Source organism: Watersipora subatra, chromosome 6 (genome assembly GCF_963576615.1).
Source record: "Watersipora subatra chromosome 6, tzWatSuba1.1, whole genome shotgun sequence".
Taxonomy (NCBI): domain Eukaryota; kingdom Metazoa; phylum Bryozoa; class Gymnolaemata; order Cheilostomatida; family Watersiporidae; genus Watersipora; species Watersipora subatra.
Window position 1 is genome coordinate 44,021,379 of NC_088713.1, and position 65,894 is coordinate 44,087,272.

Genomic DNA, 65,894 nt, shown 5'->3' on the forward strand with positions numbered 1-65,894 from the left:
CTTTTCAGCATGCATCGTCGATTACGTGAACCGTAAACCGATGATATCGAGGAAGCAATGCGGGTATGTCAGGAAAGTTTTCAGCTGTCCAACTTTCCTGATATTTCGCCGAGCGTGTGCTCCCGCCTGTACAAGGTGAACCATTTCGGTGATAGTAATTCGCAGTCGTTGATAGCGTGATCTATTTATTTACATTAATGATAATTGCTGCAGAACTAGTATTTGATTCGAGCTTGCGAAAACAAGGAGGTTTCTTCGAGAAAAATGAGAATGCAACATAACAAAGTTTTTGCTGATGCAAACGCGGGTAAGTGTGTGATAGTGTTAACATCGTTATTATTGGTGATCACTGAAGTATTGCGACATCAATGCCAAGATATGACAATATAGTGTAAAGCAGCCTTTAAGCCCATTCCAGACTAGTTTCTATAAATATACTAACAGTAACAACTCTACCAGATAACTTCCAAAACAGGTAGATTTTTAACACCATTTTTAACCCATGTTCACATCAACAGCCTATGAATGTATTCTTTGAGATCAACTGCTCTTAATGCATGCAAAGGCGTACCCTTGGGTTTCCACTCAGATAGATCATGGCACATTTATATAGAAAACGGGAGTTTTAATACTGCATCAGCACTGCTTTTCACATTAAATATTAAATGAGTATTAAATCAATTAACCCGTAGTGAGTCTGCTCTTGTAACTTTTTCCTTTCGTGAGAATTTTTTAAAATCACAAAACATCATTCTTACTATAGTAAAAATTACATGTATAATATATATAAAGTTAAATTAATATATAAATCAAATAATAATATATATAAATAGAATTTAATGCCCAATAAAAGTATATAATTTTTTTATTGGGCAGTCCATAAGAATTTTTATAGAAACATGTTTTGCATATGGTGCCACAAAATGTGAAAAAATAAATAAATAAAAAGGTATTACCATGTGATGTCATATATTGAAAAAGGATTTATTCAAAAAACTTGAAACTTGTAAGTTTAGGTGTACATCTTATATCTTTTGACAACTATTCTGCAATGATTGGAGGCGGTCGATTAGTGCAGATATTTGAGTGTTGGTCTACCAAGCTGAAAGTTATGGGTTCGAGTCCAGTAAAAAGCAATATTTTATAAAATATTTTAATTACTGCTCTGTTCAGTGGGATGGCTTCAAACATGACTACAAAAGCAGAGTTTTATACCTAGATGTATTTTGGTACCAAGAGTCTGTTGAATGCACCACTAAAACCTATCTCAGACTAGTTTCTATAAATATGTACTAACGAATGCCCGGTGTTGCACAAGTGATAAAAAGGATTTTGCACAAAAAATTTATTTTTAATCAACATATACAACATTTATTATTCCAACTTTTAAATGAAGGTGCTTGTTTATTTCTGTGTGCAAGTTTAATTAAGTTTATGCTATATACACATATATTTATAGCATTTTGCAAGTTCAAGCATAATAGCCAAAGCACAAAGGAAACGGCCACAAGAAACGATTTTTTTGTTGATTCTGACCGAAATCACGAAATGAATGAAAAAGACAGAATTATTCGGCCAAAATTCACAGAATTGTCTAAGCTGTGCATTCAAACCAAAATCGTCGATGAAACAATCTTAATTGGCTAAACAAATTATTAGCCAGCACGATTTTAGCAGATTTTACAATTTATATAGTCCAAGACACGTATCACGACACACAATTAAAGTATGAGCGCAATTCGACATAGTACATACGATGCAACTGCCTAGATTGCGCTATTGTTGATTCTTTATCGTTCGGACACTATGGCTACACATCGTTTCTTTTTTAATAATAGCAAGTTCTTTTTTAGCAGCAAAAGTTCCGTTATAGAAAGAGTTGCCATCTTTAGTGCAATCAAGTCAGTTGCATTGTATTTACTAGGGAAAATCGCATTAGTATTTTCTTGCGTGTCGCGTTATGTGCCTCTTAATACATAAATTGCAAAAACTGCTAGAATCGTACTCGCTAATAATTTGTTTAGCCAATTAAAAGCGTTTCGGCAATGATTTTAGTTTGCATGCACAGCTCTGACAATTCTGTGAATTTCAGCTGGATAATTCTGTGTTTTTCGTTCATTTCGTGATTTCGGTCAGAATCAACGAAAACATCGTTACGTGTGGCAGTACCTTAAAGCATGCGTATTTTAACCAATCGCCATTAAAGACTGACAGGTGTAATAAGTATGCCCACATTTATTCTGCAGTATGTTAAAATGGCCGCATGGCGTAGTGGTTCGTGAGCCTGTCTGACAGGAAACCATTGGTTAATTGCTCAATTGCAGTGCAAAATGGTTTTTTGTTTGTGTAACTTTATCGCTATAACTAGACATATAGATGACAGACCAACAAACAAACACGTAGATTTATATATATAATTATAGCTGCAATCATTTACTACAAATCGTACTACCTAAGACATTCCTACAACGTGAATGTCAACAACATTCACGTTACAACAACAAAATTCCTACAGCATTCCGGAATTTTTTATGTTGTAAGGATTTTACATTATACAAACAGTAAAATACATGTAAATCTGTTCTAAGATCTTTTCAAACTCACCCCTATCAAAAAAAATTGACTGAACTTTTTAACTCAATGACTGTGCAGTAAGCGTTACAGCTATCTTAATTACGAGTTATCCTTCCAATTTAAATTCCTCTTTCACTACCTCCACCACTAGAGTGTGGCAGACAACACAGGCAATGAAACAGAATTAGTTATACTAACTACGATACAAAAAGTTGATTAGGGCAGGCCAATCAATTAGGTACAGCAGCTACAACAGGTAAAATGGCTACATGTATAGATAAGCCAATATCTCCCAGTTCAGCCTATGTGCAGGCTGGGTATCATCTAGGACACCTGCAATTGAACATCACGGTTGTTGTTATTCTATTACTTCCAAGAAGACAACACACAAGCATAAGCAGTATCATAAGTATGCTATGGATCAATAGGGCGTGCTAAAAATAGCGTCGTACACAAGCTGGTATGAAAACAATAGCTTGAAATCTATCTTTTTATTCCATGGAACTCAGCTTTTAGTGTAAGTTGGAAGGAGCTATGGTCCAGTGGTTAGTACGCTGGCATACAATCAGTAGGTCAGCGGCTCGAATCACAGAAGAACCACTGGTGGTTTTAGGAAGGACATTCAGCCACTTTTGCTCTGTGCCAAATCTCATTAGCAAATGGTCTCAATATAGTTTGTGCCAGAAAATACCATTTGCGGTGGTGACTCGTAAATGGAAAAGCTGAAAGAAGCAGTTTTCAGTCTCAATGGGTGTTCAACTGTTTGATCAAAGATTCAGCATGGCATTTCAATCATTTTCAGTCAACACGGTTTTACTTCCAAAATTTTGTCCAACCCATTCTTCATTTTGTTTTCTCTCTGATTCTCACTTCAAGCGTAAATTTGTTGATTGCTTTTTGAGTCTTCCATAATTTTATCAGGCATGATTTCATGTCACTAACCAAGCTGAAATTGATCAACAGAACTAAATTGGGTCAAATTGAATGATTAGTCTCCATTCTCCTTTTTTAAGAGGCAATTTGGCTATGTATTGACGATTTACCACAAAACTGCCACTTGAATTTGCTGAGTGGCATGTGACAAAGGTAAACAGGTTGCACGCTTTCTTTTTACCTCTATGTACTTTATAAAGCTATTCTAATAAAGATCAACCCAAAACCGGTCATGTTTAACATAATAGAAAGCTGCGTCCATTTGTATGTCTGTCTGTCTGACACCATGCTTAGAGGAAAAAAGGTTTCTCGCAAATTGATTTAGAACTGTGACAAATAAGTTGGCAGCATGCCCACTAGCACCTGCGCTATTCTGTCATCCACTAGAATTAGTGTGCACATAGTTATTATATGTGCTTTATTGACACAATTGATAATCTCTCATGGCACACGGACTGTCAGGGTTTAGGGTTTGGGTAAGTTTAGTAGTTTAGTAGTAATAGAAGTGCAATATATAAACTGAACCAATAGCAATGAACATATCTTATTAATGATTATATTACCTTCAATATTTAAACCATATCTAATTAACCGCTGGCTGTTGTATTATGTTGAAAATCAAGCTGAAATGTTATAGGATACACAAAAAATAATAATTGAAAACAACCAATATGTTAAAAGTGGCTCCTTTTATTATTAATCTAGCTGAATGCCGGGCGTTGCAGCGGTAATAAAAATAGCTTCTAAACAATGGCAGGTAATGTAGTTGTCATTGGCAACTTAGCAAATTGCTATTAAAAAAATGTCAATTTGAGTAACTTAAGCTAGCAGCATAAGTTTGTCTAAATCTTTCTATAATAAGTGCCCTGAAGCCAGCTTAGAATCATTCCGCGTGACGGTATTTTGTACCTTAGGCGTGCTTATTTTAATCGATGTACTGAATGTTACCACAGTTATTCCATTGTATAGCAGCTTTGCCTATTGGTTGAGCTTGCCTGTCTGCAAATCTGGAGGTTCTGAGTTCAAATCCAGTCTGAATCGCATTTTTCATTCCTAAAGTTAAATCGCTATCGCTGGACACACAAACGACAGCGGAAAAACAAACACTAAGATGTATATACCTGTATACAGTTTGTAGAAAAATTTATCATTTGGCTTCCAGTCATAGCCTGAAAGCATTTACTCTGCAAACGCTGACACTACAAAAAGAGGCTTTTTATAATAATAACAATAATAATAATATTGGTAAGATATAATAATAAGGTATAATAAGGTATAGTAAGGTATAATAATAATAAGATTGGTAAATACAAAGAGCTTGGGTTTGAGATAAACAAGCTGTGGAAGGTGAAAACCGAAGTGATACCAATAGTAATTGGTGCACTCGTAACAATATCAATGAGACATATAGCATACCTGGCCGAGGTGGAAATGAACATGTTTTTTGAGACTATACAGGAGACAGCCATCTTAGGAACAGCTCACATATTGAGGAAGGTCCTCTCTTAGTGGAATTGAGGAAGATGTTGGATCCTTTGGCCTTTTGTTAAGACCCGGACTTAACACGGACTAAAACCAATCACCTACCCCCACACGACTGTGAAGAAACACTTTTACAATAATAATAATAATACTAATAGGGTCAAGAATATTGCATCTCCTACATGAGACATTTTGACAGAAGCCTAAAGAATGTGACTGTAACACAACCCAACTTCAATCAAAAATGAGACTAACATAACAATGTACAATAACTAATATACTATATACCTGCTAATGTAGACACCTGTTAACACCTGCTAACATAGACACCTGCTAACAGTACTTGTGTGTTTTAGGAACTGGACTACTGGGGGTTGGAGAAGAGCGCAATAAGCATGTGTTGCTGGAGCAAGTACGATGCCCACAGGTCGACCAACAGTATGTACGAAGAGCTTGAAAACTTATTTGACGATGGCTCATCGACCACCCCTGAGTCAGAGAATTCAACCTGCTGGAATAAAGTTCACTTTTACGTCTTTCAAACTCTTGAGAATCCTTCCTTTTCTGTCGGTGCCAAGGTGAGTGCTCGAACTTAGCTGAAAAGGCTCTGAATATGCAGTAAAGTATTATACATATTGAAATGAACAATGCGAGAGCTGCCGTTGTGTCGTAGTTAACACTCTAGACTGCCAAGTGGCAGATCAGCAGTTCAGAATTATATGAATCCATAAAATTCCACAAATCTAGTAACTAAGAGAACACATCAAAAGCAAAATTATATTATGCCCATATTATATACTTATGTTATCAATTATAGTTATAATATTATATTTATATTAAATGTCATAGTAATATAGGATATACCATAATATATTATAATATATTGTAATATATTATACATAATATGTCATAATATATCATATATAATATGGTATAATATATTATATAATGTGTTTTAATATATTATATGTAATATATCAGATATAATGTATTATAATATATTCATATTATAATATATTATATATAATGTATTATAATATAATATATATAATATATTATATATTTTAATATATGATATATTATAATATATTATATATAATATATTATAATATATTAAATATAATATATTATAATATAAATATATTATAATATGTTATATATTGCAATATGTTATAGATTATATGTTATAATATATTATATATAATATATTATATCATATTAGCAAACTTTAGTGACATTGCGAGTAATATAGCATCGGTATGAGTATTTTAACCCTTCCAATGACTGTCTGCTTAATGTATCCATTGTATTTCGTGTAGTTTAATGGGTTAGATTGTTGCCTTGTGACCTGGTGGTTCGGAGTTCTAATCCAGTGCTATGCAGGTTTTTGTTGCTATATTTTAAATGCTGAGCATACACACAAGACAAAACTTTGAGATTTATATATATAGACTACTGAATGCCCGGCGTTGCATGGGTAGCAGAATAATTACTTAATAAACTTGAGTAACTTACCTGGAAAGCTAGATCGTTACTAAGTAACACCCACGTTTTGGGCCAGCTTAACAATTGTTAAGCTGGCCGTCCATCGTGAACGGTCAACAATGCTAATTATTAATCTCAAGGAAGCGCTTCAAGCGTGAGTATCTTAACCAATGTAATGACTATTTGCTCATTGAATTTATTGTGTTCTGTGTAGCTTAATGAGTCAGTTCGCCGCCTCTAGATTTGGAGTGAGATCAAGTCCAGTACCGTGCAGATATTGCATTGCTAGATTTTAATTGCTATAACTAGACACAGGGTTTAACAAAAAGACAAACACTGAGACTTATATATATATATATATATAGATTATGACAGTTTTTGCCTTTGTTCGTTGGCTAATGAACCGGTAGTGAATCATATCTACTAAATAATGCAGTGGCGTCACTATATGATGCAGTAATGCACTATTGCTAAATAGTGTGGTGATGTTATATAAATTATGCATGCCATATAATGCAATAATGTCATATACTGCAGTATTGCTATCTAATGCGGCAAATTCATATAATGCCATGTCATTAATGCTATATAATTCAGTAATGCCATATAATGCATTATTGCAGTAATGTCATCAAACGCAACTTTCTCTGGGCACATCCGTTTGACTAACTCAAACATCAAGCTGAGTTAGGCGTGGGTCTTAAGGTTCTAGGTTCAAAACCAGTTGGTATCTTTTTTTGGAAAAAGTTAGGCTGACACTTGCAACCAGCTGTGATTGTTTCTCTACCCAATGTGTCCAAAGGATGTTAATGATTATAAACCATTATAAATTATAAACTAGTGTAGAGGTAAACAGACCCGACCAATAGAAACAGAAACAATCATGGATGTGATGAAATAAAAGTCTAATTGAATTTGTTATAATTTTTATGATTGGTCCAGCACACTTTACATAACCCTTTGAACTCTAATGCCTGGTATTCCGACTTTGCGAGGGATGTGTCAGAAATCCTAACGGCTGGAATACCGGCATTCAGATGGCTCTGTTTACAATTGTCGTTTCTAAGTAACAGCATAAACCAATCAAATTAGTTCTTGCACAGGGTATTAAACGGAATATTGCACTTCTATTTTTAACCATTTTTAATCATCTTTATTTATTTCCTTCGTTATAATAACAATTTTATTGAGACGATAGTACGAAAAAATCGATACAATTTGTTTTTTGGTATGTCATGAATAATTGTGACACAAATGAAGAATTAAAGTATATGGTACCAACTATAACTTTGCAGATTATTCTGACTCATAAAATGATGATCACATCATTCACATGTGATTGATGGATATGATGCTACTGTTCAGATTTTCAGAGTATTTAAAATCGTACGAATTTTTATGGTTTTAGCCCGAACAACTGTAAAACACTTTTTTTTCTATTTGTTAACATTTGCTGTAGGTTGCTGATTTACCAAATATCATTGGATTATGAGCATATTAACCCTTTTGCAAGTGGTGCGACATTCATGTCGTTTTGCGATGTCGATCTTAGTGGGTGGTGCAACATTAATGGCGATATCGTACGCACTACGTATTAAGACTTACTACTGGTCTGTGTTCATTTTTCTATTCAATTAAATACTTTATAAAGTAAAAGAACACATGTAACGACTTGAATAACTATACACTTTAGACATGTATCTTCTCATTTCAACTTGTTTTGGGGCAATCGTTATCAAACGTCCTTCAATGTTTTTTCACTCAGTAAGATACTAAGCCTTTTCCCCCCGAATCGAATTTTATGCTTTTATGTGAACAAAAGAACTTGCTATTGGTCTGTGTTCGTTTTTCTATCAAATTAGATACTTTTAAAGTAAAAGAACACATGTGAGGACTTGAATTACTACATTTTAGACATGCATCTTTTCATTTCAACTCGTTTTGGGTGATCATTATCAATATCGATATGTTTTTTTACTCAGTAAGATACTAAGCCTTTTTCCCCGAAATGATTTTTATGCTTTACGATCGTTGTCAATGCCCTTTTTTTCTGCCTTTTGTACTTAGTGAGATCCAAGCATTAATCGTTTGAGAACACAAAAAACATTTTATAATCATGTGTTCATCTCCCCAACGACCTGCTAGATCAACTCGAAGGGCCCAGTTTGTTTTGGCAGATTCTATAGTTGATGACTCAGACAATGACTCAAATTTTTCTGATGTCAATTTAATGGACTTTGATCTAAGTGATGAGTCTAGTGATGACGATGCTTCTGTTGTCACTTATCACAATTACGCAATATGGACTATAGACCACAAATAGACTGTATGGACTATGGATATGTGCTATGGGCTAACTCTAAACAGTGGCAATGCATTACAAAGTGTGGTTCTATTTGTAAAATGCTTTATTTGTAATATAAATACAGAATATTTTTTATTCAACAATATAACATTATCGCAACAACAATCAAATTTTTCAATTTTCTTAAAAATTTACATGTGTAAGGGTAGTTTAAATAGCTCAAATAGGCCCAAAGGGTGTAAAACTGTTTGTACAATGCCTTGTTATATGATACAAACCTATCATACAACCATAGTGTAGCAAAAAAATATCCTTTCAATAAAGTTTCAAAATTTTCATATTTTTGAAAAATTAATTCACCCAGGACGATCTGAAATAGGCTCAAAAACTCACCTGCGAAAGGGTTAAGATATTTTTAATAAAAGTTTCCAAAGTTCCCATCGCTGAAAAATTTGCCTAGGGATACTGACACGTATTGATAAGGATGGCCAGGGCTCAAAGCGATACAACGCAATTTGTTTTCTTCGGCGTTGTTTGAAAAAGGGTAACTAACAAGAGCTTAGCTTACTGAAAGCAAAAGTTGCTATACATGTTTTTACGAACGGATCAATGTTTAACAGACAATTTTTGTTACACTGTTGGCTCTGTGATTAGCTGGACTTTTTTTAGTCCAGTGGCGAAGAAACCTCGACGACTGTAGACCTGCCCAGTAGCATTTTTTGGGAATTGAGCCGCAACCTCCTGTTCAAAGGTCAGGGGGTTTTTAGACCACTAGGCAACAGTTTCTCTCAAGGTTATAACAGATTACAAAAGATATTCAAATACTACACAGTAGTTAGTTCATTTTATGACATAGACTGTGTTCCTAAGAATCAGTAGACATTTATTTTCAACAATATGTGCTGAGACAACGTAGTAAAGTTTACAGTTGTAAACATACTAGAGATCAATCAAAACAGATTTTATGGGTAGACAAGTGGCATTATGCCAGTTAAGGCACGCGTTCTGAGGCCATTGTGGTGGCCAATGAGGTAGACACAGCTTGACCAAAGCGAAGCGGCATGAGAATGGTCAGGGCAATAAATACTCACAGCATAGACACCAACAATAACAAAATTCAAAATTAGCTCAAACTGCTATGAAAAAAGCACCACATGCCTACTATTATATAAAACTAGTACCCTGCCAGTCCAGTGAGCACCAAGAGATAGGCAAATGTTCTGGTAAAACAAAAAAATGTATCTACCCAATTTTTTAATTAAATGTGATGGTGGCTGAGTGGTGTAGGTGTAAGCATTATTGTCTCTAAGAATGTTGTTGTTGAGTGTTGTGAGTTCAAATCCTATGCATTGCAATCTTTTTTCCAATCTCTAATCATGGCTTAGGACATACAGACAACCGGTGGGCGGACAGATACGCCTCTCATTGTAGTAAAAATTACTATCATCAGCATTAAGTCATCGTATAATTAATATTAGTTTTTATTGATTATTATCGTTATTAGTTTTTACTTTTCTAACGATTTAATTAATCAATTTAATTATTGTTTATTATGTTATCTAGGTGTTCGGCTTCATCTCAATGCTGGTAACATTTGTCAGCATCTTTCAATTTGTGGCGGAAACTCACTATGTCTTTCAACAAATCAAACTAACCAATGGTACAAGGCTACCAGCACCTACCCCTTCGCCTCCCCCTACAGATCCATGTCAAAAATTGCTAAACCATCTGACCAATCATACTGCAGATGAGACCTTGAATCAAACGCATAATGAAACAGGTAAATACAAGTGCAGAAACTCGTTGGTTTTGATTATAATAATATAATGTTTATGACTGAATAAGATGCTTAAAGGCTGGTTCACGCTATATAGTCAAGGTTGTACTCCCAGTGATTGTTCATAGACTATCTACCCCGTGAACAGATAGCATCGCTGAGTTAACGCGAACATGTCAAAAAGAGTGGAAGCCGTCAAACTTTTCCGGTATTTCACCGAGCATCCACAACAGTCTTTGCAATATGCACCACTTCGGCAATAGGGATTGATTGTCGCGAAAATTCGGCAATGCATGGTATCATGAGAACGATATGCTGTAGACTAATCGCTAATGTAAACACAGATGAGTGTTTACATCTGTGTTTACAACTAATGTGAACATAGTTATTACAGACGATCACCAAAGTCTTGAGGGATTAACACTGACATACTGTGATATAGTGCAAACCAGCCTTTACAACGCGCCTTTTCACATATGTATTTTGTCATTTCTCTTCAAAACAAGCTGTAAATATATTCTGCACAGCTTAATGACATGAGAAAAGTTCCGGTAAATGTCTGCTGTAGATTGCTCTTTGATCTACAGAATTACGATTCACTTTGAACAACGAAGAACGAATCGTGTTTTTTCTATTGACAGGTTTGGAACACAGTCTACATAATGAGGGTCACATCGACAGCCATCTTGTTTTTCATTACCTCGACTTTGTAACCTTTGGCTACTTTGTAGCAGAAATCGTAGTTCGATTTGCCTTTACTTATGACAAGAAAAAGTTCTGCAAATCTGCTTTGAACATAGTAGAGGTTATCTGCATTGGTGCACATTTCTCATCAATCATAGAGCACAGGATCGCAGTCGATGGTGATGTGGAGCCTAATCTTTCTCGCACCTTGATAGTGATTCTCCGCAGTCTGAGAATTATGAGGGTCGCACGAATTTTTAAACTCTTCCGTCACATGACCGGTTTCAAAGTTCTTGTCTACACAATCGTCGTATCTATGCATGAACTTCTGCTTATCATCTCCTTCCTGTTTGCTGGAGTATTAATATTCGCATCTATTATTCATTACGTCGAAGAGAAAACATTTCCGAACATTCCTTTTGCAATATGGTGGGCCCTTGTTACCATGACAACAGTAGGGTATGGAGATGTGACACCAAAGTCTGATCTGGGCTATTTCATTGGAGCTCTGTGTGTGGTTGCTGGAATATTAGTCATTGCCTTTACAGTGCCAGTTGTCGTCAACAACTTTACACTGTATTATACTATATGCAAAAGTCGACAGGCAAGGCTAAAAATGCTGAGTGTTGGATTAACAGCAAAAAAGGTTGCTGTCGAATGGAAGAGCAAAGCGTTGAATAGATCTCAGGAGCTTTATAGCTGAGAACCAACAAAACCGATGAAAATGGTTGGATGGTAGGCTGGCTGACCACTAGCCCCATACAGAAAAGATGTTTTTGTCAAATGTATATCGTCTTATTTATGGCTCTTAAAAAAGGCAACAACATTGACAACAGTTTTAGTATCTTCATGAAAATGGATCCGATTGTTGGGCTATTTGAGATGCTAACTGACTATATCTCTGAAAAAGAATCACTTGGCATCCAAACCATAACTTGACTCGACATAATTAGCCAATCAAAAAACTCGTCTGCTAGAGCTAATCTATAGATATAATAGTATGACATATAAATTGCTTATACTAGGGACAGCATCAAAATATTGTATATGCAACAAAATGAAGTGTTTGGCTTTTGTCTGAGTGTTTATTCACAAACTTTAATGGTTATGGAATTTGAAAATCTCCGATAACGTTATAAATATTGATATTACATGTAAGTTACCAAGGTTAGACATACTTTATTGTATAATATTGTTAAATTTATATTATTATAAATTTATAAATTATAGATAATTTATTATATTGTTATTTTATAATATTTTTTATATTAATGAAGAATAGATAGATAGAAATGCCATTAGGCATTCTATTTAATAAATAAAAACATTGTGCCAAACCATGAAGTTATATATTTATTTCCAATTATTTATTATTTGAAATATCAAATAAGATAAAAATTTCTGAATTGCTATTTTAAACTATCAACAAAATGGTTATGGTATTAATGTAATCAACTGCAAAAAATACATTCAGATGTATAGGTTACAGGGAAATTTTGAAAAAAATTTTAATGGCCGTTTGCGTTGAATAATAATACTGTATGTTGTTCAAAATCTTTTCCTAGTGTTTTAAAAATGAACACTTAGAATAACCTACGTAGATATGCCAAGCTTATGCCTACATGACATATATATTAGGTACTAAGATAAATATGGTTCATTTCCAAAAACATCTAACAACATTTTTAATTAAAATACATATTATGTTATATTATGCTATATTACATTCTATTGTATTATATCATAAACTGAATAACAAACTTTACAACTCAAACGCATAAAATTTATAAGCTATGAATTTAATTTTTTTGTTTACCAATTCAGATTTAGCAAATTTTTAAGTTTTTTTCTTACAATTCTGTGATGACATCTATATGATGTGGCAATACTAATACACTTCTTTTAATTCACTTTTATATCTTCACAGCCTAAATTGTGCACTCAGCTCTTCTGCAACTGTTTTCTAGCTCCTGCAGGGCTGTCTAGATCCGTGTTGTATCAGCTGGAATAAGGTTTTACACAAAAAACTATTTTCTTAGTCATGCATGTGCGAGAAAAGTATTGGTGATGAATGGCTATATTTTGTGAAAAGACGAATGAACAGAGTTTGGCAGCTGTGATGATCAACTAGCTAGAGATCGACTAACTAGAGATGTGTCGCAGCACTTGGTCTGACCTCCAATGAAATGTAGCTATTGCGTTGCGTCATACATGAAGTTATGACATAACGTCGCAGTTTGCACATTTTATTTGAATGTGGCTGGATCTAGGAAGCTACCATTTCAAGCGGTAATAAGCGCAAGTTGTCACTATATTCATCATTTTAAATGTCTTTTAATTGCAGACCTTATCTTTAGTCTTTTTCATTCTAAACTGTTATCCTGCCAATGTCAACAGTAACATTGGCACTAGTGTTAGTAGCGCAACTAATGATAAACCAATGGAAATACTTAGCTTACCGAAAGCTACTTGTTCATGGTCTACATAATTTATACAAGTTGCTCATGAACATACTGCGGAAACACATTTGTAAAATGAACCAAAGCCATAGCAAACCTTCCCTAAACTTTTTAAAACCCTACCGAGCATTACTCGAAATAAACATGACCATCTTAGATAGTATGCGTAAGACCAGCCGCTACATGTATTATCTGGTAAAAATTGGTGTTACCACGAAAAATGGTTGTCTATAGTAATTCTGAATATTGATCTAAACGCTACAAGCGGAGATAATAACTAAAATATTGGACACGCGGATGGACTTAATTGAATGATGAGTTATGCTCTCTTGTTAATAAATCCAGCAGGACTATGTACAGTAATGATGCGAAAACCAGACTAAATGCTGTTACTAACACACATATATTTAGAAGCCAAACAATGTAAACCGTATAGTCTAAATATTTGTCTACAGAACAACAATTTCTTTGAAAGAGACTTGCAAAGTTACCCAAAAACAGGTTAAAAACTAAGACTAATATCCATGCTGCATATTATACTTGCATATATCACTCCACGAAAAACAACGACGCACATTCACGCACCAAACTTCAGATATGTTGTAATAAAAAGACACAAGGACATACTGACTAGCGGGGAAACTAAACTCATCTATAAAAGTGTTTTACATCTATAATAATGTGTTACAATAAAATAATAATAAAATGGCAGATAAGAATAATAATAACAATGACAATATAGCTAGTGATGCAATACTAAATGTTTTGATTGAATGCTAGACATATATAAAGCTTCACAGTAAAAAACACAAATAGGTATGAGATTCGAACAAAACAAATAGAGATAAAAATGAAAGTAACTCCATAAACCTAAGGAGTCAAATAAAGTTAAATATTTTTGCAAATAGGTTTAGATTTAATTTTTCAACTTCACTGGCGCCAAGCATCAAATTTCTACGTTCTGGTGTTGTCACAGCAACCAAGCTTTTGTATAAATAGCGCGAATAAATTGTTCAAATCCATGCATAACATAGCTGTAGCATAGTGGTTAGACTAGAATTCAAACTAATACGTTACAAGCCCACGTGGACACATCTAAATGTTCACTAAAGAAGTACTGAATGATGGTGGAACTCAACAAAGTGAGCGCAAGGAAAAAATAACTCCCAACTATAAAATGTAAAAACTAAAAATGTGAGCTAGCTCTGCTCGGTTGGGTGTCAGGCCCTTGGGCGGGTGCTTTAACTGAGTATCTGGAGGCTGGAGTGGTGTGAACCGAAGCTACAGTTGCGGTGCTATGAGGCGTAGCATGACCTGAGGCTACAGTCGGTGGGATGGAGTGTACAGCTGGTGGGATAGAGTGTACAGTTGGTGGGATGGAGTGTACAGCTGGTGGTTGTCTATTCATCCAAGCGCTCATTATATCTATAGGCAGAGGGAAGACGATCGTAGAATTTTTCTCAGTCGAGATGGCATTCAGCTGAAATAGAAAAAGGTTTCATGAAAAGTAGTGGATAATCAAAATACTATCAACAAATTATCATAGCTATAATATAATATTTATACTACGCAATAGGTACAATAAATTTGTAAATATTAAAAATAAATTCTTGCTATTAACAACACAACATTATATTTGCAATCTAATAATTCTATTGCATAATAATAATTATATTAACAATATTATAAATGTAATATACTACCATTATATTATAAAGATAATAATTTGTTGTTAATAGTACCAAAATATTATATTTATAATGTAATATTTACATAATAAACTTATTATATTATAAATATATTACTTTGCCGTTGTTAACAACAAATTAATTATATTTATAATATAGTAATTCTATCAAATAATAATACACTGTAAAACTAATAATTACATTATAAACACAATATAATTATTATGTACATTTATGTACGTTAACAACAAATTACAACAATACATCTAGCAACAAGATCAGTTATAGAGATACTTTTTGTTTCAGTGCAAGGTTAATTCGCGCATCCAAATTTTGTTTGATATTTTGGAGTTGCTGCTCCAACCTCTTTTTTACAAATGCTATTTATTGTGACATCTGTCATCTTTTGTACATGAGATGCTGTGCTTTTCTATGTGATCAATCTGAGATGCTAGCTACATTTTGTACAAATGTCACAGATCGCTGGATTTTATCAACACATGAAAGGATCGCAGCTTCCGCTGCTTAGCACTATGATCAATAAGATAACAGTTTTAACAATGAAAGATTTATAAAAGCCATACCAACAACAGCCATATTTGAGGAAATTCCACTAAATGCTGAATGCTTTATGTAGACAAGCCATTCACTCAAAGACGTGATCAAACTTCAGCTTTTCAGGCATATAAAGCTCTAGAGCTCTGCATATGACATTCTGCTAGCTGACTTGAGGGCATACATTATCACTACACAATACATACTGTAATAAGATTTGCCATGAAATTTACTTACAATGGTAAACAAAGCACTCCAAAGAATAAATTGCCAATAACCCAGCACCACCATGATTAGATTACAGTATCCAAGAAATAACTTAGAAAAAAGTAAAAGTAATTTGTGTTTTAAGATACAGTAGACGCTCCTATAACATACATCTTTTATAACGTAAATTCCAGATAATGTAAAGAATTTTTGTTTTGCACTATGTAAAAAATTCCATATAACGTAAAGTTTCAAACTGGTCGAGTTCTCAAATTCGATTTTAATGGTAATCTATATCACAGCACTTGTAAAAAAAATTACGCGCGTATAGCGTTATATCTATTAGGTATACAACTTCTATGACATTCTACTTTGATAGATCATCAGATGTGTCAACAAAATAGAGAATAGAGTAACTGCACAATTGTTCATAAATACTTAAAGGAGATCGGTTAGTGCAGGTGTTACAGCATTAGTCTACCAATCTGAATGTCAAAAGTTGTAGTATCGTCGAAAGTTCTCTTTTATCCTAACCTTAATCCCTGAATACAGATAGAAGGCGAACAGGTAGACACCGCACTTTTTATAGTAAAAATATTTTTCTTGTTTTGGTTTATTGTAGACTTATAAAATATTTATTATTAGTTTTACTTTGCAGAGCAGACTTAGCTGTCTGGAAAAAAAATAAGCAAACTGTTGTGAATGAACATCAAAGTTATTGTAAAATTATCGCAATCATGATCTATGAAACCAGTGCAGTTGATCAAAAAAAGGAGGAAAGTTGTCGATGCAAACCAATAATACTGCAGTTACGGTACAGCCCACAAATTAAAAAGTTAAAGTCTAATTTTTCCTTTTTGTATGGCCAAAGGGGTGAGTTTGGAAAGACCTAGGAAAGGATTAGGCAATTTACATGTGTTCTACTGTTCGTCTAAAGTAAGATCCCGATAACGTAAACGTTCCTAGAACGGATTATTTCTTTGTAGGAGCGCTAACTGTATCTTTATAGAATTGATACAAATAAACATGAGTAACTCCCCAAATACGGCTTCTCTAAAAGCAGGAATTTTTAAAAATATCATCATATAGCATGATGCAAGAATAATTATTTATACTTTTTAATGAATGTGGGCCCTACTCTCTAACCTCGTAAAACAAGCTACACAGCAAGACTATATAATAGCATCTTCTGCTCTAAAGAGCTGAAAGAAAAAAGACCCTTGAAGAGTCAGCATGGGAAAAACAATTGGCGACCTAGACCAAAAATGAAAATGGTATATTTTGGGCCCCACCACGCAAAGTTCATTACGGATGATGAGAATAAAGCTTTGACGTTGCGTCCCACATCAAGCTATGACATAATGTCACACTCCAGGTTTGCAATTGCGTATTTGTACGAGACTAGAGAAACTTATGATTTTGCAGTCAGCAAATTTTGAACTTGCTTCGATGGTGTCAAGCTCTAATTTGCAAACACTGTTTGTATGGCGGGGTTAATCTGCATGTTTGCATCATTCGTATGATGCAAACGGCAAAAACCTACAAGTCAAACGAATTTCGTTACAAATTTTACCCCATAAAAACGGCCCTTGCGAATGATGCCCAAGAAATGCTGCGCAAGTTATCCCATTTTAAACTTTTTCACACTTCACTCGTTACTATTTCGATTTGACGATACAGGAGTGCGCCGCTATGACCTCTATCGTAGAATTCCCTATCTTTTTACCAAAGCACCACATCAATCTGCAGCATGCGACTGCCCATTGAAACATTTATCACCCGATAACTGAATTCCATATTCGATTCACCTGCGTAAGGGAATAAGTGAAAAGCAGCAACCAAATGGATTTTCTCGTTGCTAGTAAACAAAAGAATGTATGCATTATTAACCCATTCAGGACTGTTCCCGATCACTTCGGGAAGAGTTGTGCTCTCCAGGGCCCGTTCCTGAAGTCTTCGGGTTAAACTTTGATTTGCTCTATTGCTTAGCTGTTTAGGTACATCGGTTTTATTCATTCACCAAACGAAGTTTAAGAGTCTGGGCATCATTTTGATACCAAATATGTGATTGGACAAGAAAGTTTCAACTAACAAATTATGTGATAGATATCAACTGTTTGGAAAATTTGTTGATCGCCATTTTGGAAAAGGTTTATCCGAACGATGGCAAAATTTTTAAGGGAATTAGATGTGGTAATCAGCTCAGGGGAAGAAAATAGCAACAAAAGTAATGTTCAAGAAGCAAATGAGAATTTTCTGATGGAAGAAGGTAAGTTTTATGTGGCTATTTATAGAATTTTACCGAAAAAAAAACGATAAAAAGCCGAAATTTTTCTTGTGAATTTCTAACAAACTTTATTCTAACAGTGTAAGATATGGATTTTTTCATGATACACATGATTATAACATTTTCAATCCAATAAAATTTAGATCTTTTTGCAGCATGAACTCATCACTCTATTACCCCATAAGAAATAATAGTTTTATGATTTCCTTGTAGAACTACAAGATAATAAAAATTTCTTATTTCATTTATATCCAATTGTTCAACCCACAATTAGTCAAGCATATAGTTCTCAACCTCAACATCTACTATAAACTAGCCCCAACCAGTAGGCTCTAATATTGGTTGATAGGGACACTTGCCACAGTAATCATCTTCATGACTTACTGTGTTTATATCTACAGTATCAAAAAATATTTGCAATTTGTATTACCAATTGTTAGCTGCAGTAGACTACTTATTTTCAATTTGTTATCAGGTATTTACCCTGAAAAGCTACTAAAGCACAATTTTTTTCTAGGCTGTACGAGAAGTTTGAAAGCAAATAGGTTGCTTACTACCGATCATATTTGCTACATGAAGGTGAAGACAGTCAAGGGCTTGTGAGTGATGATGCCGTTGATGATGAGCCTAGGGCTTCAACACCAATACCTGATGAATACCGCATCAACTAACTTATAATGGGAGCAAATATGCATGTGTAGTTGGCATCAAATAACTCTCACCGTGTCATCATTTTTTTATGAACACACCCATATTATACATGTATATATTGTTTCGTTTTCATGCATATTCATTTTTACTGTATTTTTTACAATATATTTTACTGTACTTTTACCCCTATTTTTTTGCTGGTGATTGATTGTCTGTTAGCTGGTAACTTGAGTATCTTTTTTATGCATAATATATTCATAATAACCTCTGCAATGCATTTCAATATAAATTAACAAATTGTTTGATTATATAATTGATAAAACTGTCAGTGACGTAGTGTTGGTTAGAAGCTAGTAACACCTGTTCTATTGCTTGGAATTGAGAAATCTTTTTTTATTTGCTGCTGATAAAGTTTGCTATCAATCTAACATAGGTCCAACAATGTCAGTACCAAAAAACTGCTTGTGAGCTGCTATGAAACATAAAAAACAATTTTGATCAAAAAAAAGTTCACTGAATTATTAGAAATTGTGATTAGTAGAATTGGTAAAGGTGCACAAAAATTTATATCAAATTGTAGACCGGAACGTCTTTGTTAAGCTGCAAAAAACAAATCAAGATTATTTTGAAAAGAACTCTAGTTATACTCAATTTTGTGTAACTCTATTTTAATTGTAAGGCTAGTGAAAAATTAATTAGGCTGGGGGAGCGGTCAACCAATAACTAATTAGTCCTGAATGGGTTAACAATACTCACTGTCTGCAGGTATCTCAGCTGAAGAGCTGCGGGAGATGAACTTATGACCTCGGAAGCCTCCCTGAGTGCTCTAGCTGCATTCTGTTCCCCTTCAGCAGCTATGATCTACCAATGGTAAGACAGACAGCTCTTAGACTAGACCTCAATTGATCAAAGTGGAGGAATGGGAGATAACTTCAGCCAACAACTAATATATTTCTAGCACCATAAGACGCACATAAAACTTTGAACTTCAAAAAAAATTCGACTGTATGCCTTTTAATACAGCGCGCCCGATGTGTAGACTGAGCTCTAAAATCTGTTGTGTGCCTTCGGTAAGTGCACTATAGTCACCACTCCATAGACCAATTTATGCTAAAACAACAAAACTCTTGCGAAGTATCCAGCAGGGGTGTGCTTTTTAAGCTTGGTTCACACTATATCGCCGTACGTCTGCGTTTTTCTTTCGGCGTTCATCGTCGATTATCTGAACCATTATAAACCGATGGCATCGACGAAGCAACGCGAACCAGCGAGACAGTTTGCAGTTGTCAAACTTTCCCGATCAGATGGGTTTCCCAAAGGCAGATGGGTTTGTGATAGTGTGAACATTGTTATCATCGATGATCACCGAAATTATGTGGCATCAATGTCAAGATCGTGTGAACCAGCCTTTACTTGTTTGTTGTTTACTAATTGATGTTTACTTGTTTAAGAAACAATAACAATTACAAATACAATAACATCAACAATGTGACATGCTTATGAGGCTCAGTTTAAGCTGCAGGCCAAGTTACAGCACTTCATGCACGTGGATTGTCGACACATGGGCTAAGGTAATGGGAGATAACTTCAGCCGACAAATACATCTATTGTAAGGACTTCTTGGCAGACCTGCTACTGATGATTTTTCCCATTTTCATAAAGTCTGAGAACCAAAAGTGATTTACTCAATGTATAGGAACCTAAGTAATAATTAGATTCTATGAAGCAACATTACTGGTGCGAGATATTTTCAAGGCATGTTGTATAACTAAATATTGTATTTATTGGAATTGAAATGTGTTGGAATAAATAGGATAAAAAAGTTTCAATCGTTTCATTGCACCTAGCTTATTTTTTAAAGTAATAAAATGTATTTAAAATTAAATTAATTGTATACCGTGTACGCTTGCATTTGATGTATAATTTAACTGGTCCAGAAACTACCAACAAACAGCAACATAAACAAAAATTAGTCCGTTCAAATATTTCCATTGTATGTCAAACAAACCAAGATTCCTGTAAGAATATACTATATTTTGTTTATTTACTCTACACAAAAAAACTAAAATAATATGCAAAACATTAAAACAACCATATTACATAAAACTAAGTAAAAATGCTGAATGTAAAGAAATACGTGACATGTGAGAAAAAATATATGCATTGCTACTGTATTTATTTAAGCTAAATTTAAAGTTTACGTTACGTTGCGCAGCGTCACACAAGTGTAGCATACTGATATGATGTCCTCATGTCCTTATTACACCGCCGTTAGTTGTTATGTCTGTTTCGAAGGTAAGAACCTCATACAGTACTGTACATAACATTATTACATTTTATTGCAGATCATAGCCACTAGATTTGCATTTGTTACTTTGTAAGAGTAGGTAGCCAATTAGAACCATTAAAACATGTTTTTCATAGGGATATCCGTATTTAGGTGGGTTTTGTCAGAGGATGGGAACAGATTAATTTGTGTTCAGTTATTGTATAAAGGAAATATTGCTTTGAGATATGACAGAAATGACATACGGGTTCCAGAACACATTAAGCTTGTATGTTGAGGTATAACTGTATAAGATAGTTATTTTATGCAAGCTCAGCTGTATGTGGGTAAACTATGTCCCCATGAACTGCCTGAAAAACAAAGAGCTTAAAAAACGTTGACCTTCTTGTGTAGGACGTGAATGTCCTACACAACATTTTGTGTGAACACCTTGTCTGTTAAGGTGATCCTCGAAATTGACACTATTCAACACAGACATATGAATGTATTGAATAAGCATGCAAAAAACTTAAAAATATACTCGTGTGTTAATATGCAAAGCTGTATAATAAGACATTGTCTGTCAAAAGGAGACATTTTCCAAGAAACCCTTACCTTAGCCTTAGCTTCTCTAGAAGCTTCCGCTTCAGCGGCAAGGGCCCTCTGAAGCTGAGTGGGAATCCTCACATCTTTTCTATAACACAGCACCGAGGCTACGTAATGTACACATACCGAATAATATATCAATCATATAATCATGAGATGACTAAAGTTATACAACCAAACATATAATATTGACTAGACGCAATTTACGATTTCTATCAGACCTTAAAATGTTTGCGGATGGTAACCTAACAAATAAGGCTGTTGAAACACATTTTTTGCCAACAGTACATTTGTTATCTATATTAATGAATCTATTTGGTCATGGGGTGTCTCTGTTAGTCTGCACAAATTAAAACTGGCATGGGTAGCTCGTCCGGTCTTGACCCACCGGGTCAGAGGTGCCTGGGTCGGGCTACCTGACCCTCGGGTCTTCCTATACAAAGACACGGGTAGGTTTATGGCTAAACAAAAGCGATTGCATATCGCTTTTTAGGTGCGATTGAAATAGAGTCGCGTTTAGTCCTAGCGCGGAAGGACCAGGCGAAATAAAACAAGGTATATCAAGACTATATTTTTACGTCTGCGACAATAGTATTTGGACTATGGGTTTCGCGACGTTTTTCGGCAAGAAATAATCAACACGTCGGCGGTCTCGGAGTTCATGAAGATGCCAGTCACGAAAGGGAAAGACCAAGTTATTTGTACAATATGCGGAAGAAAGATGAGCTACAAAGAAGGGTCCACCTCAATACTATTGAGAAATTTACAACGAAGGCATCCCGAGGAACTTAAAAGCGCGTCTAAGAATCTTCAATCTAGAAAATTTATTTTATTTTATTTCACTAATACCAGAAGTTTTAGGGAATTGAGGGATTTTTGCTTTCCACTATGCCGAGTTATCTATTTCTATATTTGTAAAGTATTTCTTAACTAATCTCTTCTTGTTGATTATAATAGCAGAGTTGAAAATAAAATCTGTAATAAAAACACTCTAGCCCAAGTCATGCCGTTAATCTATCACCCATTGAATAGCATTGATCCACCAATGTCCCGACATAAATTGTAGATTGCATCCATAAACCAAGCCACAAAATATAATGATTGGTGTAATAATGGGTTCTTTTATCTTAGGTTATTGATGTCACAACATTAGGCTGTAATAGAACTATCTCTTAACCTTAATGAAATGAATAAAAAATTTGCGCGTGCTGACTCTGCCCGACTCGATCTTGGCCCTCATTGCTGACCCTGAGTCTGGCCTGACCCTGCATTCCTTGGTCTTGTTCCAGCTCTAGCACAAATGCTATGTGAGTACAGATTTTTTGGTTGATATCGTTCAAATTTCACACACATATGCTCTGTGCCTTCCACTAGGAAGGCACAGAGCATATGTTATGCATATATCCTGCCTTCCACTAGGTTGCTACAATATTTAGTTTCAAAACTTTGTCTGCATCCTGAGAACCAACCTCTTCAAAATCCACATTAAAAAAAGGAATCCCTGGCATTGTCAGACTTACTGGTAGTAATCAATGCATTTCAATGTACTTAATAGACAAACTGCCACACATTGATCTTGACACACCCATGCAGTGCACCAGTACTGATATAGACATAAAAACCTATAGTTTGATAGCAAAATATAGATATAACACTTATTTAGCAAGGTCTAGCAATATTGGTCAAAATTTCACAAACGATGATGGAAGGATGGACTCACATCTCAACCCTTTCGACTTTGATACCCCAGGGATCTGTGGCAACATCTAGACAGGATTGCATGCAGTGAGCAATCTCCTCTCTCTTAACAAGAATATCAGAGAGACTCTGAGTGCCTGCGATATACAATGTAGTGATGATTACTTACTGACTTTCCATGCAGTGACACTGAAAAAAACTTTTTGCAAATTACTGCGAATACTAATGGTGAATGTTTGAAAAATGATTCTCATTGACTAAATGTTGAAGTCTGCACGTACCAATCAAACTAGAATTATCCTCTACATGAAGCTTTCAGTGGTAAACGATCGACACGCCATAAACTTGGATTAGAAAAAATTCCAAGGCGAATCCAAAATTTTTTTTATGATTTAACAAGGTAACTGCTACAAAACATGTAGTCAGTTATCGTCAGGGTTGGGAATACAGCAGAAATTAAATTAATAATTAATTCGCACTTTAAAATTTCATTAATAATTAAATTAATTAATTTGGGTTTCTGAACTTCGCTAATAATTGAATTAAAAAATTATTTCCTTGAAAATTGAATAAACATTAAATTACAAAATTAGGTCGAAGATGGCAGTAATAATAAAGACAATTGTACAAGGCAAAACTCTGAACTTCTGAGGAAACTCTATATAACTAACCAAGCACGTTACGTAGAGATGATTGAGCCAGGAGTCGTGTGCTGCTGTTGGCATCCTCCACATTTGTCACGGCAACAACAGGGTTAAAGACTCGATAATAGACAACAGCATCCACAGCAATGGTCACAGAGTCCTTTGTCAAGATCTAATAGAATATAAATACTGGTCTGATATAAAAGAGGAAAAGTGGAATGGTCACAAATGAACCTGAAACCTTGTTAATCTAGTTAAAATCCTTATGCTTTGGCTAGGCATTAGGACTAACAATGAAAATGAAAACTTAACGCATAATGCTTAATATGAAATGAAGATATTTCAATATATGGATGTATAATTGCATGTGCAATCCTTCAAGATCGAGGATGATGTACCGCTTTGCTCCATGTTAGTTACAGCATTGATGCACAAACAATAGCTCTGTGAACTCGTATGGATATGTCTGGACGATGGAAAGGGAACGTTGAAAAATTGAGACACGCCTAGTTCTAACCAGTGAGGAATTTAAGGTTGAATTCCACTCCTGTCACCAACCCTGACATTTTCGGGAGTTGAACCCGAACCTTTTGTTCAATGTCAGGTGTTCTAGACCACGAGGCCTGGATGTACACATTGTGTATTGACCAAATAAGAAGATAGATTATATAACTCACTCTTACCGTTTTTATACACTAAAATATGTATTGCATTGTCGATCTCGCGAGCATGACCTGAGATCGACAGGTTGGGGTTCAATTTCAAGAAAAACCACAACTGGTGAGAGGAATGTCATCAGACATGTAATTAATCTCTATGACAAATTAACAATGCAGATTCAATCTGAATTCCAAGAGGCAACTCCTGAACTGGATTTTGGTGACTAAAGAAGAAAATGGTGGGTATATTATTTCCAACACTCAAGGGTCCTTCAACAACAGAAATATTGTCTCATGAGAAGCAGACAATGTTAAAGTGTTCTGAGTGAAAAATTGGATGTTGAACCCGAACTGGATCAGCGAGAAGCGGCACCAAAGTAGCCAGGTTATTAGGTGCAAGCAGAAGACAGCAAATCCAAACAGCCTCCATAATGAACATGAGAGGGTTAGCTATATAATAATAGGAGAGAGAAGACAACTCAATATACAGTTCTCCTTAACATATTTTCAAAGTTGAACTTACACAAAATTTTGGTTGATATAATATATAATATAATTGTATAATATATTATATAATATATTATCAGAAAGTATCAGCATTTTTCTATCACTTGAGATTGTTTTTGATATTTGAGATGATCTGACTGCCTGGATGTTTCAAAATTAAAATCTACAAAACTTGATCGCAGTTAAAACAGTTAAAAAGTTATTTCATATAAGTTCATCTTTAAGACTTGCTACTGCAGAGTAAGAAGGCTCTAGCCCCGATAAGCTCCGTGTAAAGCGCACCTACCTGCTAAACAATGTTATACAGACTACAAAACCTGTAACATAATACCATAAGTATAATAAAAGCTCAGCTCTAAAGTGATAGGGATATATGTTGTAAGATGTTAGTACAAAGGAAAGAGAAAATGATTTCTTTGAGTTTGACGACTTCTCAATCCGCTGATGAAACAGTTAAGTAAAAAGGCTGGAAAACACATTAACTAGTCAGCGTTTAGATGCTCACAAAAATTCAATTTTTCCCTAAATCTTTAACTCCTTCGCTAATGTAAGCGGATGTATTGGCTTATCGATAAGGATTCGCTTTATTTTAATTATGAAGCCTACATTTTGGCTAGACCAATCAAATTTTGTCTCCAATGAAACAACTGTGCTGCCAATCATGTGCACACAAGGTTGTTTCTAATGAAACAACCTTGTTGCCAAACACGTGCAGCCAATAGAAAATCTTATGGCTAAGCAATTCCATTTCTAATTATTTTTCAAAACGGGAAAACCAGATAGTTATCGTCATGGCAATAAGAAACTCACCACGTTCGTTTAACGCAAAGAAAGTGTCAGAAATTTTGCGAGAATGACATTCCCTAAACAATTTTATACTATCTTGTAGAGAAGTTTGTTCCGAATAAGATGCATTTTACAGTAAAACAATATTGGCATTGATTCTCGAGATATTGCTCAAATACTAGCGATATATCGGTTTTTCGAAAATCCGTTTGAAATAATTTGGTCAGAATAACGAATTTAGCACAGTAGTGAAAGAGTTAAATACGAAAAACTTGTAAAATGACTACGAAACTGAGAAAAACATAGATGGAGAAAGTTAATCTGTTCCAAGAGCTACTTGGTGATATTGAAACCGTGGTGTGTTTGAGAAAATCTTTTTATTAGCAAACATACTTAGTTCAAACGATTCAACAATAAATGGTTTTAGGAATTGCATATGGCATTAAAACAAGTGCTCCGTTTACAACTAAATATGAAAACCATATTGGAAGTAATAATTGCACTACAAAAGAAATAATTAATGAAAAGGGATTTATTGTTATTTTAATTTAATCTGAAGTGCATTATCAACAATTCATAGGTTCAATAGCGCAGCAAGTAATAAAAATACTTTTCATAATTTCCTATAACATATGCTAAATATAGTTTGCATTCAATTAAACCATATTCCTTATTATATCACTCTCACTAAATTCTTTCATATTACCTATAAATCTGTAATAATTTAAATTTTTTTTTACCATTTTGTTGAAAACTAGTAGTAAGTTCGATGATGACGACTAGAATTGCCTTCATTTTCAACCGTATAGCCCATAGGTTGGTGTTTAGTAGGCTGCTTCTCGAGGACCAGATGAAATTTTAAAACCAAATACTGCGAAACTTCTAATTGAACACCACTTTTATTTGACCGTCACCTTTAACAGAACGCCACTACATGATTGGGGTTGATAAATACAGCGCCACCCTCTATTTGAACAGCACCTCTAGTAGAATGACACTATGAAGAAACGTTTGAAAAGTACAGTGCCGTTCAAACAGAGGCTTTATGGTATTTTTAGCGACCTGTCAAGAGGCATGGAGCATATGCATAGGAAGTTTTGATGGAATCAACCATAAATGTTGAAAAGAAAACAGACAGACAAACACAAAAAATTGTATTAATTAATGTTAACTAATTTCACTTTTCACTCTTACCTACAAAATCAGATCGAAGTACAAAATTGAAAAATTTCTGAAATACTTGAAATTACTTTGTATTCATTTGGATTCAATACTTTGTACAAATACCTTAGCATGCTCATGATGTGATGGGCTGTTGACACACTAACAACTATTACCGATTACACAACCTTTTGCATGCGGTTTTTTCCATATTTAAAAAAGTTTGGTAAAAAAACATAAATTCTACTTATGCTAAACTTTGCTAACGTATTGGAGACATAATATTGCTTCTAATAATAGACAGGGGTATGCCAAACGCTGAAATTCCTGAGAAACGCTGAATTTGAAGAATTAGGGTGTATACTAATGCATCCATATTAGTGATAAGCCTTGTTTTCATTGCGATAATCAGGCTATCTTACACGAATTGCTTCAAAAGCTTCACGCAACGAAAACTGACATTGTAATAATGTTTCCCAAAGCATTACATTTTTTAGTTATTCAAGTAGACAGTCGACTATGAAACTACAGTAAGAATAACAATATATAAAAATGATTATAAAGTTGTTTGCTAGCAACAATACTCATAAAAGACACATACAATGTACTTTGCCACTGTCTCACAACCTTAAACCATAACTGTCACAAACAACTTTTATCGTGTTTACTAGGTAAACCAGACACGCTGATTCCGATTCAGTACTCAAAATAAAGATTAGTCCACTAACCTTCAAAGTCATTTAGGCTTTTTTAAAGCGTTTCAATATCCGTTTCGAAAACAACACAATCGGCATTACAAGCTCCGCCCATAAATATGTGACGAAACCTAGCTTTGTCAGAAACGGAAGTTAGGAATGTTTAGTCCGATTTAGAATAATAGAAATGAATGTCTTAAAACCCATTATTATCTAAATCCAGCCTGTAAAATAATTTCAGTTTTTTATGAAAGGGATATAAACTATTTAAAATTGCTCACAGCTTGTTACATGACGTTTAAATGGGCTGGACGCCGAGAAAAATGAGCTTAAAAAGCGCGGTTTTATCACAAGCTAGCGTTGTTATCGCGCTTTTTACATATGCAATGCTAAATAGCTTATCTACCTTTCAAAAAAGACTGATATTATTTTTAAGGCTGAATTTAGATATTAATGGATTTTAAAACACCCATCTCTATTATTCTAAATCGGTCTAAACATCCCTACGTAACTTCTGTTCTTAAAAAGCTAGGTTACGTCACGTATTTATGGGCGGAGCTTGTTATGCCGATCGTGTTGTTTTCGAGACCGATATTAAAACGCTATAAAAAATCCTTCATTACTCTGAAAGGTAGTGGCCTAATCTTTATTTTGATTACAAAATCGAAATCAGCGTGTCTGATTTACCTAGTAAATACGATAAAAGCTGTTCGTGGCGGTTATGGTTTAAAGTACAATGGAAATCTTCTATAATGGTGAATTTAGCTTATTTACTGTATATGACAACATAAAACCTGTAACATAGTCTTTCCGCGTTTGATGGCGGTAATTTGTTTTATTACCTAAAAGCTCCATCAATTATACTGTCCTAAATTACCATAGCAGAGGGGTAACAGATGCGATTTACCCTCGGAGGGTGACTGAGTTCAGCAAGTATTTCATATGTCTTCTACTGAAACAATGTTATTCATAGCCCAAGAATCGTGTGGCATCCTATGATCTTGTCCAGTAATAACACCCAGTGAGCAATGCCATAAAATACTAATTTAACATTGTTTAGCCTAAGCATAAAGACAGTTTATTTATAGTTGCTGCAAAGCAATAGCCACGGTTCTAAGAAAGACAGATTAAGGGCGACGCACCCACCTCTTGAGTAGGAACATCGAAGGAAACAGTTCTCATATCAATCTTTATGTATCTGTCCATGCAGGGATAGACAAAAAACAGACCTACAAATGTTAACTCCAAAACTTGAGTTACAATGAAAATAGTTCAGTAAATGAAAAGGAGATTAACTCAAAACTAAATTAACTCGTTCACTATCACGAGCCGCGTAGTACGGCTTGGCAAAGTGTTTGCATAAGACCAAGAACCGTATAATGCAGTTGTAGAAAGCTTCATATAAAACGCTTCTGATTAATGAGTAGTTAATTAATTAGTATATCCTATCCGCATTTAAATAAAAGGAAAGCATTTTTTGCCCGCGTTGAGCCAGTAGAAAATATGTTAACAACCCATCCTGAGCGTAGCTTCGTTTTACAAAATCTTGATTTTTATCGCAATTTTTTCTTAGCCATGCCCAGTTGTGTCAGACTCATTACAGCAACAAAGGTTACACTAATTTTAGCTCTATGGACTTTGAGTGAAATTTATTGAATAATATTACTACTGAGAGTGATTGATTTTAGCAGTAATAATAATGCCGTAAGCTGTTATAATATATAGATATAGAATAATAGATATAATATGGATGAATCGCCCGACTCAGACACGCTCACAATCGTAGCGAAAATGGCTGAAAAAGTGATCGAGATCATTCTGCAACACATTTATTATATTTTAATGGCATCAGCTGATGTAAAATTTTATGCTGAATAATTTGGCATCAAAACATTTTTTATAAACCATGTGGCTCAGAAGTTATGATAATTTATATGTGCCCGTATTAAATATTAGGTTTTACGGAATACGTAATTATGTTCCCATAAATAACTTAATTTGGTAGGGAAGGAGTTAAAATTTTCCTTTAAAGCTGGTTGTCTCCGATACAAGAACGGCAATTAACAGTAACAGCAAAATAAAATACAACATTAACAGCGCCAATTAAATATATCAAAAACCTTCAACAATAATTGTTTAAGCAATAAAGCAACACCCTAGAAATAATTAATACCTGTCTCAAAAGTTCGTCTGTCTGAAGACAACCTCAGAGGTTTAAAAAAGATTGCTTTCAATGGGATTCCAACCTGTAACTTTCGGCCTGGCAGCCCATCACTACCACCCGCACCAATCGATGGCCTAACTGCTTTTTAGAATAATTATGTACATATTTATTACACATGTAGACCTCTCACGGCGCACCAGACTACCAGCATACCAGTAGTTGATAAAATACAAAGTTGCATTGTTTTTGGTGGCTTTTGACATTTTATAAAATTAACATTTTATTCACCAATTCCAAGACGTCTCATTCAGTGTGTGTAGATGAACGCCACAACAATAACTGAAGTCTTCAAAAAACGTCTTCAACATCACGCTCAGTAGAAACAATAAATGACTTGGCCTACTGTGTAAGGAACCTTTGAGCAATATTTATTGCTTTGCAGCATTATAACTAATTTTTGGCATAATTGGATAAATCCTTCAGAGATGACTTTCTTGCATCTAATTTTTGATCAGAACTTTCAATTTTGTTGATATAATGGTGTTGAGCTAATTCTGTTAATCTTCGCTGGTGTGATGTCAGTCAATGGCTATATTTTATAGATTTTCTGATATAGAGACCTTGTCTATCAACTTTGTGTTATGAAAAGTGACTTAATGAAACAATATTGTGTTTAACATTATATAAAATACAATATTAATCAGGAAAAAAAACATTTATCATTACTTTACCTGAGAGACATATAAACACAAATATAAATGCAATAAACTAAGTAATGTAAATATGCAGCATAACTCACTCAAAAAGTAGTTAAATTTCTTTTTATTATTATTTTATGTTACATCTTAATTTTTGCAGACTTTTGTATTTTGAATTACAAAAATGTTGTTTAAAATTTTTTTAGATGCCAAAAGTTGAAAATTACTTTTTATGTCACAAATATTTGCTCAAATGATACATGTTAAAAATTGGTGTGCAGAGAATGATTGTAAGTCGATACTTTGCAAAATATTCAACAATATGAAGGATAAAAGGGGCATTGATATCAAGATAATTTATCGGAGTTACCTGCACGTTTACATTGTCGGTCTGGTGTAAAATAAAAAGCAGTTGTCAAATGGCTTTGCACCAGTCACCGACACAAGATCGATCAAATGCTGCACAAACCTTTGTTAATTTTTTATGGCTTTTATTGACAGAGTGCAACGTGAATTTGAACATTAATATCTCGCAATAGCGAGGGAAATACAATGGCAATATATTCTGCCCTCTAGATGATTAAAAATCAATACTAATTAGTAATTAATATAATTATTATGCATTCATGTACATAGCATGTAGCAATGAAGTGACTCTCTTTTGTGTTGATGCTAACAAGCAGTCAAAATGGAATGGATATCAATGTTGTATTTCATTGGCTACAAACGGTGACTCATTTTTTATAAGGGGAGTTTGAGTTGGCTCGGTGTAACGTCTTTGACAAAATTTATTTTCAGTTGTAAACAGAATAGAAGCTTTTCTAACTACGACTCTCTCAGCGAAAACACAACTCCGACAAAATGTACCACAATACAAATCAAACAATAAATTGACTTACCAGGACCAACTGCTCCTCCCGGTACGAGTCTGCCGAGTCTGAAGATGACAGCCCTCTCATACTCTAGTACAACCTGCCAAGCAAAACCAAGAACGTCTGCAGGTTTGTTCCATCAGAACATTCCAGAAGCTTCTGCCGGTGAACAAACAGAGGCAAAACTGATAGAGCCTTCTGCAGTAAACAAGCAACCACAATCTAGTATCTGGCACTTCATAAATAAACACAAACATTCAAAGAACGCGAAGCATTCACAACAAATCTTTGCAAATATTACTGTAATTTTTTAGATAAGGCATATCACTGCTTGTATGATCTTTCAAATAAAATACAACAACAATACCATACTTTTTGGACTATTAGCCACTACTTTTTTCTGACGATTTGAGCCATGAAGCTTATATAAGGGTGCGGCTATTATGTAGCTTTTTTTTCTCACCGCTAGGGCGCATTAACCAGAATCTCTGGTTAGTGCGCCTCTAGCGGTGAAAGAAAATACGAAACAATGCCTAACGGTACTGTTCCGTTAAGCACTAGGTTAAAAAGCATCGGTTAATATAACACAGTGCCGTTAGGCACTGTTTCGGTTTAAACAGCAAAGTTGCTGCCGCGTTAAAAAGCACCGTCTTGAGTTCTGCGGCCTATACAAAGGTGCGGCCTATGTATTGTTTTATTATCGCTTTTGGAAAATAAAGCAGATGCGGCTTATATAAGGCTACGAGTTATAGTAATTGTATAAAACCAAACACAACAAAGATTATTATATGATACTAATTGTAAGACCGCGCGGAGCTGTAAGACGGCAGTCCGGCGCGATGGAAAAGATCATCAGGTGTAATAACTATGCGCACAGTTATTTTGTGATGCTGCAAGGTGGGTGAGTGGTGCAGATAGTAGCGAGTTTGCTTGAAAGATCGAAATTGAATTCCAGTGCTTGGCAACCTTGTTTCCTAATGCTGTTAGCGTGGCTTTGTTTAAACGAACAGACAAAGAACGGAGGGATGGAGAAGGCTCTTATTATATGGACAGGCTCTTATTATAGCAAAGATTTAGCCTGAATGCCCATCAATTGCTTCTGCAATTAAATTATGCAATTTCTACGCCTGGCTGGAAATCCAATTATCTGGCTTTGATTTCCGTGTTGAGCAATTTTTTCTTAACGCTGTGGCTTTGGACCAACAAACACGGCTAGTAAGTCAGGATTGAGGTAATATTGTGGGAGAAATCCTTGGAAGATGAGTATGACTGCTTAGCATAAAGCAAGCAGAGGCTGTGCATGTTTTTAAGAGCATTGTTGCCCAAACATTGGCTCGGTGATCTTGGCTGGACACGCTTGTGACAACTGGAGACATGCCCAATTGCAGAGAGCAATTTATGGTTAGATGTCAGTCCTGTCACTACTAGCGAATTCTTTTGGAAAATGAACCCCGACTTGTTGTTGGTAGGGCAGGCCACTTGGACCACCCATATTCAAAAGAAGAACAAATCAAAAGCAAAAATATTTTTGGTGTTGTCTACTAACAATGTAGAGATGGAGTTGTCATTCTATGCAACTTATCTTAGCCTAACAAAATTGAGTAATTTGCTCTTTATTACACTCATACCTGACATATGGGCTTAATTAATTCAGAAACTGAGCTCGTATCTCAATTCTCCTGTATATCAAATCATTTTGCTATACAAAATAACCAAATACCAATTAATCCACCCCTCCCTCTGAAAACACTTAAAACAGGATATTATAATGGAAAACGTGTTGCTAATTGTTCTGATTCACCACCTACGCTCACAAAGTAACACATTTATCTAGTGATTATGATCTGCAATAAACTGTAACATTATATTATTATTATGTACTGCATTGTATGGAGTTATTATCTCTGAGCAGCTGACGAGGCTGTTAGAAAGATTTGATAGCAACACATGCGCTACCTTACACATTTGCGACGTTACGTAACATAAACTTCAAATTTAACTTATATGAACTTAGCTTACTATATAGCCAGAGATGTCAAACTCAATAATTGTACAAGGGGCCAAAATTCAAAACACAATCTAGGTCGCGGGCCGAACAGGATAGACATTTATTAAACAAACTAAAAGTAAATGTTTTTGGAACATAAATATTGATAAAAACAGACAGGAATATCATTCCGAAACAAACTTCAGGTTAAATTGACCCGAGAAGTACGCAGCGAGGCAGCCGAAGCGTTGCATTATGGGATCTGTAGTTCTGAGCAGTATTATGACATAAGTGCTCCATATCAATGTGCCACGAATAACAATAATGTAAAATGATCTTGCGGGCCAGATCTGATTACAAGGTGGACCGGATGTGGCCCGCAAGCCGGGAGTTTGACACATGTGATATATATGGATAGCTGGCATAGGAAGATAACTCTATATCGTGATAGCGTTCCTATTGGAATACGGTATATACATTTAAATAATGCCTTTTGACTTGAGAGTCGCAAAACAGTTTGACACATGTGGTATATACACACAAATAAATAAGTGTTAATCTTACGTTACTTGAAACTTAATTCTAACTTCGCTTCCACTTTCAGTTGTTTTACTTTTCTTCCGAATTGGCTCTTGCTACTCGGGTTTCAACTTCACCTTTAGAACTTTAACAAACAGATCTGGCAAAACAACCGCGGCAAAAGTATTAACACCATGTTTCCATTGTGTGGTTGATGCAGATTTGCAGTTGTGCACACATTCAGGTTCCGTACGACAAGTGTTTCAGTGGACATTCAAATGTCGCAGATTTCGCAAACGCTTTGGTAAAAAAGGAAATTCTACACCAGAAGTCATAGCGGCGGACTCCTGTATCAAATCAAAATAAGAACTACTCAAGTATGGAAAATGTTTTAAATGGAATAACTTGCTTGCGCGCCATACACAAAGGGCCACTTCCATCTTTCGCACACATGAATAATTCAATATAGATGTATATCTGCGAGTAACCAAACTCGCTTGACATGTCGGTTCCTGCCATTTACATCTTGAAAACATGAAAACATAGCGATACGCAATTTTTTCTTTTTGATGCTTTAAATAAAATCATTGTTCCATCTATCAACTGCATATAACTAGTTAAAACTATTTTTAGTGATTAATAATAGAACTGTCACAATACAAACCCTGATACAGATGAAGAGGCTGAAGGGGAAGGTCAAGATGATAAGAATCCAGCTTAAAATCTTTAGCACAACATTACAGCTATGACCCATTCCTTTGTTGGCTACAAGTATACACCGGTGGTAGTGTGCAACTTATATGTATTTTACTGTTAGCGTAACATCAAAATCCAACAACGTAGATGCTTTTGAAACAGACTTTTTATGTTGTAGGACTGTCACTGTAATTTAAATGAAATAATTCTCTTTCCATAATACAACTATTACCTGTATACATCAAGCCAAAGCAATTTTCAATAAGTAATAACAGAATAAAATTATTAGAATTACTGGCTTATCATGTCCAAAATCTTTTCAACTAAGAAAAAGTGGGCTTACTTTAAACAGAAATAGCCCGTAAGCAACGAGTAATTTAAAGTAAGCAAAGGTAGTTTGACAAAAGACGGACATGTTGGAGTAATTAGAGTCTAAGCAAGCTGTCTGTTGAAAAAACCATCCTTGCTTATTTGGCATAACATCGACCTGCAAATTCGCAATTTAAAAAACTTGATACTTATAATACTGCTAACTCAATAGCACGCTCTGTCAAGGGTTTCACTCGCCGTAAAATCTCTTAAGTCACAGAAGGCCTCATGGAGGCTTCCTGTGACTTCCTCATAGAGGAGGCTACATGAGGAAACCGCAGGAAGCCCTCATGCCCCTGGGCTTCCTCTCATAGAGGAGGTTGGCACATGAGGAGACTGCACAAAGCCCTCATGCCACTGGGCATCCTCTCATAGAGGAGGCACGCATATGAGGAGACCGCACAAAGCCTTCATACCCCTGAGCTTCCTCTCATAGATGAGGCGAGCATATGATGAGGTCTCACAAAGCCCTCATACCCCTGGGCATCCCTCAAAGAGGAAGCCCAGGAATATGAGATGATGAAGAAATCTATCATACATTGTACGCCTACATGAATTCCAACTCGTAATACATGGAAGCAAAGAACAAATTTTCAACCCGTAGGTAAGCTTGAACCACTGACTTACTACTTATCAGTTACAGCACTAACCACTACACCACAGCTGATCACAAGTAAGGCTCACATTATTACCAGGATATGTTGAGGCACAGGAGCAAATCAGGACCAAATTCACTTCCTGACATCCTGCAGAAAGGATTAAACCACTAATCTGCTGCTAAAGGCCGGTTCACACTATACCGCCGTTTGTCAGCGTTTTCCTTTCGCTGTTCATCATCGATTATGTGAACCGTAAACCGATGGCATCAATGAAGCAATGAGAATACGTCGGGAAAGTTTGCAGCTGTCCAACTTTTGCCGAGCATAGATGACCACCATTGTAATGCGAACCATTTCGGCGATAGTAATTTGCAGTTGCGAATAGCGCGATTTATTGATTTCCGTTTATGATAGTTGCTGTAAAACTAGTATTCAATTCAAGCACACGGAAAACAAAGAGGTTTCTTTGCAACAATTTAAAAAAGAAAAGTTAGATCACTACGTCACGAAGTATCCGCTATCACACTGAGTCACAAACCAATCCGCGTTTGCATCAGCAAACGCGGATTGGTTTGTGATAGTGTGAACATCGACGATCACCGAAATATTGTGACATCAACGCCTAGAAATGGTGATATAGTGTGAACCAGCCTTAAACAAACCTTAACACCACAGGTGCAGCCTGTACATAACAAAGTGAGTGATGAAAGTGATATGTAATCACAAGCAATACGTTGGGTTACATACCGCTAGAGTCATCATGGCAGTAACCAGTAGACACTGTGTGAGCAAACTCGTGATGCAATGGAGTGCATGAGATCTTGTGAGTAGTGTCTTCAGTGCACCCAGTAGTCTTTGCTTTCAGCAGGCCTATAAGAAAAAGATGACGAAATGTCATTTAATGGCAAGTATTAGGGGTACTTACCGATGAATATACACTAAATTTAGTGGATTTTATCAGAAAATATCGGTTTTTTTGTACTATTTGCGATTGCTTTTGATGTTTGAGGAGATCTGACTACCAGGATATTTCAAGATTAAAATCGACCAAACTTGATCAAATTGTTCTTGTTCAAGTTGCAGCCTTAAGTGTCTTTATTCTGTCAGTCTTTTTGCAACTATAAACGTCATAATCGTACTTGGTCTGAGCATTTTAATCGCGATCATGTTTTGTCGATTTTAATCTTGAAACATCCAAGCAATAAGATAATCTCAAACAACAAAAACAGTCACAAATGATAGAAAAATACCAATACTATCTAATAAAATAAACTACAATTTTGTGTAAGTTCATCTTTAAGAAAGCATTCAGGAAATGAATGAGACAGGGAAAGTTATCAATTATTTCCTATTTTCACGAAATAAAGAATATTTGGATCAGATTTTGGTGTCAACAAATTCCTTTTGCCTAAAACTTGCAAAAAATGACATTTCACATTAAAATGACTGAACATAGCTTTCAAATATTGAAACAAATTTTTAAAGTTTTCAAAGACTCAAGCAACCCCAACAAACATTGTATAATCCCAACAAATATTGTGTACTACTGTGTGGAGATCAACTTCTTAAGAACTGTAAACAAATATATCTTTTAACAGAGATTCCCTTCAAACTGTAAAATAACCTGAGCAACAAGTCATGGACACAGTAAATTTTCATCAAATATAAAAGCACACTGACTGCTTTACCTACTCCAGCCTTTAGGGGGCGTACATCACACAAACTAGGTTATACTACCATTTTGTTGTAGGAAAGTCAAGCAGAAAAAATCAGGATGTATTTTCATAGAAACAAGCGTTTGTTAACATTCGAGGTTTCGCAAGGTAACACTTGCACAACTGTTGGAAATTAGATAAACAAATAAGTATATGGTACTAAATAGTACAGGTTTTAATTAAAAATAACCAGCCAATATACTTATATATTTAGTACAATATAAAATATAATGAGCACTTAGCTGTGAGTCAAACACTACAAATTTGTTTCAAGCAGATATAGGTCATTTCTTATCAAATGACTACTGACATATATACAGTGCCGTCAGAAATTATGAGACCACCTCACATTTTAAGAGACAATTGGTGGTAGCAATGATTTACTGACTTAGTTTTACAAAAAACTATCATAAACCATATACCATTAGATGCAGAATTTTCTACTGATTAATATGAAGCAAATTTCCATCACATAACAATCCATACTTATTTTTTATCTCAATCGAAAGGCATATGCAACTGATATGAATAAAAAAACGAAAATTTGCTTATCTATTTCTATTGAATTTTCAGCTCGTTCAGCTTTTGATATTCCTGAAATATAATTTGAACAACTCTTGTAAATAGATGGTGGCCCTGAAAAGGGCCGTTGGAGTTGTCAATTTGCTGGGGTTACCATTAATATTTGGTAGGCCAGCCTTTGTTCTTGATCACAGCTTGACAGCGTCTTGGCATGCTGCTGACCAGATTTTGCAGTTCTTCTGCAGTCACAATGTGATGCCATGCTCTGATTATCTTTTCTATCAGCATTCTTTTGTTGGTTGGCTTGTCTTTTCTTTTGTTGTTGGTTGTCTTGCCCAAGTCAATCGTGCCTTTCTCTGCTTCTCATTGACTTTTGGTTTCCTTCTTGCCTTACAACCTCTCAGACCATTCTCCAACAACCTGGTTCTGACTGTTGAAGGGGCCACATCAACATCAGCTGACTCTTTCCATTCTCTGCAGAGGTCAGTACTTGTCAAGCGACGGTTTCCCATGGACAGCCGCACCAGAGTGCGATCCTGGCGTACAGTAGTGGCTCGCTTTCGTCCTCTTCCAGGCCTCTCTTCCAAACCGTCAGTTTCCAACCATCGCTTAATGGTAGTGTTGACACCTGTTTTGGAGCATCCAACCTCTGAGGCAATCTTTCGCTGAGAAAGTCCTGCTTTATGAAGATGGATAACCAAATATCGTTGCTCTGATGTGAGATGTTGAGGCATTTTGAAGCATATGATATTGCAAGCTATCTTCTGAGTTTAAATACAAATTTATGTAACAAAGAAGACAAGTAGGCAGACTAAACCCATTGCCAAACTATTTGACTTTGTGAGATTACAGAATGCACAACACATAGTGATGACATCACGTTTTACCACTAACAAGCTATGTGGTCGGACACTGAAGAGATAACTTGATGACACTAATTCTATCACCAATGCTGTAAAAGAAGAATGAAAGACTCCTGATTTACTTTACTAGAACAAGGAGAAATTTCTGCATCTAATGATGTACAATATGTGGCAAATGAATGAATTAATATGGTGCCAGCAGAGGTGCAAAGTTGAACAAAGGCGAGAATTATTGGGTGGTCTCATAATTTCTGACAGCTCTGTATATATACATGTATATATTTGATCTATTTATTATTCTTTACAAACTAATGTTTCTAAAGATAATAAATATGTTATACGTTTACATATAATATATGTAACTTATATATAACTTGTTTGAAGTTATCACCTGATGATAGTAGAACTATATCGATAGATATAGGTCAGATATCATATAGATATATCATATAGATAACAGATAGTAGAACTATATCTTCTTGAAACAGACTCTAGTGATTAGATAGCAGCTAAGTGAAATTTATATTCTAGATTATACTTATAATATATATATATAATATATATATTATATAATATATATACATATGTAGGTATGCAGATATACATATGCAGATATACATATGCAGATATACATATGCAGATATACATATGTAGGTCTGCTATCATCAGGTGATAACTTCAAACAAGTTATATATAAGTTACATATATTATATGTAAACGTATAACATATTTATTATCTTTAAAACATTAGTTTGTAAAGAATAATAAATGTATAAAATGTATATATGTCAGTAGTCACCTGACAAGAAATGACCTATATCTGCTTGAAACAAATTTGTAGTGTTTGACTCACAGCTAAGTGCTCATTATATTTTATATTGTACTAAATATATAAATATATTGGCTGGTTATTTTTAAATAAAATTTGTACTATTTAGTACCATATACACTGTACCTATTTCTTTATTTAATTTATGTGTATATGAGCTATCCTTTAAGGAACTATTTAGTACACGATACGACATTCCTTTGATCTTTGGAGAACACACCGATAAGAGTAATATGTCATCTGTTATTGTTTAGACACAACTCCCCATTTGAAATGAGAGTTTCCATGAAAACACCAACTGAAGCGCAGTATCAAAACTCATATGCAGTTTGGATAACAGCATTTAAAAATAGTAATTCATGAAAAGTCAGCAATCGTATATAAAAATGCAAATCTTTACTGAATAGGAGTTGTGTCCCTCTGTAGCCAATGTTGGCGATAAAAAAGTAATCAGCGTTGAGACATTCGGCATTCAGCAGGCATACGACCAACTGCACCACGTGTCCACCATGTTAATTTTGGGATAATTGTGCACATACTTATTACATATGACAATGTCATTCGGTGCATCGGACTGCCAGGGTACTCGTCTTAACCGTAATAAACGCTGTGTTTACTGTTGGAGCCAGGAAAAAGATTGCATCAGGTGGGATTCGAACCATCTTTACCATAATAAAAGCTGTGTTTACTGTTGGAGTCAGAAAAAAGATTGCATCAGGTGGGATTCGAACCATCTTTACCATAATAAAAGCCGTGTTTACTGTTGGAGTCAGGAAAAAAATTGCATTAGGTGGGATTCGAACCATCTTTACCATAATAAAGGCTGTGTTTACTGTTGGAGTTAGAAAAAAGATTGCATCAGGTGGGATTCGAACCATCTTTACCATAATAAAAGCTGTGTTTACTGTTGGAGTCAAGAAAAAGATTGCATCGATGGGATTTGAACCATCTTTACCATAATAAAGCTGTGTTTACTGTTGGAGTCAAGAAAAAGATTGCATCGATGGGATTTGAACCATCTTTACCATAATAAAAGCTGTGTTTACTGTTGGAGTCAGGAAAAAGATTGCATCAGGTGTGATTCGAACCATCTTTACCATAACAAAAGCTGTGTTCACCGTTGGAGTCAGAAGAAAAAGATTGCATCAAGTGGGATTCGAACCATATTTACCATAACAAAAGCTGTGTTTACTGTTGGAGTCAGGAAAAAGATTGCATCAATGGGATTTGAACCAGCAACTTCCAGCCAAGTAGCCACACACTTGAGCAGCTCGCAAAACAACCTCCCACCAACATTCCACAGTAATTGTGCAGCTACTTAATACACCTGATTATCTCTCAAGGTGAGCCAGACTACTAGAGCACTAGTAATTAGTAATAATTATATACTAATTATCATATATATATATTAAATTAATCATATAAAGTATATTATGGAACTGCTCCTCAAAAGTCATGGAATTAATTTTGGTTTATTACTACTGTATAGCAGTGGCTGTGGCCCACCATTTAGACCATTTGACATGTGAACCCCTGGCCAGAGTTTAATTCCCTGTGAAGAAAACCGGTGGTAATAAGGAGGGCATCAAATCACTCCTCTTTTTGCCCAAGTAACTGGTGCAGAATACTCTGCACTCTGACAGACAAACACCAAACTGAAGCTTGATGTGAAAAAGATGAGTTTAAACATTGCAATGTAATAACATTTAACTAGTTTTAGAGCTAAAGTAGAATTTTTTCACGTACGTACATGTAACCGACGAGATCCATGCATCTACAGTAATTGAAGAGCCTAGTGCTAAAAGTTCTCAAGTCACAAAATGGTCAACTGCAGAAAAGCAAAGTTAAAGTTAGAAACTTGTTGTGAAATCAGAGAAAGGTCACTAGGCATCCTTTACCTACATTATCAGGCTTATATAACTGTCACTACATTCACATTGTAAGTTCCTTATATCTCTTTGTACGATTGGATTACAAAAAGCTGAGATAAAAAGCTCGTCAATTGGACACTTAGGCAGTTTTGGAACAAATAAATCTTAACTGATTTAGAAATCATTTTTATGATAAATCTTGTATTATAGTTTATATTAAAAACGTGATAAGGGAGATATTTTTGTCACATAAACAGATTATTTACGATTGTTTCATACGAGTGTGTTTCATATTTTTCATCATTCACATGTCAACAGCAAATAATCCACTGTGTTTCCATGCTTCGAATGAGTTTGAAGTTGCTTCTACTCCAAATATTAAAAATGGTATAATTATTATTATATTAAATTATAAAAATGGTAAAATCTGACAGCATTCAACACCGTTTTGCTTCGCTAAATTTGTAAAAAGGCACTCCCTGGGAAATAACTATAGTGCAACTTTGAACCGTCGAAATGTTAGGGTGATAAGTCTTCAGCAGCAGGTAACTCCAAACCCTTTCCAAACAATGATACAGGCAACGATGTTCGACCAAATCGGATATTTTCAGTTGTACGAGACGCGAATGGTGTAGCTTATTACCATAGATATATATACCTATGCTTATTACGATCATCTTTCATGGGTACATCTGATAACATTTATTTCCCTATTACGCCTCTTCCACAATGCAAACTATGCTCGATGTAGTAGTTTGGATCTGAATCAATGACCGAAAAGATCCTTAGACGAGGAAAGTCATGTGACAGGTCATAACTATGAAGCACAAATTACTACACTAATTAAATAACAGTACAAATGTATATCAATATACTGCGCCTGAGAGCAAACATATCAGGCCATTGGATTGCACACAGATGGAGTCATTGGCGTAGTCACAGTCTACAAGGTGTTGATAAAGACATGATTTTTCGCAAAAATCAGTGTTTTTTGACAAGCAATCTTGTATTGATGTGTGTAACAAATTTGTAAACACTCTTCTACCATGAATTAACAAGTATGATGGAGATAATTGACCGCACGTGTAGTACAACGCTACAGAAGGATCTGATATTGGCACAATTCTTTCAACACGACAGAAATTCTAAAAAACAATTTTGGACGAGAAACAACATTTCACATCAAATTTTGCAATATCCAAAAACCATCAGTATTTTTCTACGATTTGACCTTTTTTGTTGTTTGAGGTCATCTGAATGCCAGGATGTTCCAAGATTAAAATCGGCAAAATTTGATCGCAGTTAAAATGCCTCGGAGAAAACGACCTCTCCAAAAATGACATCAATAGCCACACTTCCTGTTTGTCACTCTCGTTATGAGTTGCAGTATTACGCATATTAATTGACATATATTTTATTTTGTATTTGCTCATGATTGTTAGAATGTAACTACAACTATCCCCTCAGATAGATTACTGTAGACGTTTTAAATTATTTAAAAATAGTGTGGTTCGAATTTGTCCAATCGTCTTCCGCCAAAAACGGTGTAAACATGTGAGTGCTTGATGCTGATGAGATCGTATATTTATCGCTTATAGAAATATATTGATGTCATTTTTGGGTAAGTCTGAGCACATTTTCTCTTCTGAGCATTTTAACTCCGATCAAGTTTTGTCAATTCTAATCGTTATCCGTTCTAATCATTAATCGTCAAATATAAGCAGTAACAGTGTGGTACATGTAACAGAAGGTTTTTCTCACACACTTTTTGTAGGCTTGGTTAAGGCTCGACAGCAAGTAACCATACTACAGGAGGAAAGTGAGAGGACATCGTCATTACTACAGGAAGAAGCTAGACAGAAGAGAGCAGGTACTTTTATTTCTTATCTGCCTATAAGACTTTTCTCTCTCTCCCTTATATACGTATTTAGTCTCCAGTATAACCCAATGCTAGTAACCAATAAATCACCTACTAGTGTATATTATACTAGTTGTGGTACTACTCTGAAGGTCTGATTATGTAAGGCTGCTGTTGATCAATCATGACTTACTCCTAGTAACTTTATCTAATATCCATCCATTCTTAAACTTTTTTTCAATATTTCTTTGTGAGTGAGCTTTTAAATAAGTTTAGCATAGACATGCTATTTAGAAATTTAAAATATTTAGAAATATTAAATATTATAAATTAAATATTTAAAAATAAAAAACATGGAATTTAGAAAACAATCTGCAGTCTCAAGTTGTAAATTGAAAAAACTTTGTAGTTCATCTATTGAAATGCATTTACCTCAGCATTAGCACATTTGTTGATTTAAAAAAAGTGTTTTAAAATGATAGTTTTACAATAAAAACTGTTTCATGATACCCAAAACGACAAAGCCAAATATGGAATCAAATCGGAAATATATTTTCGCTCATGAATTATGAAGCAACATGGTTTTTAATATGTTAGCTAAAATTAGTAGGCATTTATATGTGTCTTTTTATGAAACTTGCAGTTGTAAGACACTCCTACATACATAGATCAATTTATCTAGCAAGTGCAGCAAGGGAGAAAATGATATTTTTAAGGCTAATTATGAAGCTTTCATTATTCAAATCAAATTTGAAAACTTGCACTGATTTGACCCTTTACGTTATATGACAACATTCACATAATATGATGCAAAACTTTACATAAACTCTTCACATTTTTTTGGAATTTGTGTTAAAGGACGTATATGTTATTGGAGTGTTATTGTAATATCAATCAGATATACATACTGGTGGTTGTCTGCATCTCTACATCTCCAGCACCATCCATGACAGCCTCTAGGCCAGACCAGATAGCTTCAGATTACACCAACAAGTGTCATCTGCATTGAGAAATCAATCAACTGAAGCTCATACTGCTGACGCTATTACCTCTAGTATATTAGTTACCATAAAACCTTTATTTGAATGCTATGGTGCTCTATTTTTTAACAGTTGTACCATAGTGGTGTTCAAATAAAGGTGGTGTTCAAATAAAGGCGGCATTAAAATACAGGTTTTACGGTAGGTTACTAATGCGACTACAGAGAAATGTGGTAGAATGGAGCATCGCAAAAGATGGACCTCCAGAGTGCTATTTGATCGCTACGAGGCATAACAGGTCCATTATTCCAATTTCTAGAAACAAAATTTCAGAAACTGGAATATTATTCCAGTTTTTCATAGAATTTTAAATCATTTTTCAATTTACAAACTGAACATATGATAGCATGGCCTACGCTAAAATTTAGGGGGTAATCATTTAATACAGCTATATTTAACACAACAAAAAGCCTAAGAGTGATTTTAGGTGGCTTGACAAATTTTTTTAATTTTATTTAAATTATGTGTTAAATGGCACATAAAAAACCTTTTTCCTAAAATTATACCGGTGAAAATTAAATTTTAAAGGATATATCTGAAATGAACTTAATCATAAGACCACAGTATGGTAATATACAAATCCTGCCCTTGAAATTTTGAGCAAAACCGATGGAAACAGACCCAACCAAGATATATATATATATATATATTCTCTCTGCAACCATGAAACAAAAACAAATTATTTCCACCAGACAACAGCATTCTACGAAGAGGAAAAGGAAGTTGAATATGCTTTTTATTTTTGAAAAATTCAATCAAAAAGGATTAAACCTCAGAACGTATTAAGTTGTGTTAGAAGCCACTAAATATCAACTTATAAGTTCATAACTTACTTTTAAGAGAGTGCACTATGCTTTGTCTAGATGAAAAAACATCTTTTGCATGAAACAGTACTAAAATTAATATAGTGTAAGTTATGGTATGATATCTAATTTACAAACATGTCACAGTGCATTCAAAATTTCTCAAAGACATGACGCATTGAAAGTTTAAGTCACTGGAACATTTTTGCTTCTTGCCATTACTGTTCATATAAGAGTTTGCAAAAATGTAAATTGGGATCAACAGTCCCTAATTTCTCACTATTTAACTTGAGCCACATTGCTATAAAACTATCAGGGTTAACATGGTAGCCATGAATTTAATTATATTTCCAACTTTGGTGATTAAGTCTAGACTTTCGTGTCAACAATTTTTAACATTTTTGCATCTTGAACCTTTTCAACAAAATTACATCCATACATTTTATAAATGGTGTAAGCTTTTTATAGTATATCATTGCTGCTGCTTAAGGAAATGTTTGGTGTGGTGCTATAAAAAGCGTATAATAAAAAAAGTGGATGATAAGTACGACACTGAGTTTCCGCCATTGTCGACGCAGAACAAAACCCTTAAAATGGAAATGGTGGCCCTGAGAAGGGCCGAGGTGGTTGGTAGGACTACTGGCATTCAGAAATTGATTTTGACTGGCGAGTCCAGTAGCCCAAGAGGGTCACTAACATCCCCGATGGAGTCTACTGATGGGCGAATGATCTTGGACTATACTTCATGCCGTGGAATAGGGCAAGCATCACGGGCTGGCCTCCAGTAAGGCCGTCGGTCCTGCCGTGGCCTTGTGTAGCGTTGCCCTCGGTGATGGTGGTGGTGACGGGGTGAACACGCCCTCCGTCTCTCGGGTTCAGTGTGGGTAGACTGTGTTCTTCGGTGCTCAGCAGAGATGTGCGCATGCAGGAGAGGCTGAGTGGTGAACACCTCATCACAGGAGGAGCAGCAGTGTCTGTGTACACGAGCGTGCCTCTGTAGGTCATGCTCCTTGTTGCAAGAAAAATCGCAAAAAGTACACGAGTGCTTCATGCTTGTAAAAGCGAATGAACTGTGAATCAGTGTGTACCCGTATTTATAGACAGTCAGCATGCGTAAGAGAGTTGATGACGTCTTTTCTAAGCCTATAATCCGGCAGCTTCAAATTGCTGACTCAATGGATCTATATTACGTTCGTTGCAATTCAGACAAATTTGAATAGTCATTTATAAGGCGCACGCTTAACACTTGTCCAATGTAGTGTATATGTATGGGTTATACTAGCAATTTTTTTATGTTAACCATTTATTACCATATTGTTCTAAGATTTGTATGTTACTATACAAACACTAAAAATTATTAATACTCGTATTGCGTGAGTAGTTAGTGACAAATGTTATCGTTTTTGTATTCGAAATATGTTATTGTGGAATTGGTTGACCTAATTACTGTGCAGCCAATCAATTGTAGATTTTCCCTGGGATTGCTATATAACCTGTCAGTTTTATCATTGCTGGTGTGTTACTGCTTGGTACTGAGAGATATAACACCAATAAAGATACTGCGTTCTTTACAATAAGCTCTGCTTGATTTTCAAAAGCAAATAGGGTATAAAATTCTTGTCACCGTTTCTGACTTTAGCATTGTGATTTTAGCCAGCGTATCATAGCTGCTTTCACTATAAGTGCTATTGACCGAACATCAAGAACTATTGCGCTTGGCTTGCTAGGGTGTAATAGTTGAGAAAAGGCACCATCGAGTCTGCTTATCAGCTCACTCTTGGGTCTTTTTATCGGCTCACCCACGAGTCTTTTTATCGGCTCACCCACGAGTCTGTTTATCGGCTCACTATCGAGTCTGTTTATCGGCTCACCATCGAGTCTTTTTATCGGCTCACCATCGAGTCTGTTCATCGGCTCACCATCGAGTCTGTTTATCGGCTCACTCTCGAGTCTGTTTATCGGCTCACTCTCGAGTTTGTTTATCGGCTCACTCTCGAGTCTGTTTATCGGCGCACTTTCGAGTCCGTTTATCGGCTCACCCACGAGTCTGTTTATCGGCTCGCCCCTGAGTCTGTTTATCAGCTGGCCCAAGAGTCTGTTCATCAACTCATCGAGTTTGCGTGAACTCGCTCTTGAGTTGGGAGTTGTCTATCCTTGTCGAGCAGAATTTACTTTAAGCGTTAATATCATTATTAATAAAAGCATTTATTTAAACCTTAGCGGATAATAAACAGAAGTGTCACAGCCCTTTAGAAAGATGACAAAAGTCCTATTTGCAGTTGACTTGTACAACGTCTACTGCAGCCTTCCACAAACTCGTGGTGCAAAGCCTCGCGTGAACAATTTTTACAATAAAACCAAATATGCTTTTAATAGTCCCAAATATAATCATTCAAATCTATGCAATTATTTACTGTTCCAGGAATTTGAACGTTGTTAAGCGATACAAAAAATGCGCGTCCAAATGGGAAGGCTTTAAACTTAGTTCGTTTTGTGCGAATCGATTAATGACTGCGCAACATTTGTTCAGTAAATCACTATACAGATATTAAAACTTATGTTTTGAACATAAAAATTACAATGCGTAAAACTATATATGACAAATTTTAAAGCAATCGAGTAAATAAATATACGATATAAAAAGAATTTCTGGAGAAACATTTTTTCATTCCATAAGGGCTAAAGTTCAACCAGACTACAAGCTAATAAATTTGTACTGAAAAACCAAAAAGTAAGACTCTGCTGTTGTGTAAACTATTACACCTACTACAACAATGACTAGCACATCCCGACTATCATTAATTTTAAATTAGACACAACTGCTGAACTAGAAAGTGCAAGCATGTCAACACATGCGTTTATCGTATGCACCTTTTTAAAACGATTCCCAACTTGACGAACCCATTGTGCGGTTGTTATAACCTTAACATAGCCTTTGAACAATCGACCGAAAACGAAAATTCTCTAGAAAGCAACGAAAATGTAATAATAGCTTTTTAGATCGATGGCAAGCTTTACATCGAACCTGGAGCAAGAGGGTCGCAAACTAGACATCTTATTCAACCAACTAGATGTCGATTGTTCTCAACTGGCTCGCTCGTTTCAACGGCACGCGTGTAGTTCACTACTCAAAATGGGAAAGCAACTCTTAGTGTATGTCATGCCCTAGTCGATTATGATGCTTACTATAATAGGCTTCATGATAGATCCCACGCAGACCATAATCATGCATGCGAACTTATCCCTGATCATAAGATATCGATCGCTATTCAAATGTTACAAACGACAAGAAGGTAATACATGAATGTATGTGTGTATGCAAATGTAATTGACAAGATATTGGCAGATGATTCATCTAATGTTGTATACAATTGAGGAACAATGCCGGAGCTGGAATCCATTATTGATCCAACTTGACATGTTTTTGACTCACCGTTTAGTGTGCACCTAAAACCACTATATCAGTTAAACTAAGTGCCAAGCACATACATTTAAATACTACACAATGAGTTATAAGCATAACTTGGAAAACAATTGAAATTCACACATATATTATTAAAATAATGATATATATGAAGGCAAACTCAGACAAGATCAAATTTACAAATGAAATTTTTTTATTTTTTTTAAAAATATCAATTTTTAAATTTCAATTGTCAGTTTTTGGCATCTAAGTACTTATGCAAAAACCACCCTATCTGTACCTAAGCAAGACGGCTAATCGTGGTGCCTAAGGTTATCTAAGCATCACCGAATGACTTCCCAAGCAATTTCGTTTTACTCTCCAGTAATTGTCAAACCTACAAAATAAATTATCGCTATGCAAATGTCAGTAAGCAGGTCTTTATACAATGTAATAAACATGGTATGTAAAGACAGAGGAAATCATGCACTAACAGATCATTGGTATTTTTGAAATACCCAGAAGGACTTACAAGAGCAGAGTGGTGATCACTACCAACCTGTGTATACAACATTGATATAAGCAAGTTGGTATACCAACATTGCGTATACCAACATTTCAATGTCGGTATACGCAATGTTCAAATCTTGCCATTCTTTCTTTAATCTGGTGAACGAGACAACAGTTAAAATAAATATTCTAATAGACACTGAATTTTGAAAATAAAACTGATCGAATGATGGCAAATGCCTATTTTATTCATTTAGCCATTAAAGATACTGTACTGGTCGAGAAGACAATTCTCCACTACTTGCAGCAAGAGATCATAACTCCAACTTTACACAAACAGGTAATGACTTCTCGCAATTTATTAGATAAATGACGTAGTGAGAAATGGGATATCACGTGTTAAAATTTAATTAATTATCAAATTTGAAAGTATCTAGTGAAAATTATGAAGTTGGCGATTTGCCAAAACGTGCTTTTATTTCAAAAATTTAGATAGAACCAGCAAAAGCTTTCACTAATTCACAATTAAAGGTGAGTAGGTCTTAAAAATTTCAACTAAACAGCATCTAGAACAGATAGAAAGAAAAAGATGCTCAAATTATCTTTGCAAATATACCAACTGCTGCAACAAGAGAGACAAAATAGTAAAAGTCATCACAGCCGACGTGACGCTTGCATCATTTTCTTATGTATAATAATATAATATATGAAAAAGTATTATTAGTTATGAGTATTAGTTACAATATATTATTATAATATAATAATATATAATAACTATATACTATACTATAATAATATGTTAATAATGATTATTGATATAATAATATTATATAAATATTATTATATATAATAATTCTGTAATTATTTTATAATATATAATATAATTATCATATTATAATATATAGTATATAATTATCATATTATAATATATAGTATATAATTATCATATTATAATATATAGTATACTATAATATAATTATTATATTATAACATAAATTATATAATATATAAAAATATTATATGTTAACTATATTCAAACCATATCAGCATAAAATTAAACAATAAAGCCTTTTATTTTGATAACAACCTCAACAGCATTATTATTGTGCAGGTCACCTATCCGCTTTCGTAATACAAATATTAAGTATACGGTACTTAAACATACTTAAATATATTGAAGTATACATGAAACATGTTTCACGCCTTAAGAAGCAAGGATTTGCAAAAGGACACTATCACTCCACTCATCTTTTCAGCAGCGACCTTGATATCACTGATTGTTGACTGTTTATTGGACTGTTGATTGCTACGATCGAATATCATTGCTACGAACGAATATACTGTATATCTTTCTGGAGTGTCTATAAAAACAACAATAAAAAAAATGTAGAGACGTATAGGCATGTGACTTCACTAGGTGAATAAACAAAAGATAACATGAAATTGACAACCATTGAAATTTTTGCGTTGAAAGCTAAACACCTGATCAAAACCTAATACACAAACCTAATATACCACATAGTACTAACACTAGCTAGTTATAGTCATACATAGTACTAACACTAGCCAGTTATAGTCACACATAGTACTAACACTAGCTAGTTATAGTCATACATAGTACTAACACTAGCCGGTTACAGTCATACATAGTACTAACACTAGCTAGTTATAGTCATACATAGTACTAACACTAGCCAGTTACAGTCACACATAGTACTAACACTAGCTAGTTATAGTCATACATAGTACTAACACTAGCTGTTAAAGTTATACATAGTATGAACACTAGCTAATTATAGTCATACATACCCAGTCCTATAGACAGCTATAGTCATCCGAGGAACTATCCCTAGCCGACCCATCAAGGTTTGTGGTACCTGTCTGTCATGATTGAACTGAGTGTCTTATCAAACAAATGTTGGCTCACCAACAATTGTTTGATAAGACCAGACAAGAACATTTGTTGATCACGCCAGTAGGACTTTTCTGCTGAAATCAATCTACAAATAAAACTTTATGGAACAAACTGCTAGAAGAATCGATTAAAAATTGATCTAATTTATTTCATGAAATGTAAATGCTTCCCGCGAAACTTTAGTTTAGCGTGATGGTTAAGGAAAGGATAAAATCAGCAGACATTTAAGAGCTATTGTGTCTAGTTTTAGAAATAAAGAAGAAATCTAGAAATGATAAAGCCGGCTATTGAAATGATTTCTCTAAACAATAGAGCATGAGTAACGAATTAACTCTATGAAAAATATACTAAAGCCTAAAGGTTTATCATTATTTGTCATCAATGTAATATATGTAGCTCTTGTAAAACACGTATAGTTCCAGAAATATTCTGGCCTGTGCCTCAAGCCAGACCTTGGTTACAGGAAGTTTGTGAACGTAATCTAGGCTACAAAAGAATTTGGATTTTTAAATCTTAATTTAAATTATATGTATATATATTATATATATAGATATATTATATATAATATATTATATAATATATATTCTATACATATATTATATATACAGTCAAACATGGATAACTCGGCCATGGATATTTCGAACACATTGTTAACTCGAACGGATTCTTTGGTCCGTTCATACGCAATGATAAATTCCTTTAGATAACTCAAACTTAACACGGTTAACTCAAACAGTTTTTTGCCGAAGGAACAAACTTAAAACAAACTTTGGCTTGTTTTAATCCGAAAGAATTTCGGATTAAAACGCGGAGCTTTTAATCACGGAGCTACGACTACTCTGCCTTCCTAGCGAGTAAAGTGCTCCCTATAGGTATATAGTATACGTACATGTATTTCCCCGTACCGTATAATGGAACCGATTAGGAGACCGTATAAAACCTGATTAATGGGGTCGCTAGCACGTCAGCTATGTTACGGCCAAACTAACAACGTTAAAAACTATTAGCGATAAAAATTTAATAAAGATCGACACAACATGCAAGATGCATATTGTAAGAGTGATTATATGCGGATATATAAGGATAACACACCTTTTCACAGACTACACTCGATAGGTTTCTTAAATGAAACAACTACTCAGATGTGAAGCATGCGTTTTTGGATTGGTCGTAAATGTTTACTCGTGTGAAGTTTTAAAAAGTATCCAAAAAATTAGATATTTTTCTGTCAGTTAAGATTTGTTTGTAGTTTTAGGTGATGTGACTGCCAAGATGTTTTAAGATTAAAATTGGCAAAATTGATTCCTGTTAGAACACTCAGAAGAAAAAGATGGATTTCTTTTCTGAGTGTTTCGACGACGATCAAGTTTTGCCAATTTTAATCTGGAAACGTCCTGGCGGTCACATCGCATAAAACAACAAACAAATCTCAAGGGATAGAAAAATCTCTATACTTTCTGATTAAAAATTTTTAAACTTTACATTAAAACCATTTTATTTAAAGCAAGCCATTCACGCTTTTGATTTATATTATAGTTTGTATATGTGCATGTATCTACTAATAAATACATGGACTTATGACAGTGCTCTGATAACTCGAACGCTCTGATAACTCGAACACTTTCACTCGGTCCCATGAAGTTTGAGTTATCCATGTTTGACTGTATACAAATCTCAGTGTTGGTCTTTTTGTTAAGCCCGTGTCCAGTTAAAGTAATTAAAACCGAACGATGAAAAATCTACACGCCACTAGATTTCATCTTGGACCTCAAAATATCAAGGCAGTGAATTAACTAACAAGCTACCTACACGAAAACAACGGAGTTATTGGGCAAATAGTCATTTTATTGGTTAAGATACTCACTTTTACAGCGCTTGCTTGGGGTTAATAACTATCACTGTTGATGGCATGACAATTGTTAAGCTGGCCCAAAATAGGGGTATTGTTTTAATAATGATTTTACTAAAGATCTAGCTTTCCAGGTGAGTTACTCAAATTCATTAGGTAATTATTATATTACCAGTGCAATGCCAGACATTCAGCTAGTATGTATATAAATTGATGTTTTGATGAATTTCCAGTTAATAGCGATTGGTTAAAATACGAACGCTGGCAGTCCAGTGCTACTAATATTTACTATAATAAGAACAGTGTCCGTCTGTTTGAAGTCAAGATTAGAGGTTGTGACAAATTGTGTTGGATGGAATGTGAACTCAAAAATTTTGGCATGGTAGATAAGCATTCCAACAACTGCACCAAGTGCCCACCTTGTCCTGTTCCAAAGTAAATTGTGCACATAGTTATACACCTGACAATCTCTCATAGCACTCTCAACAGCCAGGGTAGTAGTAATAATAATTTTTACTATAATAAGAAACATGTTCATCCACCCATGCCAGGGTTGAAGGTTAGGAAAAAAGAATGCATCGTTTGAGATTCGAACCCGTGATATTCGACTTACCAGCTCATAACTTTCACACCTGGGCTAAAGGTATGGCCACACGAAACGATTTTTTGTTGATTCTGACCAAAATGAACGAAAAACACAGAATTACTCAGCTGAAAGTCGAAGAATTGTTAGAGCTGTGCATGCACACCAAAATTGTCAACGAAATGCTTTTAATTTGCTAAACAAATTATTAGCGAGCACGATTCGAGCAGGTTGTGCAATTTTTATAGTCTGAAGCACATAGCGCGACACGCAAGAAAAATACTAACACAATTTGCCATAGTAAATATGATGCAATTGACTTGATTGCGCTAAAAATAGTAATTCTTTTTACAACGGAATTTTTGTTGTTATAAAAGAAATTAATATTATTAAAAAGAAACGATTCATGTAGCCATGGTGTCCGAACGATAAAGAATCAACAATAGCGCAATTTAGGCAGTTGCATCGTGTGTACTATGTCGAATCGTGCTGCTACTTTCAATGTGTGTCGTAATACGTGTCTTGGTCTTTATAAATTGCACAAGCTGCTAGAATCATGCTCGCTAATAATTTGTTTAGCCAACTGAAAGCATTTCGTTGACAATTTTGGTGTGCATGCACAGCTCTAACAATTCTTCGAATTTCAGCTGAGTAATTCTGTGTTTTTCGTTCATTTTGGTCAGAATCAACAAGAAAATCGTTACGTGTGGCCGTGCCTTTTTAGTTAGACTTCCAGAATATTAGGATAATTCCATTCTCTGTGCTTTACCGGGATGCTTAGTAACCTGTCCCGGTACTAGTGGACTGCCAGGATACTAGTCTGTACTACAACAAGAGCCGTGTCAAGGTTGGATGTTGGGAAAAAAATTGCACCACACAGGATTTGAACTCTGATAATCGATTTAACAGCCAGGCCCACTACCAACTGCACTACTTAACCACCTTGATGCATTACGGAATAATTGTGCACATACTGATTACACCTGTGCACTAGACTGCCTGGATACTAGTAATAGTAATACGCAATCTTGAACATATACTGTTGATGAAAATGCAAATGAATTGAAGTGAGTGATATAAGTGAGTAATCATTTCTGACCAGTAAAACATCATTACCAATTTGTTTTTTTGGAAAAATTTAAAACTCTGAAAAGCGGCAAAATTCGTATAACTCGTACTTTACGCTTGCTATTGTCTTAAAGTGAAAAGCTACAGTCGCTAATGTTTTCTAAAACAAACACAAAGCTAAAGTACGATCTAAGAACATATCGAATTCCGATTTCAACTTATATCAATAGTTTGTAACAGTAGCAGTCAGTTACTTATAAAAGAAAAATTTTTCACTATTCTTTTCATCATTACTATATAGTTGTCCGGCAGTTCCATGAGCCTTAAGAGATTGTGTAATAACTATGTGCACAAATATTCTTAGATGTGGAAAGGTTGTTGAGTAGTAGATATGGTGGTGCGCTTATATTACCTATACTAGTCTCATAAGCCGTGTACATACAGTACACTATATAGTATATTACTAGTATATTGGTAGTCCAGTGCATGTGAGAGATCGTCATGTGTAATAACTATGCGCACAAGTATTCTTAGATGAACAAGGTGGTTGAGTGACGAAGTTTGTGCAAAATGAAATATCATGGTTTGATTCCTGTGCAGTGCAATAGTTTTTTTTCTTGCGTGGCTTCGAATTGACAGACACAACTGTTATTATGGGGAACATTTCATGAATGCCTGCATTGCTCCTACATTAAAAACAACAAATTATAGCATTTAGTTTAATGCAATGTATTAAAATACATTTGATTGTTTTGTGTGATAAGATTGTTATGAAATTTTATAATTTTGCTCAGTAAAAGATTTTTTAGTCTTACTCGCTGTTCCTGCATCATAATGATAAAATAGTGTAGTTATTTCAGCTCAGAGCTTAGAAAAAACTTCTTGAACTTGGAGGTAAAATACTAGGCCCTAATTGTTTTCAATGTTTTATGCATTCATATCCTAATGTAAAACTTTTTTCTTATTATAATCTGAAAAATGAAACTGCCGGCAAATAGTTCCACATAAATTAAGATATATAACTACAACAACATGTCACAAAGTCTACGTTTACCTCCACATGTTCAATGTATATGTAGTTTTATTATAATTTAGTTTTTTGCCAATTCTGGTAATTTTAATTACGCATGGCTAACACTTGGTGCTGTTTATGGATACATAGCATGGTTTACTGCGCCTATTGCATAGTTTTTTTTAAATATAAATGAATGACGTCTAATCCAGCCTTGCGCAAACTCAAGGTGCAAAGCCTAACGTGCACAAATTTTCAAATTAAAACCAAATATGCTTTCAATAGTCGCAAAAATAACTATTCAAATCTATGCAACTTTTTTGCATTTCTAAAAAGTTTGACGTTAGCAAGTAATACAAAACAAACGTGTGCCACTGTGGAGATTTTACACTTAGTGCTTTTTCGGCGAATCGACTCATAACTAAGCAATATTTATTCAGCAGATCACTGTACAGATATTAAAACATATTTTCTGAACCAAAGGGCCTCAATGCGTAATACTATATACAACAAATGTTTAAACAATTGAGTAAATAAATGAACAATAAAAAGTAGGATTCCAGGTGAAAGAGTTTTTCATATCTCTGGGCTAAAGCTCAACCGGACACCAAACTAATGACATGAACACTCCATGACTCATCATGGATTTTCCCGATTGCGCAATTGATGTGGAAAGCACACATACCGTACATTAAGAATATTCTAGAAGTTTTTCATACAATATATAAGTAGGCAGTGCTCTGCAGTACGAAGTTATTTTCAGAAGTTACTAATCAGGTTACTAAATATTTTGCTGAGACAATGTTTGTAAGTAAATTTAGTTATATTTCAATGAGATATTGATCTTGCTCATCTAATTGGCCTAGTGATATTTATTATGGATTATTTATTATTTATCATTGATCATCTAATTGATCTGGTGACACAACTCAAGTCAAAAGAATGATAAATGGTGATAATACCAATTGCTGTTTTATTGTTGTATGGTAAACATGCTAATGGTTGAATTTCTTTGAATATCGTTTACAATATATTCCCATTATAATGAAGTACACTGTTCACCTGCAGGTTAATAGGCAAAGAAAATTGTATGGATGTAGTGAAGACAACTCTCATTTTGGCGCCTCTAGGTTAGTTTCTTGAGGTCAACTTGCTGTGCTCTGCTGAAACCATCAGAGTGCACTGAACCCAATGTTTCTTATGGTACAAGCTGCAGGTTGGTTGGAGGAACTTCATGGTACCAACAGGACAAAGCTGAAATCAACTCACCTGTGCCCTGCTGAAATTAAAACAACTAGCTTGCCCATCCTGCCGGAGTTACTTCACAACCAGGGTGATGTGGAAGGAGTATGTGGCGGCAGTGCATCAGCGGTCTGTCAGCACGCAGACATATCCGCCTAATCCCAAAAGCGTCCCAAGACCAGCAAAAATGGGACAAAGAGAGCAGTCTCTTCGAGACCGCGTTATGTGGGGCCGAGGAGACACGTGTAGCAGCGTCAAAATTTTGAGGATGGTGCCAACACCAGTGAGAGAAAGAGAAGAGGCTTCTCAGATGTCATCCAGCAGGCAATCAAATTTTCTGGGTTTCGATGAGCTTGATGCTATGGTCATGCTATAACTTGGTTAACTCCATGGAGTTATCTTCCACGGCTTTTTTCAGAGTCACACTATTTTCATACAGTTTGTGTTTTGGAATACTACGCTTGATTTTCTAGTTTACTATTCCAGCATATAAATAAACAAATCCACCAGCATATATACTTATATTTTCTGCTATTTTGAGAAGCTACTGTAAACAAATGTATTAGCATCCTTGATCATCAATCACTAATCTAAAGCAGTGCATGTTTAAACAACCTGCCTAGTAGTTCTACCAGACCTGTAACACAAAGAGTGCCGAAAATAAGGATTCACTGGGTCAGCACAAAATTGAACAACTTTTATTCACATAAAACACATGTAGTTTTTGTAGAACACACCATTTTATGAGCACTTGTTTGCAATTTTTCTGTATACCTATTAGATTTCACAATACTCTGCAATTATTTGTGACACATTTACTTTTAGACTTCATTTAAAGCAGTTGACTGCAGGTGCTCTAAATTTCATTATCCTGTTAAGCAAGACTAATGAAAATTATGACTAGTAAAGCTATGAAATCACTTGTTGTATGGAAATACTGTGAAAACAACATACCAATAGGGATTGCAACCAGACCACAGGATAAGCATATAATACATACAAGTAGCAAAACACCCAAAGACATCAGAAGATCCAATAATTAAAAATCGTCAGAAGCAAATTAGAAACTTCAAAATTGAAGAAATCAATCCTAGAAAGTGCGTCAACACCAGATGGAGAACACGACGAAGGAAGTCGAAGCAATTAAACCCACCAACCACCATCACCAAGAGACCACCAAAAAAACATTAGAGAATAATCAAATGAGTCACATACAGATCTGCCATTCTTGTCAAACATGACCTAGATACCAGGAGTAAGTCACGAGCTCCACCCTACATATCGACATCACATGCATCAGCTGAAGACTTACGCAAACAAGGTATCTCCACACTTCTGACGAAAAGCATTGAACCTTAACACGCAACCTACACCCACAGGCTAGCCATTCCACAAACCAGACATCTATAAAAGGGAACGGCTCCAATGACTCAGCATCTCTATCTCCATCCTTCTCTCTTTTCGAGGGCCTCCTTGGACGCTCTCTCCTCTGCCTGTTGAGAAGCCTCTCTCCCCTCTCGGGAGCATCCCTCTCTCTTCCCTCTGCCTCTGCCCTTTCCCTACCTATGGAGCCTCCTTCGCCATCATCAGCTGATCCTCTTCTACTCTTCTATTTCAACTACCGAGCCTCTACATATAAGGACAGACATGACGCTCATCTGACTATGAAAACTCGCAGCCGTATGAACCGAGCAAGCAATCATGGACGACTGTTTGAGTAAGGGTGTAACTTTTATTAGCTATTTTAACCTCTTGTCATTGATATTATTGTTTAGAATTTTGTTAGTTGTGTATTTTAATTGTTGGACCTATAGAATAAAGAATTAACTTTTACTAGTAAATATCAGCTTACAACAGCTTAACACCTTCACTTGTAACTGAACCAGTAATAATCAAATTAGTTCCCACGAGCTAAGCAAAAGTGCACAAACTCAACATAGTCAAAATACAATAATATGACAAGCAATTTCAACACTGATGTTGTGCGTCGACATAATTCCTTCACAACCACACATAACGCACTTTTTTAGACTGATTCAGTGACAATTATACTGGTACTTATATAGCTCATGTATAAGAAAAAAGGTGTGTTGTTAAGATGTCCTAACAGAGATTACATAGTTCAGTTCTACGTAAACTGAAAATGATACTATAATGTATGTCTCTGTGTTATGAAACTTTATTTATAGCAATACAAGTTGAAACATATTTCCTGGCATATTAGGTGTTTCCTGTTTGCATAATTATTGTAAGGTGTTAATGCGGAAATAAACCACGGCAGTCTGCCAGATACACGCCCTGAAACCTGACTAAGTTTCTGAAACATGGTGGCGGCTTAGGTGATAATCCACTGCAATCGCCCTACGCGTCGTCAATATGGCAAGTTTGCTGCCTCCGCCAGCTGAGTTAGACCTCAAAGCACCCGATTTGGCCGCTACTTGGCGCCGGACATTCGAGAATTACTTGGTTGCTTTAGGGATAGTTGGTAGCGCTGAGAAGGACGAGGCTAAGAAAGTTGCTATTTTTTTGCACTGCGGTGGTGAAGACGTACATGAAGTGTACACGCAGACTACATTCTCGGAGGAAGAGGGGAGTTAGAGTAAAGTCATAAACGATGTTTTAGCAAAATTTGAAACATATTGTAACCCTAGGAAAAACAACATATATAATAGAAGACAGTTTTTTGAAGCTAAACAAATTGAGGGTGAATCATTTGATATGTTTTGGCTTAGGATTAGGAGATATGCAGATTCTTGTGATTTTGTTAATCAATTAGAACTGAACACGAAAGATAGAATACTTTTTGGTATGCATGATTCTAGATTAGCTGAACGTTTGATGAAAAAGCCAGACGATGAATTAACATTAGAGAATGTAGCAAAGTGGTGTAGGTCAGCTGAGTTGAGCAAAGCTAGTCGTGTGTTAGAATCCACACATATAGCAGAGGCTACCGCAGCTCACCCCATTAAACCTGGTCAGTCCCAGCGGTTCAAACCTAAACGACAAGGTGACAAATGTCAGAAATGTGGATATGCGAAGCATTCACAAAGTAAAACATGTCCAGCAAAAGAAAGTTCCTGTCACAAATGTGGTAAAGTTGGACACTTCCAAAGGTGCTGCAGGTCTGAGGCAGTTCAGGAAGTGGAAGAACCTGAGTTTGAAGCTGACGAACTCTTCTTTGCTTCTGTTGAAGATGAATCTAAATCTAGCCCGTGGTATGTAAAACTGAAAATTAAAAACAGTGACATTAAATTCAAAATCGACTCCGGAGCAGATGTGACGCTCATGACTGATGATACATACCAAAAGCTGCAGCCAGTGCCTGAACTGACACCTACCAAAGCTGTTCTCAACAGTGTATCTGGCACCATTGAGTGTAGAAGGACGTTCATGGCAAAAACCCTAGTCAAGGACAAACTGTATAAGTTCAAGGTTTATGTAGCAAAATGTACTAACAATTTATTATCTAGAACCTTGTCTGAGATGATGCAGTTAGTAAAGTTGAACATTCATGAGGTGCACAGGCAAAGGGATCAACTGAAAGAGCTAGGGTGCATGAAAGGGTCGGCTGTGAAGATCCGGCTAAAACCAGGAGTGGAACCGTTTAAAGTGACAACTGCTCACAGGATACCCATACCATTGATGGAGGCTGTGCATGAGGAATTGCAAAGAATGCAGCAAATTGGTGTAATTGAGCGAGTAACAGAACCCACTGATTGGTGCTCACCTATAGTGGTTGTACCAAAAGAAACCAGACAAGGTCGAAAGAAGGTCAGAATATGCGTTGATCTCAGAGAGCTTAACAGAGCCATCAAGCGGGAGCACTATACTCTTCCTACTGCAGATGACATTATAACAAAAATGGAAGGAGGTAAAGTGTTCTCTAGTTTGGATGCAGCCTCAAGCTACTATCAGATGAGACTGGATGGTGAAAGTTAGAGGCTCACTACATTTATTGGACCGAAAGGAAGATACTGTTTCAAACGAGTCCCTTTTGGAATAAGCTCAGCCAGCGAGATATTCCAGGCCAAAATCAACGAATTCTTAGAAGGCATAGATGGAGTAGTTGCCTATCAGGATGACATTATTGTCACAGGACGTGACAGGGAAGAACACAATCGGCGTTTGAATATTGTCTTTCGACCGTTGAGAGACAATGGGGTGGAGCTAAATAAGGAGAAATGCACGTTTGGAGTAGAAAAGTTGAAATTTCTGGGACATGTGTTTAGCTCAGAGGGCATGAGCGTGGATAGCAGCAAAGTTGAGGCTATCATGAACATGAAGCCACTAGAAGATGTTACGGGGTTGAGATCGATGATTGGTATGATAAATTACGTGGGCAGATTCATCCCTAACCTTGCCAAAACCATGAGACCAATGTCAGACTGATTGAAGGAGGATGTGGCATGGCAGTGGGGCCTGGAACAGCAAAGTGCCCTGAAAGAGGTACAAGAGCAACTCCTGACAGCTCCTACTCTGGCATTTTACAGCCCAGATAAAGAGACTACAGTAGCCGCTGATGCTAGCAGCTATGGACTTGGTGCCGTCATTCTACAGAGAGACAATAAAGGTAATGACAAACCTATCGCATTTGCATCTAGAGTCCTTACACCAGCAGAGTGCAGATACTCGCAGAAAAAGAAGGAATGCTTGGCAAGTGTATGGGCATGTGAGAAGTTCGATCGGTACCTGCGGGGCTTGGACAGTTTTCATTTGGTAACAGACCACAAGCCACTGGTGCCTCTCTTCAATGGTTGTGATCTCAATGCTGTCCTTATTAGATGCCAGATACTGTTAATGAGGCTAATGAGATACAATCCACAGGCACAGCATAATCCTGGAAAGCGTCTGTTAATAGCTGACTGTTTATCACGACACCCAGTGCAAAGCTGTGAGAATAAGAATGATAGGGAATGATAAGAATGAAGTAGACCACTATGTGGATGAACTGTTAGAATCTTTACCTGTGTCAGCATTGCTTATTGATAGAATCAGAACGGCATCGGCAACTGAAGACACCATTGTACGGGCTATGAAATTTACTACTGAAGGATGGCCCAGGTATTTAAAGGATGAATCTGAAGCGCTCATTGACTTTCACAGGAATAGAGCTCACCTAATTATGGCAGACGGACTCTTACTGCATAATGCATGCATTGTAATTCCCACTGATCTGAGAGAGGAAGTATTGAATGTGATTCACCAGGGCCACATGGGCATAAATGAATGTAAGCTCAGAGCTGGCGTAGCTGTGTGGTGGCCACAAATTAACAAGGATATTGAAGGCAAGATAGCCAGATGTGGATTGTGTCAGAAAACTCGACTTGCTCAGGTAAAAGAGCCTCTCAGGCAAACCCCGTTGCCTGAGGGACCATGGAGAGTTGTTGGAACTGACCTGCTGGTACACAATGAAATGACATATGTCGTCGTAACAGATTACTTCTCGAGGTACATAGAACTGGCGCACCTGACAGAGACCACAAGTGAAGCCCTAATTAACAGGCTTAAAGGAGTATTTTCTCGGTGGGGTGTGCCTGAAAAGATAGTCAGTGACAATGGTCCACAGTATAGCAGCAAAAGCCTTCCGCGAATTTGCTAACAAGTATGGTTTCGTGCACTTTACTTCGTCACCGAAATACCCTCAATCAAATGGACTAGCAGAGCGTAGTGTAAGGACTGTCAAACGCATATTAGATCAGGAGGATCCTTTACTAGCTCTCATGGTATATAGAGCCACTCCTATTGAGGCTACAGGTGTCTAGCCAGCTGAGCTCATGATTGGCCGTCCTATCAGAACTACAATGTCGTCGCTACCACAGAACATGATGCCAACCAATATGACAGAGGAGGATGTGCATGAACGAGATGCCCGATATAAGGAAAGGACAGCCAATAGATACAATCAAGGCTCTCGTCCGTTGCTTCCGCTAAACCCAGGTGATCAAGTTAGGATGAGAGATGACATTGAAAAAACCTGGTCAAAGCCTTTGACAGTGACAGGAGAGGCTAATGGCCTTCGTTCATACATTGTAGAGCGCCAAGAGGGCCAAAAGTATAGGCGCAATAGAAGGCATTTGCAGTGGATACCAAAGGCAGATACTGATGATTTGACACCAGGGATTGATAATGATAGAGGCAGCCAGGTGTTAGATTCACATAGTATGGCAACGCCTGTAGTCGGCCCAAAGCCCCCACCAGTCACCCGTTATGGCCGCAAGGTCATAGCGCCCACTAGGTTGATAGAGAGAATGTAAAGCAGCTTTTATTGGAAGGTTTTTCAAAATTTGGCACTGATCCTTGTTGTTTTTAGTTTTATGCTTTTAGTTTGTATTTTGCCATGTGCTTTATTTTCTAATATGGACAATCAGTCTTAGGAGCCTTGTTCCTTTATATCATATAGTTTACTCAGTTTACAATGTTATGTTTACAATATCTATATAGGTTATGGTTTTCAAAAGGAGAAGATGTTTCCTGTTTGCATAATTATTGTAAGGTGTTAATGCGGAAATAAACCACGGCAGTCTGCCGGATACACGCACTGAAACCTGACCAAGTTTCTGAAACATTAGGGAGCAAATAATTCGAACATACATTAACGCAAACGTGGGCAATTTATAAAATGAAACTGCTAGGTAAAGGCATATTGTATTACAAATATGAACGTTTCAGTCAATAAAACCAGCAAAACACTAACTACAAATAATACCTTGATAACATAGTTGTGAAAACTTACAGCGCGCTATGGTAGCACGACTGTGACTACTGACCATTCTATATTTTATTTACTAACACTGGTATACTAACAACATTGAATTAAAATTATTAAAAACCATCGGTTTGAAGTAAATTCTGATCGTTGAGGATAGCCAACTCCCAACTCAAGAGCGAGTTCACGCAAACTCCATGGGTTGATGAACAGACTCGTGGGTGAGCCAATAAACAGACTCGATGGTGAGCCGATAAACAGACTCGATGGTGAGCCGATAAACAGACTCGTGGGTGAGCCGATAAACAGACTCGGAAGTGAGTCGATAAACAGACTCGATGGCGAGCCGATAAACAGACTCGGGGGTGAGCCGATAAACAGACTCGTAGGTGAGCCGATAAGCAGACTCGATGGGGGAGCCGATAAACAGACTCGGGAGTGAGCCGATAAACAGACTCGATGGTGAGCCGATAAACAGACTCGATGGTGAGCCGATAAACAGACTCGATGGCGAGCCGATAAACAGACTCGTGGGTGAGCCGATAAACAGACTCGGGAGTGAGCCGATAAACAGACTCGATGGTGACTTCTCTCAACTGTTACACCCTAGCAAGCCAAGCGCAATAATCCTTGATGTTCGGTCAATAGCATTTATAGTGAAAGCAGCTATGATACGCTGGCTAATATCACAATGCTAAAGGCAGAAACAGTGACAAGAATTTTATACCCTATTTGCTTTTGATAATCAAACAGAGCTTATTATAAAGAACGCAGTATCTTTATTGGTGTTATATCTCTCAGTACCAAGCAGTAACACACCAGCAATGATCAAACCGGCAGGTTATATAGCAATCCCAAGAAAAATCCACAATTGATTGGCTGCACAGTAATCAGGTCAACCAATTCCACAATAACATATTTCGAATACAAAAACGATAACATTTGTTACTAACTAATCACGCAATACGAGTATTAATAATTTTTTTTAGTGTTTGTATAGTAACATGCAAATCTTAGAACAGTATGGTAATAAATGGTTAGCATAAAAAAATTGCTAGTATCACACATACATACACTCTACATTGGACAAGTGTTAAGCGTGCGCCTTATAAATGACTATTCAAATTTGTCTGGATTGCGATGAACGTAATATAGATCCGTTGAGTTAGCAATTTGAAGCTGCCGGATTATAGGCTTAGAAAAGACGTCATCAACTCTTACGCATTCTGACGTCTACAGATACGGGTACACACTGATTGACAGCTCATTCGCTCTTACAAGCATGAAGTGGGGTCCAAGACCATTCGCCCGTCGGTAGATCCTATCGGGGACGACAGTGACCCTCTCGGGCTACAGGACTCACCAGTCAAAATCGATTTTTGAGTGCCAGTAGTCTCACCCATAGAGTTATCTCCCCCTAGAGTGATAACTACACGAGCGTTTCCGGTGCCAACAAGGAGCGTTTAAGCCACGCCTCTTTTTTGTGCTAGTCAGTCGTAGTGATTGACTAGATCAATAACATCAGCCATGAGAAAGGTTAAACAAGGAGCATGAATTTCCAGTTAAGATAGTAATTAATGCTCATATTAAAAAAATGATGTTTATAGTTTATTACTCTAATATATGCTTATTATTTAAAGCAATTCAATTCCTACCAGGATCAATAAACATATTATGGAAATGTTTACTTTTTCATATCCATTTCCATCAATGATATACAGCCCCCACAGCCCCATACAGCAATGATATACAACCAATGATATACAGCCCCCTGTATATCATTGTTTCCATAAACATAAATATTTCCATAATTTTAGGGAAATGAATATGGAAATTTTATTTTAGAAATATGGAAATGTTATTGAAATGGAAATAACATGGAAATGTTATTGAAATAGAAATAATATAGAATTGAAGTAGGGAAATGTTATAAAAATGGAAATGAATTATGGAAATGATATAGAAACACTAAGGAAAAGAAGAAGGGAAATGTTATAGAAATAGAATATGGAAATGAATTATGGAAATGTTATGGAAATGGAATTAATACGGAAATGAATTATGGAAATTTTATGAAATGGAAATAATATGG

The 65,894-nt window shown here is 35.7% G+C and overlaps 1 protein-coding gene across 1 annotated transcript; it reads right to left on the reverse strand.

The window, feature by feature from the left end:
• Window positions 1-14,373: 14,373 nt before the first annotated feature.
• On the reverse strand, window positions 14,374-44,673 carry LOC137398911 (band 7 protein AGAP004871-like). The gene is made up of 10 exons (XM_068085075.1): window positions 44,580-44,673; window positions 36,761-36,883; window positions 35,014-35,114; window positions 31,871-31,943; window positions 29,256-29,338; window positions 24,329-24,473; window positions 23,680-23,794; window positions 21,969-22,047; window positions 19,844-19,948; window positions 14,374-15,179 (listed from the first exon to the last, which is right to left on the reverse strand). The coding sequence occupies exons 1-10, from the start codon at window positions 44,617-44,619 to the stop codon at window positions 14,886-14,888; spliced, it is 1,158 nt and encodes a 385-aa protein (XP_067941176.1). The 5' UTR covers window positions 44,620-44,673; the 3' UTR covers window positions 14,374-14,885.
• Window positions 44,674-65,894: the final 21,221 nt, after the last annotated feature.

Coding starts and splice junctions, on each gene's coding strand:
- LOC137398911 (XM_068085075.1), bottom strand. CDS start 44,619: ATGGATGGTGCTGGAGATGTAGAGATGCAGACAACCACCA. Junction 35,115..36,760: donor CTGCCATGATGACTCTAGCG/GTATGTAACCCA, acceptor GTATACTTGTAG/CCAACAAAGGAATGGGTCAT. Junction 24,474..29,255: donor TCGATGTTCCTACTCAAGAG/GTGGGTGCGTCG, acceptor ATATTCTATTAG/ATCTTGACAAAGGACTCTGT.